The sequence below is a fragment of the Pseudophryne corroboree genome, chromosome 8 (assembly GCF_028390025.1).
Source record: "Pseudophryne corroboree isolate aPseCor3 chromosome 8, aPseCor3.hap2, whole genome shotgun sequence".
Lineage (NCBI taxonomy): Eukaryota > Metazoa > Chordata > Amphibia > Anura > Myobatrachidae > Pseudophryne > Pseudophryne corroboree.
Window position 1 is genome coordinate 294,648,123 of NC_086451.1, and position 72,089 is coordinate 294,720,211.

Genomic DNA, 72,089 nt, shown 5'->3' on the forward strand with positions numbered 1-72,089 from the left:
ATAAAGAAAGAAAAAAAAACCACGGTTAGGTGGTATATACAATTATGGACGGGCTGCCGAGTGCCGACACAGAGGTAGCCACAGCCGTGAACTACCGCACTGTACTGTGTCTGCTGCTAATATAGACTGGTTGATAAAGAGATAGTATACTACTAATATTATATATACTGGTGGTCAGGTCACTGGTCACTAGTCACACTGGCAGTGGCACTCCTGCAGCAAAAGTGTGCACTGTTTAATTTTAATATAATATTATGTACTCCTGGCTCCTGCTATAACCTATAACTGGCACTGCAGTAGTGCTCCCCAGTCTCCCCCACAATTATAAGCTGTGTGAGCTGAGCAGTCAGACAGATATATAATATATATAGATGATGCAGCACACTGGCCTGAGCCTGAGCAGTGCACACAGATATGGTATGTGACTGACTGAGTCACTGTGTGTTTCGCTTTTTTCAGGCAGAGAACGGATATATTAAATAAACTGCACTGTGTGTCTGGTGGTCACTCACTATATAATATATTATGTACTCCTGGCTCCTGCTATAACCTATAACTGGCACTGCAGTAGTGCTCCCCAGTCTCCCCCACAATTATAAGCTGTGTGAGCTGAGCAGTCAGACAGATATATATAATAATATTATATATAGATAATAGATGATGCAGCACACTGGCCTGAGCCTGAGCAGTGCACACAGATATGGTATGTGACTGAGTCACTGTGTGCTGTGTATCGCTTTTTTCAGGCAGAGAACGGATTATAAATAAAACTGGTGGTCACTATCAGCAAAACTCTGCACTGTACTGAGTACTCCTAATGCTCCCCAAAATTAGTAAATCAAGTGTCTCTCTAATCTATTCTAAACGGAGAGGACGCCAGCCACGTCCTCTCCCTATCAATCTCAATGCACGTGTGAAAATGGCGGCGACGCGCGGCTCCTTATATAGAATCCGAGTCTCGCGATAGAATCCGAGCCTCGCGAGAATCCGACAGCGTCATGATGACGTTCGGGCGCGCTCGGGTTAACCGAGCAAGGCGGGAAGATCCGAGTCGCTCGGACCCGTGAAAAAAAACATGAAGTTCTGGCGGGTTCGGATTCAGAGAAACCGAACCCGCTCATCTCTAATAATAACCTGAGCATGATGTGATGCCAATTTCTTTAAGAACTGAGGGACTTGAACTTTATGCAGTTACCTGTAGGTATGGTGCACAGATACTGTATTCGGTAGATAATAGTTCTGCTGCAGGAAGAGAGAAAAGGCACAAGAGGAGAAAGTGTACTTGTACCATCTGTTTCATTAACAGTCAAGGGAGTCTTATTGTCACTTATGTGTGCCAGAAAATATGCAGTTCAGTGATTTAATGGTTTCTGGCTCAGAGTTTATTTCAGAGTACTGTATATTGTGCAGTGACAAACACAACATCTAAATAGGTGTCTGCACCTATTTAGAAGAATATAGAAATGACTATGGCAAGATGGCAGTGTCTGCGGTAAGCCAATGTGTTAATCTCTACTGATTAAAGAGCATAGATTCCAAATTGCAGTGTGTGAAGAGACTGCAAATTAGTGCAGTGAAGCCACCACAATATATGTAAGTGTTAGTACACTCTTATTTTACTAGTTTTCATTCAAATGTAAGCAATTCGAAATCCAGTGATTGAAATGGTACAATGGTAAGCGGGTACAGGACCGTTTCTAGGACTGGGCCAGCCGTGCAATCGCACAGGACGCCAGCCCGTGGCCTTGCAGTATTCTATGCGGTCTGGCCTGCTTCATAGAATACTGGATTACTGTGAAAATGTCCCTCCCAAAATGGCCTCTGCCTGACGCAGGATAGTTTTGAAGAATGCTAGAGGAGGCGGCGACCATTTTGGGATGGACATGTAATAGACACAGCCCGGGGGTAGGAGGCAGCCAATGGAAAAGCAGTGTGTGAAGAAGTCATATGTGACGAAACGCGTTGGTTTCCCTGCACTGACCCCCTGCCTATTTTTAAAGCTAAGTCGAATCTCCTATCTTATATTTATATATTTATATACTATTATCTCTTGAAAATTTTAATTTTGTATCAAATAACTTTTATATTTTATTAAAATTGGTTTATTTTTATATATATATTTTTTTGGCTCATAAATCCAAAGTTTTTTTAGTACATACTTTTTTAAAACAACACAGGTCGCCGGTACCCCTATCCCCCACTTTTTCCATATATATATATATATATATAAAAATAAGAATTTACTTACCGATAATTCTATTTCTCGTAGTCCGTAGTGGATGCTGGGGACTCCGTAAGGACCATGGGGAATAGCGGCTCCGCAGGAGACTGGGCACAAAAGTAAAGCTTTAGAACTACCTGGTGTGCACTGGCTCCTCCCCCTATGACCCTCCTCCAAGCCTCAGTTAGGATACTGTGCCCGGGCGAGCGTACACAATAAGGAAGGATTTTGAATCCCGGGTAAGACTCATACCAGCCACACCAATCACACCATATAACTTGTGATCTAAACCCAGTTAACAGCATGATAACAGAGGAGCCTCTAGAAAAGATGGCTCACTACAGCAATAACCCGATTTTTTTGGTAACAATAACTATGTACCAGTATTGCAGACAATCCGCACTTGGGATGGGCGCCCAGCATCCACTACGGACTACAAGAAATAGAATTATCGGTAAGTAAATTCTTATTTTCTCTGACGTCCTAGTGGATGCTGGGGACTCCGTAAGGACCATGGGGATTATACCAAAGCTCCCAAACGGGCGGGAGAGTGCGGATGACTCTGCAGCACCAATGAGAGAACTCCAGGTCCTCCTCAGCCAGGGTATCAAATTTGTAGAATTTTACAAACGTATTTGCTCCTGACCAAGTAGCTGCTCGGCAAAGTTGTAAAGCCGAGACCCCTCGGGCAGCCGCCCAAGATGAGCCCACCTTCCTTGTGGAATGGGCTTTTACAGATTTTGGCTGTGGCAGGCCTGCCACAGAATGTGCAAGCTGAATTGTACTACAAATCCAACGAGCAATAGTCTGCTTAGAAGCAGGAGCACCCAGCTTGTTGGGTGCATACAAAATAAACAACGAGTCAGATTTTCTGACTCCAGCCGTCCTGGAAACCTATATTTCCAGGGCCCTGACAACGTCTAGCAACTTGGAGTCCTCCAAGTCCCTAGTAGCCGCAGGCACCACAATAGGTTGATTCAGGTGAAACGCTGAAAACCACCTTAGGGAGAAACTGAGGACAAGTCCTCAATTCCGCCCTGTCCGAATGGAAAATCAGATGCGGGCTTTTACAGGATAAAGCCGCCAATTCTGACACGCACCTGGCCCAGGCCAGGGCCAACAGCATGACCACTTTCCATGTGAGATATTTTAACTCCACATATTTAAGTGGTTCAAACCAATGTGACTTTTGGAACCCAAAAACTACATTTAGATCCCAAGGTGCCACTGGAGGCACAAAAGGAGGCTGTATATACAGTACCCCTTTCACAAACGTCTGAACTTCAGGGACTGAAGCTAGTTCTTTTTTGGAAGAAAATTGACAGGGCCGAAATTTGAACCTTAATGGACCCCCATTTCAGGCCCATAGACACTCCTGTTTGCAGGAAATATAGGAATCGACCTAGTTGAAAATTCCTCCGTCGGGGCCTTACTGGCCTCGCACCATGCAACATATTTTCGCCAAATGCGGTGATACTGTTTTGCGGTTATATCTTTCCTGGCTTTGATCAGGATAGGAATGACTTCATCCGGAATGCCTTTCTCCTTCAGGATCCGGCGTTCAACCGCCATGCCGTCAAACGCAGCCGCGGTAAGTCTTGGAACAGACAGGGTCCTTGCTGGAGCAGGTCCCTTCTTAGAGGTAGAGGCCACGGATCCTCCGTGAGCATCTCTTGAAGTTCCGGTTACCAAGTCCTTCTTGGTCAATCCGGAGCCACGAATATAGTGCTTACTCCTCTCCATCTTATAATTCTCAGTACCTTGGGTATGAGAGGCAGAGGAGGGAACACATACACTGACTGGTACACCCACTGTGTTACCAGAGCGTCTACAGCTATTGCCTGAGGGTCCCTTGACCTGGCGCAATACTTGTCGAGTTTTATAAACATGTGGAAGACTTCTGGGTGAAGTCCCCACTCTCCCGGGTGGGGGTCGTGTCTGCTGAGGAAGTCTGCTTCCCAGTTGTCCACTCCCGGAATGAATACTGCTGACAGTGCTATCACATGATTTTCCGCCCAGCGAAGAATCCTTGCAGCTTCTGCCTTGCCCTCCTGCTTCTTGTGTCACCCTGTCTGTTTACGTGGGTGACTGCCGTGATGTTGTCCGAATGGATCAACTCCGGGTGACCTTGAAGCAGAGGTCATGCTGAGCTTAGAGCATTGTAAATGGCCCTTAGCTTCAGGATATTTATGTGAAGTGATGTCTCCAGGCTTGACCATAAGCTCTGGAAATTCCTTCCCTGTGTGACTGCTCCCCAGCCTCGCAGGCTGGCATCCGTGGTCACCAGGACCCAGTCCTGAATGTCGAATCTGCGGCCCTCTAGAAGATGAGCACTCTGCAACCACCACAGGAGAGACACCCTTGTGCTTGGTGACAGGGTTATCCGCTGATGCATCTGAAGATGCGACCCGGACCATTTGTCCAGCAGGTCCCACTGGAAAGTTCTTGCGTGGAATCTGCCGAATGGGATTGCTTCGTAGGAAGCCACCATTTTTCCCAGAACCCTTTCATTGATGTACTGAGACTTGGCTCGGTTATAGGAGGTTCCCGACTAGCTCGGATAACTCCCTGACTTTCTCCTCCGGGAGAAACCCCTTTTTCTGGACTGTGTCCAGGATCATCCCTAGGAACAGAAGACGAGTCGTCGGAATCAGCTGCGATTTTGGAATATTGAGAATCCAATCGTGCTGCCGCAACACTACCTGAGATAGTGCTACACCGACCTCCAACTGTTCCCTGGATCTTACCCTTATCAGGGAATCGTCCAAGTAAGGGATAACTAAAATTCCCTTCCTTCGAAAGAGTATCATCATTTCGGCCATTACCTTGGTAAAGTTCCGGGGTGCCGTGGACCATCCATACGGCAGCGTCTGAAACTGATAGTGACAGTTCTGTACCACAAACCTGAGGTACCCTTGGTGAGAAGGGTAAATTGGGACATGAAGGTAAGCATCCTTGATGTCCCGAGACATCATGTAGTCCCCTTCTTCCAGGTTCGCAATCACTGCTCTGAGTGACTCAATCTTGAATTTGAACCTCCGTATGTAAGTGTTCAAGATTTTAGATTTAGAATCGGTCTCACCGAGCCGTCCGGCTTCGGTACCACAACAGTGTGGAATAATACCCCGTTCCCTGTTGCAGGAGGGGTACCTTGATTATCACCTGCTGGGAATACAGCTTGTGAATGGCTTCCAAAACTGCCTCCCTGTCAGAGGGAGACATCGGTAAAGCCGACTTTAGGAAACGGCGAGGGGGAGACGTCTCGAATTCCAATTTGTACCCCTGAGATATCACCTGAAGGATCCAGGGGTCTAATTGCGAGTGAGCCCACTGCGCGCTGAAATTCATTGAGACGGGCCCCCACCGTGCCTGATTCTGCTTGTAAAGCCCCAGCGTCATACTGAGGGCTTGGCAGAGGCGGGAGAGGGCTTCTGTTCCTGGGAAATGGCTGATTTCTGCAGCCTTTTTCCTCTCCCTCTGTCACGGGGCAGAAATGAGGAACCTTTTGCCCGCTTGCCCACGAAAGGACTGCGCCTGATAATACGGCGTCTTCTTATGTTGAGAGGCGACCTGGGGTACAAACGTGGATTTCCCAGCTGTTGCCGTGGCCACCAGGTCTGAAAGACCGACCCCAAATAACTCCTCCCCTTAATAAGGCAATACTTCCAAATGCCGTTTGGAATCCGCATCACCTGACCACTGTCGTGTCCATAACCCTCTACTGGCAGAAATGGACAACGCACTTAGACTTGATGCCAGTCGGCAAATATTCCGCTGTGCATCACGCATATATAGAAATGCATCCTTTAAAATGCTCTATAGGCAATAATATACTGTCCCTATCTAGGGTATTAATATTTTCAGTCAGGGAATCCGACCACGCCAACCCAGCACTGCACATCCAGGCTGAGGCGATTGCTGGTCGCAGTATAACACCAGTATGTGTGTAAATACATTTTAGGATACCCTCCTGCTTTCTATCAGCAGGATCCTTAAGGGCGGCCATCTCAGGAGAGGGTAGAGCCCTTGTTCTTACAAGCGTGTGAGCGCTTTATCCACCCTAGGGGGTGTTTCCCAACGCACCCTAACCTCTGGCGGGAAAGGATATAATGCCAATAACATTTTAGAAATTATCAGTTGTTATCGGGGGAAACCCACGCATCATCTTCATCACACACCTCATTTAATTTCTCAGATTCAGGAAAACTACAGGTAGTTTTTCCTCACCGAACATAATACCCCTTTTTGGTGGTACTCGTATTATCAGAAATGTGTAAAACATTTTTCATTGCCTCAATCATGTAACGTGTGGCCCTACTGGAAGTCACATTTGTCTCTTCACCGTCGACACTGGAGTCAGTATCCGTGTCGGCGTCTATATCTGCCATCTGAGGTAACGGGCGCTTTAGAGCCCCTGACGGCCTATGAGACGTCTGGACAGGCACAAGCTGAGTAGCCGGCTGTCTCATGTCAACCACTGTCTTTTATACAGAGCTGACACTGTCACGTAATTCCTTCCAACAGTTCATCCACTCAGGTGTCGACCCCCTAGGGGGTGACATCACTATTACAGGCAATCTGCTCCGTCTCCACATCATTTTTCTCCTCATACATGTCGACACAAACGTACCGACACACAGCACACACACAGGGAATGCTCTGATAGAGGACAGGACCCCACTAGCCCTTTGGGGAGACAGAGGGAGAGTTTGCCAGCACACACCAGAGCGCTATATATATACAGGGATAACCTTATATAAGTGTTTTTCCCCTTATAGCTGCTGTATTTTTAATACTGCGCATAATTAGTGCCCCCCTCTCTTTTTTAACCCTTTCTGTAGTGTAGTGACTGCAGGGGAGAGCCAGGGAGCTTCCCTCCAACGGAGCTGTGAGGGAAAATGGCGCCAGTGTGCTGAGGAGATAGGCTCCGCCCCCTTCTCGGCGGCCTTATCTCCCGTTTTTCTGTGTATTCTGGCAGGGGTTAAATTCATCCATATAGCCCAGGAGCTATATGTGATGCATTTTTTGCCATCCAAGGTGTTTTTATTGCGTCTCAGGGCGCCCCCCCCCAGCGCCCTGCACCCTCAGTGACCGGAGTGTGAAGTGTGCTGAGAGCAATGGCGCACAGCTGCAGTGCTGTGCGCTACCTTGTTGAAGACAGGACGTCTTCTGCCGCCGATTTTCCGGACCTCTTCTGTCTTCTAGCTCTGTAAGGGGGCCGGCGGCGCGGCTCTGGGACCTATCCATGGCTGGGCCTGTGATCGGTCCCTCTGGAGCTAATGTCCAGTAGCCTAAGAAGCCCAATCCACTCTGCACGCAGGTGAGTTCGCTTCTTCTCCCCTTAGTCCCTCGATGCAGTGAGCCTGTTGCCAGCAGGTCTCACTGAACATAAAAAACCTAAAACTAAACTTTTCACTAAGCAGCTCAGGAGAGCCACCTAGTGTGCACCCTTCTCGTTCGGGCACAAAAATCTAACTGAGGCTTGGAGGAGGGTCATAGGGGGAGGAGCCAGTGCACACCAGGTAGTTCTAAAGCTTTACTTTTGTGCCCAGTCTCCTGTGGAGCCGCTATTCCCCATGGTCCTTACGGAGTCCCCAGCATCCACTAGGACGTCAGAGAAATTATTATTTTTTTACAGTGTTGCAGCACTCCGCCCAATAAAGACAGCACACAGGCATGTGGTTATCAACGTTTCAGTGCATAATCACTATCGTCAGGATACAAAGATCCTGACAAAGGATATAAAAAGGAAAGAGGCATCATAGCTTGGGCTTTCTCTGAGATCAATTTTGCCATGCCCCCTCCCCATGTGGCATGCACTTTATGTCCTTATTGGAAAAATGGAGGGGAAGGGGGTATCTCTTCTGGCACAGTGCACCAAAAAGTCTAGTTACAGCTCTGCCTGGCAATAATGTGCTCAAAGAAGTACCCTCAGTGAGAAACAGATAATGAAATCTAGCAATAGCTAGTAGGCAATTGAAGTTAGGCAGAGGGTTATCAAAATTGTTAGCTGGAGAGTCAGCATGAATTTGGAAGGTGCTCAGGGACAATGTTAGTGAATGATCTCATACAAATAAAGTCGCTAACAGAATATTTGTGGTGTTGCACCTAAAATGTCACAATGAGTAACATCACAGTTTTAAATGATTTATATATAGATAAAACACAAACAACAGTGCTTGCGTTACAATTATGTCACATTTCATGGACAAACAATAATTCAAATTGGTGGCGGCATTAAAGGATGGACAGAACAACGAGCATGCATACAAAGCCAAATATTGGCCTACAATGTAGAGCGCACCCAGTAAGCCCAATGCTTAACGTTAAGAATCCTTACCATTCTGTACTACCCTAATATGACCTGTACTACACTAATATGACCCACAACTAGAGTGCCCCCCATACACATAATACTACACACTAGCCCCCCCTACAAACACTACACAGCTTCCCCACATGTACATATAATACTACACACCAGCCCCCCTCCACTGTACATATAATATAACACACCTTCCCTCCGTACATATAATACTACACACAGCCCCCCGAAAAAAAACCTCCTCTGTACATATAATACAGTTGCTCCCCCATACATTTAAAACTACACACCAGCACCCCCCCCCCACAATACTGTATAAAATTACACATCTGCCCCCAATGTACATATAATGCAACACACACGCCCCCCCCCTCCCCCCCACTCGAACCCCTTCCCCACGGTGCATATAAGGCTACAAACTTGGGTCTAAATTTTCATGTACCGTATTTGCCGGCGTATAAGACGACTTTTTACCCCTGAAAAACATGCCTCCAAGCGGGGGGTCGTCTTATACGCTGGGGGTCGTCTTATACGCCGGGCGGGAAGTCGCGCTGTGGGAAGTCGCGAAACAGGGGCGTGGCCTAGCATAAGGGGGCGTGGCCTCGCGGTCGGACCGCCGTTTTCAGTAATCCAGGGGGTTAAGAAGATGATGTTGGCTGCCCACCCCACTTCCCCCGTGAAGTGCCTCTATCTGTACGGTGAGTGTACGGCGCTGCCGGCGGGTGAAGCTGTGTGAAGTCCGGCTCCTACACAGGGACAGGAGCCAGGTGCTGCACGTATTGTTACAGTGCAGCACCCGGCTCATGTCAATGAGCAGGAGCCGACATTCAGCAGTGACAGGCGGTGCATAAGAAGGGGGGGGGGCAGCGGCTTAGGCAGGGGGGACAGCGGCAGCACTGCAGGGAAGCTGCAGGTGAGGGGGGCTTACAACTCTATATTTTTTTTCAAACTCTATATTTTGAGTGGAAATGTTGGGGGGTCGTCTTATACACCCAGTCGTCTTATACGCCGGCAAATACGGTATTTAAGTTATCAATGAGTTGGATGTAACTGTTAAAATTTTGAAAAGTAATTCGCGATTAAGCAGCTCTTCCAACACGCCCATGAGGTGGCTGCCTAATGTCGTTTACTTTTGGGGGTATCGCCAGCAGCCCTAATCCCCAGCTTTCCTTTCTGTTTAGTTATATTGGGTCATATTTTTTCTCTGAAGGGTAAATACTAGTATGTAACCTGCCAGCATTCGGAGTCTTACCTCCGGTTCTGGTCCCTGCGCCCTTCCTGTTAGGTGGCTGTGGCGGATAGGAGCTGCAGCAGTGAGGTCCTCCGGTGCGGCTGCCGGGCGTCTGGAGGCCGGGTCTGGGTCCTGGGGAGTGGAGCATGGTAGCTGGAGGTTTCCGTTTCCAAGTGTCCTGTTGCTGGAGTGCGATGTCTGGGAGGCTAAGGCCAGAGGTAGTGGCTATGTGCTGGTTCCACATGTGTCCTCTGTGCAGGGAGCCGCCATGTTGGAGACCAAGCCAATATGTATCCTAGTTCACGTCCAGCCAAGCCGGTGCTGTTTTGCCTTATAAAAAGGGGTTGATGCTTAGCTATGGTGCCTGTGCTTCAAGTTACTTGCTGCTGTAAGGTGCTCAAGCTCTGTGCTCCCTGGTTAATACCTGGTATCCTGGTTCTTTGGAGGCCGCCCGGTGGTCAGTTCTGTTATTGCAGTCCTTTGCTTCCAGTCCACCAGCTCTTGTGGTTTAACTGCTGGGTCCTCGTTTGCTGTAAGTGCTCACAGTGATCCTCTCTTCAACATCATTCTTTGGGCGGGATTCAATTCTTTTCACCCCTTTCCACACTCATTCTGTTTCTGCCCTCAGGGACATTGTATCATTATTTCAGCTTGCTACACCCGGAGTAGCGAGGCACCCAACCTTTTACACAGCTAAACCTGATTACTATGGGCGCAATATGCGCGATAACGGAGATCATTTTAGAAAGGAAATTGGGCATGATATATAATTTGAATCTCATCCTTTAAGTCATCTCGTCATTCAGTGTTCTTCAGTATCGTTTACAAATCAAGAGTCATCTCTTCATCCAGTGTATTTCAGCATCGTTTACAAATCACAAGTCATCTACTCATTTGGTGTTCTTCAGCATCGTTTACAAATCACAAGTCATCTACTCATTCAGTGTTCTTCAGCATTGTTTACAAATCACAAGTTCTCTCCTGATTCAGTGTTCTTCAGCATTGTTCACAAATCCCAAGTCATCTCTTCAGTGTATTTCGGCATCATTTATAAATCACAAGTCACTTCTCCATTCAGTATTCTTCAGCACTGTCTACAAGTCACGAACATTTTGTTCTTCAGAACTAACTCGGACTTATCTCCTAGTTGTGTTGTATTATTGAAGTCTCATTAAAACTAAATTAATATTTCTTCAGTGTATCATTCTCAGTCATTGCCCTCATTGCTCACCCCTCTTCATCTTCGGGCCAACTCTTCAATCCATGAGTAAGAACTATATTCAGCCACCTTGTTTCCTTCCTTTGCCGAAAGCTGCTCCCTTAGTCAGTTGTCAGATCCTCAAGCCGAGCGTGACATAACCCACAAATATTAGACATCTTTATTATTATACTGTAATTTAGATTTCTGTTTGAACACACCCCACCCAAATCTCAACCTGTCTAAACATGTTATCTGCCCCACCTGCAATACAACATGGTTTAGCCCAGTTGCTTGCTTTTTTGCTTTACTTACAAACATGAATCAGGCCCTTTGTGTAGTCCCACAAATTGCCTGCACAAATAATGCCGGCTGTAATCTTGGCAGTTCTGATGCGTGTCAGACAAGGGAGAAAGCAGTGACTGTAATATTGTTCTGTATGTGTGGTACATTGGTAAGTACGGTTCACAGTATATGGGTTACTCACTGACCTTTCTTGATCTTCCCGGCACTTCTGCTGAGTCACCTGGAAGATGGCTCCTGCTTCAGGTTCGCTAGATAATAACGGGGGTGTTAAGACACGGAACAAAACTGTGTGATGACACTTCCGGTCTCACTGAAGCCAGTTTATTTGAATAAGGGAGAGGTAAATTAGGTGAGGGAAACACTACCCGTATGCCGGGTTCACAACAATCAAATGTAACATGTTTATGCAGAAGATCTGAGTGCAGCAATAATCCTTTTTAACAATTCTGCCAATAATGTCTGTAACTCTGTAATACTGATAATTATGGTACACATACCACTTTGAAACACTGGTGGTCAATAACACGTCACTCAGAAAACACCACATATAATAGCATATATCACAATGCAAATATTCCACTCTATGGTCATGGGTAGCTTCCCAACCTAATAGTACTTTAACCATGCAGTTTATAAGTGTCTTTAAGCATTACACTGGAGTAGTTCTCTGTATCAATGTTCCTGGGGCAGAGTTCCAGTATACCTGAGCTCAGGGTAGAATAACAGTTTCCCAATATATATGTCAACGTGGCTGCAATAGGGATATATATGCATATATATAAAACCCCCACAGTATAAAGTTAATTATGAAATAAACACAGTGACAGGCGTGATCCTGGGCAATTAAAACACACTTTTCTTTCCCAAACTGGTAAGCGCTTCTCCATAAATTAGTGCAAGTTTCCTTTTACCTTGGAAACAAACTGATTGTCCCACAACTGTCCCAAACACTCCCTGTGAATGGCTAGACCAGGGCCCCAAGCTTATACTATGTGGTGTAAGCAAGTACTCACTCAGTCTCAGTGTATGTACTGGTTGGTCAAGTCTCACACACACTGAAGCATCTAGCTGCGGGATCTCTCTCTGTGTACAGGGCCTCCCACTCTGCACCAGCTGCATACTGATACAGGGGTTTCACCTGTTTCTGCTCCGTACCACTCCCTGGGTCACGCTGCTGCGTACATAGGACACGGGACCTTGCTCTCTAATCACACTCTGTCTGAGGATGCCTCTGTTCTGTCTCCACATGCATCACAAGTACTGGCTTCTGTGATCCTGTCAGCAGTGTCCAGGCCAAATTCCACATCCAGGGTTCCCGCTCTTGGAGGAGACCTGTGCCTGTTCAGCAATATAACACTCTTAGCTGCATTAACCCATGCTTTCTTTACAGTTCCTCCTAGGGGAAAGGCTGTGCTGGGTTATATACAGCCAGCCCCAGCAATTCTCAAGCAGACATGCTGTGACCTGTAGTTCCACAACTGTGGGGTGCCACATATGTTCTGTAACTGTACATTTACAAATTTATTTAAAGAAAAAATTTATAATTTAAGCCCTTATTTATTGTTCAGAAAACAAGCTATGTTTGAAGCTGTATGTATATATATATATATATATATATATACCATAACCAATTGGTGGCACTCTGGACAAAGAGAAAAGACTAAATAGTCATCTTGTATTAATACAAAATGACTATTTAGTATTTTTTCTTTGTCCGGAGTGCCGCCGATTGGTGATGGTTTGTAAGTGGCTCTTTGCAGTAATATATATAATATAGCAGATGGGTTCCCCTAGATACCTTTTGCTCAGTACTCCTATAGCTTAGAAAGAACCAGGCAGCACTCCTTGGACTTTTCAACTCAGAAAAAAACTTAACAGCCAATCATCTCAAATAAATTGCATAGTGAAGAACCACCAACGTTTCAACACAGCTGGGGTGTTTTTTCATAAGGTGCTATGCTGTTCACATAGAGTGACACAACTGAGTGACCAGCAGACATACAAGAGGCTCAAGGGGGACCCCACGGTACAATTCAAGAAAAAGTTGGACCTGCTATTGGGTGAGGCTACTGCTAAAGGCCTCCTGGAACAAAAGCATCTGAGGGCTCTCACTCAAATGCATCCAATAACACCTATCTTTTATACAGTCCTGAAGGTCCATAAGGACAGTAGGAGACCCCCAGGGAGTCCAATCATATTGGAACGCGGGTCACTTACATTGCCCATTTCACAATTCTTGGATTCATTGCTACAGCCTTTGGTGATTAATATTATACAGGAAACGTATCTTAAAGATACCACGCACCTTCTTAACCTATGGGAAACCCTGCAACAAGTGCCCACTGGTACCATCTTGGGCACTATGGTCGTCAAAAGCTTGTACACCATTATCCCGCATGGAGCGGGCCTTGAGGCGATGAGGACTTTCCTTTGTACCAATAACTTCAACTCTTTAGATATGCAATTGTTCCTGGATCTATTACACTTTGTTTTGACACATAACTACTTTCTGCACAATGGTCATTACTATCTACAACTAACAGGGTGTACGATTGGCTCCAATGTAGCTCCGATGCAGGCAAACATTTATATGTTTATGTTCGAGAAAGAATTCTTCTCACAGTCCAAGATTAGAGATAATATTCTCCTATACAGGCGCTATATTGATGACCTATTACTATTCTGGTCCGGAGCGGAGAGTGAGCTTAAAGATATATTGGAGTCTATCAACTGCAAGGATACCCCTGTCAAGTTTACTTCAACGTTGAGCCACACGCAAATCAACTTTCTAAATGTGTGCATTACTATAAGGGATAATTATATTATCACTGATGTATACAACAAACCGACGGACAGGAACACACTCCTGCTTCACAATAGCTTCCATCCGCCTGCCCTCAAGAGAGGCTTTCCCAAATCCCAATTAATAAGAGCGCCACACTTCACTAGCGACCGAGAAAGGGTGGAGCCTGCGTTGGATGCTGTAGTGTCTAAATTTGTACACAGGGGATACTGGAATAAGACCTTGTTAGAGCTGAAGGAAGAGGTACTCAATACCCCAAGGGAGAATTTACTCATACCAGACCAGCGGGATAAACAAACTAACAGAATCCCATTGATTACAGAGTTCAGTATAGCAAGCCTAGTCTTACCCAGGGCCACCAAGGCCTCATAGACCATAGTTCCACGGACCCCATTTCTGCATGTTTCAAGATGATCATGCCTAGCTATAAGAGAGGCCGAAATGTACGTGATCTGGTAGTTAAACTGGATGTAACAAAGAGGCCACAGGGACCACATAGGAACGGGTGCTTTAAATGTTTAAAGTGTGAGACCTGTAACTTTATGGAGCCGGGACCAAAATGTAGGCATCATAAGTCTGGTGAATTGTATGACATTAAATATTATCTCATGTGTACTACACAATTTGTAATATATGTCATTGTGTGCCCCTGCGGTCTGGTCTTCGTGGGGCAAACAATCAGGACCTTTAGGGACCACATGGCCATCCACAGATCGGTCATAAGGGCGGCACTAGAAGGGAAGAAGAATGATCAGCCCGTGACCCGCCACTTTAAAGCTTTGAACCATATTTTGTCACAATTGAAGTACAGTATTATTGACCATGTGCCCCCAATGCAAAGTGGTGATTGAGCGAGGGTCACAAAAGGAGATGAAGTGGATTTATCTTATTAATGCATGACACCCAATGGGCTCAATGAATAGATTGTGTGGAATGTTTTCCTGTAGCCACTCCAATTTGGGCAGTCATAGGACATAATTACCTAGTGACTTACCTTTCCGTATATGGCAGAACAGTGCTATCTTAGACCAGCATAGTGCACCAGTAGCCCCATTGTTAGTATATATTTTACTTCCATGCCACTAGCCTAGTTCAGCATTTATTAGACTGGAGGCCAGCATCCAACTGAATAAAATAGATGCTTTATCACTTGATATAATATAATATATATGCTGTAGAAAAGAGTCCATATATAGGAGTAGTTGGATCCTGGCAGGTTTCTTATTACTGCTATTTTACCTTTACACTTTTTCATTCACACTGTTTTTATGCACTGCAGCACTTATGCACTTTAATGTATTGTGATGGATGTTATATTGTGATGTATTTGTTTATTTCCCCCCCCCCCCATCCCCCCCAGGTCTTCCTCATGCCTCTGGCTGCGCTGCCAAGGAGCGCTGTGGCTGGCGGTTGCCAGGCAATGGTAAACTCAAGGAGATCAGGACGCCGGCCGGAAATGCAGAGTCTCCGAACTTACGGACACGGTATGGCGGGCGCAGCGGGGAGCAGGGAGAGATCTGTGATGGGATCATATTTATAGGTAAGTCAGACACTGCTTAAAGTTTGTTGGTTTTATATTACCTTACTCTGTGTGAGCAGCATAGCACCTTGAGAAAAACACCCCAGCGGTGTTGAAACATTAGTGGTTCTTCACTATGCACTCTATTTGAGATGATTGGCTGTTAAGCTTTTTTCTGATTTAATACATTTTTGGCAAGTTGACAAGTCAGAGGAGTGCTGCCTGGTTCTTTCTAAGCTATAGGAGTACTGAGCAAAAGGTACCCCAGGGAACCCACCTGCTGTATGTGTTTTGTGAGGAAGACACCCCGGCTGCTACCTTGAACAATGAGTGCCATAAATTGCACTATATATATATATATATATATATATGTGTGTGTGTATATACATACCATAGGCGTGCGCAGCTAATTATATTAGGGGGTGCACCGCTGAAGGGGCGTGTCTAGTACCACCTTTTGGGCATGTCTAGTACCGCCCAGGGACATGTCTAGCACTATTTTACATTCCCTCAGTAAAATCACATGGCTTAATCACATTACTCCAAACAGTATGAGCCGAAATTTACATTACACCACACAGTATGAGCCAAAATTCACATTACACCACACAGTATGAGCCGAATGTCACATTACACCATACAGTATGGGCCGATGGTCACATTACACCACACAGAATGAGCCGAATGTCACATTACACCACACAGTATGAACCGAATGTCACATTACACCACACAGTATGACCCGAATGTCACATTACACCACACAGTATGAGCCGAATGTCACATTACACCACACAGTATGAGCCGAAGGTCACATTACACCACACAGCATGAGCCAAAGGTCACATTACACCACACAGTATGAGCCGAAGGTCACATTACACCACACAGCATGAGCCGAAGGTCACATTACACCACACAGTATGAGCCGAAGGTCACATTACACCGCACAGTATGAGCCGAATGTCACATTACACCACACAGTATGAGCCGAAGGTCACATTACACCACACAGTATGAGCCGAAGTTTACATTACGCCACATGGTATGAGCGAAAGTTGACATTACGCCACACAGTATGAGCAACATATATATATATATATATATATATAGTATGTATATATATGTATATATATATATATATATATATATATGTGTGGAAAGAACAAAAATAGAGACTCCAATAGGCGTTATATGAGGTTACATGAACACAAAAGGGAGTCAGTCAATCCCACCAAAGTGCTTCTGAGGAAGAACCTTTTAGGGTTCGAAACGCGTTAAGCTGCTGTCTATATTCTGTGGACCCAGGGTTGTCTTGAGGAGGCTGGTTCTCTATCACTGCACGTGCACTTTTTCCATCTGTGAGGATAACCTGCTGCTTGAATTTTAACTCCTGGACCCAGATGTTGGGTAGATATGCCTGTATTTGTTTTTTATAATGTGAGTGCTATTTATTAAAGATATTGTTGTTTTTAAAAAAAGACGTTATTTGCACTATTGTATATTCTCTCTTTATTTGGTGGTACTGCTTTGGAAGATTACCCAATAGAGATCCATCTTCAGAAGAGGGACAGAATTATTCTTATCCTGGAAATTACTCACTATTGAGTGAGATACATGCCTTTACCCAATTTTTGAAATGTAAGTGCAATTTTATACCATCCCTATATCACCAAACCATACAGGATTACACTATTATTGTCTCTTTCCTTTTTGGGTATATTCCGAACAACTAACAAAGGGAATCTATCTGGAAGGAGTAAAAGAACCAAGAATCCTGGGGACTGTTTGTATTACCCAAAGAGACATCTGAGGGAAAATTATATCCACTTTGGTGGAATTGACTGACTCCCTTTTGTGTTCATGTAACCTCATATAACGCCTATTGGAGTCTCTATTTTTGTTCTTGCCACATTTGCTTGAAGTTAGGTGTTACTTCTGAGAGGCTTTTTGTGCTGTCTGTGTGGGGTGTAGTGCGCCTATTCATATATCATCAGCCACTTTTTCTATTATATATATATATATATAAAATCCTTTAATAAATATGTATATACCCCCCTTACATAGGCGTGCGCACAGGGGGTGCCTGGTGCACACAGGCACCCCCTAATGTCCGGCACCCCCTCACATATGCAGCACGCTTACAGCAACAGTGATGCGGGTCCATCCTCATCCTCTCCCTTCCCTCCCACCCTTGCACTGCAGCAGGAGCAGCTGGGAGGTCCTCCAAACGAAGGAGATGTAGTACCGCTACGGAGGCTGGAGCTCACTTCTGAGCTCCGCCTTCTGTTTTCCGGCTCCAGCAGTGTGTGAAGGGAGAGACGTCATGACGTTGTGACGTCTCTCCCTTCACACACTTACTACTAAGCGCGAGGAGCTGCGGGCGGCGGACAGCGCTGGAGTGGGTCTCATGTAAGTATTGTGATGCTGTGTCAGTATTTGGGACTGTGGGAATGTGTTAGGGGCACCACTATTGGTGGGGCATTGTGTAGCTGGCACTACCACTATGGGCATGTGTAACTGGCACTACTATTAAAGCCATGTGTAACTGGCACTACTACTATCGGCATGTGTAACTGGCATTACAACTATGGGCATGTGTAACTGGCACTACAACTATGGGCATGCGTAACTGGCATTACAACTATGGGCATGCGTAACTGGCACTACTACTATGGGCATGTGTAACTGGCATTACAACTATGGGCATGTGTAACTGGCACTACTACTATGGGCATGTGTAACTGGCATTACAACTATGGGCATGCGAACTGGCACTACTACTATGGGCATGCGTAACTGGCATTACAACTATGGGCATGCGTTACTGGCACTACTACTATGGGCATGTGTAACTGGCACTACTACTATGGGCATGTGTAACTGGCACTACAACTATGGGCATGTGTAACTGGCACTACTACTATGGGCATTGTGTAATGCACTACTTCTATGGGCATTGTGTAACTGGCACTACTACTATTGGGCATGTGTAAGGGGCACTACTACTTTTGGGCATTGTGTAACTGGCACTACTACTATTGGGCATTGTGTAGGAGGCACTACTAGTATTGGGCATTGTGTAAGGGGCACGACTACTATGGGCATTGTGTAACTGGCACTACTACTATAGGCATTGTGTAATGGGCAGAACTACAGGCATTGTGTAAGGGTCACTACTACTACAGGCATTGTGTAATGGGCACTACTACTATGGGCATTGTGTAATGGGCAGAACTATAGGCATTGTGTAAGGGTCACTACTACTATGGGCATTGTGTAAGGGTCACTACTACTATGGGCATGTGTAACTGCCACTACTACTATGGGCATTGTGTAACACACTACTAATATGGGCATTGTGTAACTGGCACTATTACTATGGGCATTGTGTAACACACTACTACTATGGGCATTGTGTAACTGGCACTACTACTGTGGGCATTGTGTAACACACTACCACTATGGGCATTGTGTAACTGACACTACTACTATGGGCATTGTGTAACTGGCACTACTACTATGGGCATTGTGTAACTGGCACTACTACTATTGGGCATGTGTAAGGGGCATTACTACTATTGGGCATTGTGTAACTGGCACAACTACTATTGGGCATTGTGTAACTGGCACTACTACTATTGGGCATTGTGTAGATGCCACTACTACTATTGGGCATTATGTAAGGGGCACGACTACTATAGGCATTGTGTATGACACTACTACTATGGGCATTGTGTAATGGGCAGAACTACTATGGGCATTGTGTAATGGGCAGAACTACAGGCATTGTGTAAGGGTCACTACTACTATGGGCATTGTGTAATGGGCACTACTACTATGGGCATTGTGTAATGGGCAGAACTATAGGCATTGTGTAAGGGTCACTACTACTATGGGCATTGTGTAATGGGCAGAACTATAGGCATTGTGTAAGGGTCACTACTACTATGGGGGTCATTCTGAACCGTTCGCACGCAGTGGTTCTTCGCTGCTGTGCGAATAGGTCAGAAATGCGAATGCGCGGCGGACGCATTGTGCAGGTGCATCGTTGCCACGACCGGGCCGCGACGCCGCCAGCAAGAAAAGTGATTGCAGCAGCGATCGCAAGAAGCGGATACTCACCGTTTTCTGGGAGTGGTGAGTCCAACACAGGCGTGTCCAGGCGTTTGCAGGGCGGGTGTCTGACATCAACTCCGGGACCAGTCACGCTGAAGACATCGCAGCCAGTGCGTATGTCAGGACCTACTTAGAAACTGCACAAACTCTTTTTGCATAGCAGGGCTGCACAAGTATTTGCAGCCTTGCTATGCAAAAAATCCCTCCCCCAAAGGCAGCGACTAGTGATCGCACGGGCTGCAAAAAGCAGCTTTGTGCGATCAACTCGGAATGAGGGCCAATGGGCATTGTGTGTGACACTACTACAGGCATTGTGTAAGGGCACTACTACCATGGGCATTGTGTAAGGGGCACTACCACTGTGGGTGTTGTGTAAGGGGCACTACCACTGTGGGCATTGTGTAAGGGGCACTACTACTGTTGGCATTTTGTAATGGGCACTACTACTGTGGGCATTGTGTAAGGAGCACTACTACTGTGGGCATTGTGTAAGTGGCACAACTGCTGTGGGCATTGTATAAGGGGCACAACTACTGTGGGCACTGTCAGTAAGCGGCATTAGACACAGAATGAAGGGAGGTGAAGGCTGAGAGACAGTGAAGGGCGGGAGGCTGAGAGGCACACAGTGAAGGGGCTAGACTCAGAGACAGAAAGTGAGGTGGATTGTGAGAGATTCGTGGCAGGGAAACGCAGGCAGGAGATGATGGTGTGGATGAGAGATAATGCAGGGAGGGGATGATGGTTGGGGTGAGAGACGATGCAGGGAGGGGAGGAGATGGTGTGGCTGAGAGATGCAGGCGGGAGATAAGGGTCTGGCTGAGAGACACAGGGAAGAGATGATGGCGTGGCTGAGAGACACAAGGAGGAGATGATGGTGTGGATGAGAGATGCAGAGGGCAGTAGGTGACACAAGTCTGGTTGAACCTCTGTGACATGATGATGATATTGATTATATTCCTACACAAACAGGCCTCTTCTGGACCATGTGATATCCTACATGAATAGTGATTACCGACTGAAGACGCTGCCTGCCCAGGGAGGACATTTCTTCAGAGATTCCACATTCTGAGAAACCATCATATAGGTAAGGTGCATATGGAATGGAAAGGAACGCTCCCAGAGTGATTAAAAACAGTTGGCGTGTCATGTTGACACGCCCCTGTTTGCAGTGGCCACGCCCCTTGTGGTATGTGATTTATATTACATTAAGTGCCAGAAGGTGGTGCTAGACACGCCCAATAGGTGGTACTAGACACGCCCAATAGGTGGTGCTAGACACGCCCAATAGGTGGTGCTAAACACCCCTCCGATGGTGCACCCCCTAATAAAATGTTCTGCGCACGCCTATGCCCCCTTACCCCCACACACGCTGATTGTTGGCCTCACCTCCAGCAGTACTGAGGAGGCCAACAATCAGTGTTTATGGGTTCCTGTCAGACAGTGCTGCTGCTGGAGGTGAGGCCAACACAATCAGCGTGTGTGTGTGTGTGTGTGTGTGTGTGTGGGGGGGGTATGGGTGCGTGCCAGCACAGTGCTGCGGGAAGTGAGGCCAACTCTGGCAGGCACATCCTCCATAAACAAGCCAGATTGCCCCCCTTAGTTCGCCCCCTCCCCCTTCCCCCGCCACACACACTTTAAAGACATTTGGCAGCCGCGATACTCACTGACAGGCTAATAGCTTCAGTGACTCTCCGTCCTGCTGCCTGCTTACACCGGCTGCGGCGCACCTCACAAATGGCCCTCTCCTCTCTGTATGGCTGGCAGCGGGAAGGATCTCCTTCTCCTCTACGCTCTCCTACAGCCCGCTCCGTGTCCCGGTCTCCGTGCGCTGCTGGTCACATGCAGCAGGAAAGGAGGAGGGAGGGGGCTGCATTGACTGTGTGCCGGCGTGTGGGGGGTGCCAGACATTAGAGGGTGCCTGTGCACACCAGGCACCCCCCATGCGCACGCCTATAATACATACACACACACACACACACACACACACACACACACAGAGACACACACATACTGTACATATATATTAAAACAAATTGATCTTAAAACAAAGAGAGAAAAAAGGAACAAGCTTACCGCTATATACTTTTGATGATTCAATTGTGTCCCTGCTTCTGCTTCTGTTTGGTGCCCTTCAGATAAGGTAGGAAAAAATGTCCAGGTCATAGCACATTGTGCTGCACATCAGTAGCCGTTGTGTCAGGCAAGGGACATGGAAGGTATGGTGGAAGGATGATACAGCCATTTCCATTCCAACTTCAATGTCAGACATGCAGATGGTGCAGTACTCTACATCCTCTCCTTCTGCAACAATGCATCTGCTGTAGGTGGGAAGAATGGTCCTCAGGATGTTCTCCAGCCTCAGGAGTACTTCCCTCATTGCAGCTGCCTGATTTTCACTTGCACTGGGTTCATTTCTTCCTCTTTCTGATAATGGTCCAACTCTTCCTCTTCCCAATGATGGTCCAACTCTTAATCTTCCCGATGATGGTGCCATTCTTCCTTATGATGTGCCAGCTCTTACTCTTCCAGATGATGGTTCAGTTGTTCCTCTCCCTGATGATGGTCCACCATTGGATGGTCTGCAGCGTACTGACCTCAGCCATGTCTCACTGATGTTATGGTCTGTTCCTCCATTTCCAAGCAGCTGGGCTTGCTCCCTTTGGCTCATTGTAGCTGGTGACAGCACCTACACAGATTGTGTGCTGAGATCCAGTTGCTGGTAAATCGCTGGCAGCAAATTCTAGTGAGCAAACGTGATCTCTCTTGGGAGGCTATTTCTCATGCGTCAGCAGCTTCAACTCAAGAAAAGCTAGTGATATTGCTGTTCACTGGGGATTTATGCCATGGAGAATTCAAATATGGCATGCGGACAGCAGTTGGTGATGGCAGTTGGTGATGGCCATGCTTCACATCAGCAGCATCTTCCCGCTGATATTACACAGTGATACATGTGGGAAATGACATGTTAATGCTGATGAATCATTGGTTGTGGTTCATCAAATCGACAGTGTCTAGGTCGACAATGTTTAGGTCGACCACTATAGGTCGACAGTCACTAGGTCGACATGGATGGAAGGTCGACAGGGTTTCTAGATCGACATGTGCTAGGTCGACAGGTCTAAAGGTCGACATGGATGGAAGGTCGACAGGGTTTCTAGGTCGACATGTGCTAGGTCGACAGGTCTAAAGGTCGACATGAGGATATATATTTTTGTGTCGTTTTCTTCGTAGAGTGACCGTGATCCCAAATTAGTGCACCGCGTCCCCGCGCATGGTGCCTTCGCTCCGCTACCGCTTCGCTCGGCACACTTTACCGTTCCAATCGTAGTCCGCGTGGATCGTTAAGTATGAAAAATTCAAAAAAAGAAAAAATGTAAAAAACTCATGTCGACCTTTAGACCTGTCGACCTAGCACATGTCGTCCTAGAAACCCTGTCGACCTTCCATCCATGTCGACCTAGTGACTGTCGACCTATAGTGGTCGACCTAAACATTGTCGACCTAGACACTGTCGATCTTCAGACTGGATCCCGAATCATTACACCAAAACAGGGTGGTTTGGGGCATCTACCGAAATCATCTAATTTCTGTTGATGGACCCAGTGAGTTCAACTGTCATTGCTGCTGCCAACCCTACTCCTCCATTGGCTATCTCTGTGGCTTCTGTTGGGACTGCTGCCTACAGTATAACATTTATGGGATATATATATATATATATATATATATATACACTGCTCAAAAAAATAAAGGGAACACTAAAATAACACATCCTAGATCTGAATGAATAAAATATTCTTATTAAATACTTTGTTCTTTACATAGTTGAATGTGCTGACAACAAAATCACACAAAAATTATCAATGGAAATCAAATTTATTAACCCATGGAGTTCTGGATTTGGAGTCACACTCAAAATTAAAGTGGAAAAACACACTACAGGCTGATCCAACTTTGATGTAATGTCCTTAAAACAAGTCAAAATGAGGCTCATTAGTGTGTGTGGCCTCCACGTGCCTGTATGACCTCCCTACAACCCACACAAGTGGCTCAGGTAGTGCAGCTCATCCAGGATGGCACATCAAAGCGAGCTGTGGCAAGAAGGTTTGCTGTGTCTGTCAGCGTAGTGTCCAGAGCATGGAGGCGCTACCAGGAGACAGGCCAGTACATCAGGAGACATGGAGGAGGCCGTAGGAGGGCAACAACCCAGCAGCAGGACCGCTACCTCCGCCTTTGTGCAAGGAGGAACAGGAGAAGCACTGCCAGAGCCCTGCAAAATGACCTGCAGCAAGCCAAAAATGTGCATGTGTCTACTCACACGATCAGAAACAGGCTCCATGAGGGTGGTATGAGGGCCCGACGTCCACAGGTGGGGGTTGTGCTTACAGCCCAACACCGTGCAGGACGTTTGACATTTGCCAGAGAACACCAAGACTGGCAAATTCGCCACTGGTGCATTGTGCTCTTCACAGATGAAAGCAGGTTCTCACTGAGCACGTGACAGACGTGACAGAGTCTGGAGACGCCAAGGAGAACGTTCTGCTGCCTGCAACATCCTCCAGCATGACCGGTTTGGCAGTGGGTTAGTAATGCTGTGGGGTGGCATTTCTCTGGGGGGCCGCACAGCCCTCCATGTGCTCACCAGAGGTAGCCTGACTGCCATTAGGTACCGAGATGAGATCCTCAGACCCCTTGTGAGACCATATGCTGGTGTGGTTGGCCCTGGGTTCCTCCTAATGCAAGACAATGCTAGACCTCATGTGGCTGGAGTGTGTCAGCAGTTCCTGCAAGACGAAGGCATTGATGCTATGGACTGGCCCGCCCGTTCCCCAGACCTAAATCCAATTGAGCACATCTGGGACATCATGTCTCGCTCCATCCACCATTGCACCACAGACTGTCAAGGAGTTGGCGGATGCTTTAGTCCAGGTCTGGGAGGAGATCCCTCAGGAGACCATCCGCCACCTCATCAGGAGCATGCCCAGGCATTGTAGGGAGGTCATACAGGCACGTGGAGGCCACACACACTACTGAGCCTCATTTTGACTTGTTTTAAGAACATCACATCAAAGTTGGATCAGCCTGTAGTGTGTTTTTCCACTTTAATTTTGAGTGTGACTCCAAATTCAGACCTCCATGGGTTAATAAATTTGATTTCCATTGATAATTTTTGTGTGATTTTGTTGTCAGCACATTCAACTATGTAAAGAACAAAGTATTTAATAAGAATATTTCATTCATTCAGATCTAGGATGTGTTATTTTAGTGTTCCCTTTATTTTTTTGAGCAGTGTATATATATATATATATATATATATATATATATCCTTTATGCGTTATTATTTAGTCAATATACTGTAATATGATCAAATGAAAATACCTTAAAAACAATTCCCTATTGAATACAACTAATTTGGCTGCTACCCCAAGAGAAAAAAGCCCTTTGCCGATATGGGCCCACAGAAGTAAAAATAAAGAAAAATATCTCTGAGGAGCGCTCTTATTGAATGGACATTGCAATGTATATGTTTTGTGAACCGAGGATTTTCTATTATTACCTTATAAATGTATACACCAAAGATGTTAAAACCATTTTTTTATTCTTAAAATACATTTTAGAAGTACATTTTTATGATGATTTCTGATAATATATATATATATATATATATATATATACAGAGAAAGTCGCACTCACGTGTAGTACTGGAACAACAGCTGGGGTGTCTTCCACAAAAATCCTCAAAGGGATCCACTTGTAGATACAAAAGAATGGAGCACTCACCAGTCTTTTCTTATGAAGTATTTAACAAAAGTTTATTGTCCAGACAGCATACATGACTGTGTAATACAGTCCATTAAGGTTATCCAGAGGTAAGCTCAAACGTTTTCGGTCATTGCAGACCGTCATCAGGAGACATAAACATCATTTAACAGCCGTCCTGCCATCACATAAAGATACCATCAGCCTATCTGACCATGCCTCACCGGCCCCTTACATACCCACCATTCAATTATCGACGCCCACATGACGTCACAATAAGGGCGGGATTAGCCTATTTCATTCAAAAGTGCTTCCAGTGCATATTAGATCATACTTTAAAATCCACTGCTATCCCCTCAATGGTGCTTGTACCCGGGCTGGCGTGATTCACCCCATAATCTTATATAACAGCCACAAGATGTCCCCAAGTACATACTTATCTCACCTCCGTGTCCACTACTGGTTGCTAAGCAACCATAAGCCGGGCCATCCCACCTACCAACTCCCAGTGAGGATCGAGGTGCCCGCCCCTGGAAGTGACATAGCGCAGCCGTTGCCACGCAACAGCCCAGTCTCTTCCGGTAAAGTATATCTCATATTCAAGGATGACATCTTTCCGGGGGTTACCAAGCAACGCTTGGATACTTCCCCTGCTGCGATCTCCATGGGCGGGGATATCACTAGGACGATTGGTTGCCAGGCAACCACTATTCGGCGTCCCTGGCCGCAGTGACGGCAAAGTTTCCATTGCCCTCGTATTATATACTTCTTATGGACAAATAGTAAAGATTATTTTATAGGCTGGAAGCCAATCCCATTGGAGGAGAATCAGGTATGTAAATAGGGAATAAGATAACTTAATATAAATAGCTAATCAGACACACAACCCACGGACTTTATAATTAAGGGTAACCTATAGGTAGTAGGAGCCGGTGGAGTATGGAGGATAATAAAATGACAATATACCTGCACTAAATATACATACATATAAAAACATAAAGACATACATACACTAACGAGATTAATATATACTATAACTACGAAGATTTACAAAAAAAATTATTTTTTGAAGAAAAAATTTCTTTATATATATGTACTAAAAAATACCTATATTTATAACAAAAGCGCATTGATCCCAGAAGGGCTCAAGTCCCTTATCTAAGAAAAATACCCAACGGGTTATTCTCATTAAGCCCATTTGGGGCCACTGTTCCCAATTTGAAGATCCATCTTGCCTCCAGTTTTTTCAAAATGAGTGTACGGTCTCCACCTCTCGCGGGTTCCGGGACCCAGTCTATGATCCGGCATCTAAGTGTTGATACTTGATGTCCCATTTTGAGAAAGTGTTGTGCAACTGGTTTATCAGTTCTACCAGAGGTGATCGCTTGGTTAATTGAACTCCTGTGGTTTGCCATACGTTCTCTAAATGTGCAGGTCGTCATTCCAACGTATGCTAGTCCGCATGGACATAATAGCATATAGACCACAAAGCTCAACCTGCAATGGAGCTTATATCGAATCTTGATCATTCTACCATTGTGTGGGTGCGGGAAAGAAGTGCCCGGCAGCAACGAGCGGCACGTGGTGCACCCCACACATCTGAAGCACCCTGGTTTCATGGTGTTTAACCACGTGGCGTTTTCCTTCGCCACCAGAGGTCTAGCGGGTTGCATCAGGATCTGCTTCAGATTTCTGCCACGCCTATATGCCATCATGGGTGGATTATCAAGAGTCCCTTGAAACTTTGGGTCAGACTTGAGTAACGGCCAATGCTTTTTAATTGATTTAGAGATCACAGGAGCCATATCATCGTATTGTGTCACGAATATCATACGATTCTGTTTGCAATCACGTTTCTGATGTAGTCTCAACCTAGCTTTAGTGAGACAATTCTCCACAACTCTCCTCGTATATCCCCTCTCGAGGAACCGTTCCTTCATTTGTGTTATTTGAGCTTCCGCTGTATCAGAATTTGTATTGTTACGGAGAACCCTCATAAATTGGGATACCGGAAGGCTCGCTTTGAGGGTGGGTGGGTGCTTACTAGTCGCCTGCAAGAAAGTGTTTCTGTCCGTTTCCTTTCTATATAGCGTAGACCCCAACTTTGTTCCATTCCGAAATATAGTTACGTCCAAAAAATTTATGGAGTCGCGCTCACATGTTCCAGTAAAACGGACTGTCGAATCAAGGGCATTAAGTTCATTCAACATTGAATGAAATTCCTCCTTGGTGCCACTCCACAGCAAAAATACGTCATCTATGAATCTCCTATAATAAGTAATTTTATTACCATACCTAGGATAAATGTTAGTGGATTCATAGTCATGCATGAAAATACCTGCATACATCGGGGCCACATTAGACCCCATAGCGGTCCCCGAGCATTGGATATAATAATCACCCTGATATGAAAAATGATTATGAACCAAAATTAACTCCAATAGCTCAAGGATAAATTCACATGGAAGATGCATGTTACCATGTGATATCATCAATTTCCTAACTGCCTCAATCCCTTCGGTATGAGGAATAATTGTATATAGAGATGAAACATCAAGTGTTGCAAACAATATATTTTCACTAAGATCCCCAATTGCCAGGATATTATTCAAAAAATCACTGGTATCACGAAGATAACTGGGTATTTGGGGAATAAGTTCCTGTAAGAAACTATCAACAAATATTGCAAGCGGCTGTAATAGAGAACCCCTGGCAGAGATGATTGGTCTGCCAGGGGGGTCCACCAAAGATTTGTGGACCTTAGGCAGAGTATATATCAATGGACATATTGGAAAATCCACTTTCAGATATAAAGCAATCTGTTCAGTAAGCCAACCATTATGTGTAGCCATATCAATAACATTATCCACCCGTCTCTTAATTCCTGGCATGGGATTCATAGTACATTTGACATAGGTAGTCACATCCGACAACTGCCGCCTAATCTCCCTATCATAGTCTACTGCATTTTGTAGTACAATAGCCCCGCCCTTATCTGCGGGGCGAATGACGATAGAATCATTATCTCTTAAGGATTTAAGGGCCTGTCTCTGATGGTAATTCAAATTGTCATATACCCTCCTGTCATTAGGGGTCCTACAGTCTTGTTCTGTCATCCTTAAAAATGTACGTATACTAGCATTCGTAGTCTGAGGATCGAAGAGACTTGGTTTCAAAAACTGAGTACCAGCCTGTTCAAATCTTCCTGTTTCATCTTTATCCATAAAGAAATCACGTAACCTCAATTTCCTACCGAATTTGAAATGGTCAACAGCAAAATTAAATTTGTCATGTCGGGAAGAGGGCACAAAGCTCAACCCTAGGGCCAAAAGGGAGCTTTCTGATCTAGAAAGAATATGATCAGATAAATTAAATATACATCCCTCATCTACTTCTTCCGACCTCTTCCGCCTGAATCCCCCCCTCCGCGGGTGTGGTCTGCGTAATTTCCAGGGTTGCCTGCCCTTCTCCTTCTCTGGCCTAAAAAACCACTCGGGGGGAGTGGAACACCAGGTTCAGAGTCCGAGGCTGACTGTGACGTGGAGGAATCAGCTCCAGGTCTAGCCCTGTTCCTCTGCGGTCGGTATGTTCTCTGTCTCCTACCACTATTTGAACCGCCTGATAGCCACCTATAAACATTATGAGTTGCATAATCATTTGTTACAGTCTGCAGCTTCTTACGTTTAAAGGAGACCAACTCCTCCTTGTAGGCATTAATTTGGGTCTGGATCTTTTCAACCCAGTTCTCAGTTTTATCATTTTTTAATGTCGTTAAGTGGGATTTCTCAAATTTCGTGATTTCATCACGTACCTTCACTAATTCGATGCCGACTTCCTCAATCACTAGTAATATCAGGTCCAAGGAACACTTATTGAGGACCCCGCACCACTTGCTGCAAAATGCAGCATTGGTTCTACCAATGGTTGGAGTATTAGTGATGCGGAATCCTCTAGGTATCCTCTTGGACCTGTGGTACTCCGACAAGAACTGACCATGGAGTGTCAGCTCAGTCTCTCTCCTTCTGAGTCGTGTAATTTTGTAAACTAAATCTGTTGGTTTCTCATCAGGGAGTCTAGTGAATTCAAAGTGATCAAAATAGACCTTTTCGGCATCGTCATCAGTGAGTGATATCAGCTGATTCTCAGCTGCTGACAGGAGATCCTCATCAAACAACACACATTCAGGTTGAGACATGTTGTAAATCACAATTCTAACCAAACCACACTGGTGGGGGAGGGTAAATCAGAGCTTTTAGATCAGATGATAAAGAAAAATCAATACATTGGAATCATAAATGCATAACATAAACATAACATAACATAATATTTCTATGGAGCAGCACCTAAGGGGGAACATGGGACCAATGCGCTTAAAAAGAACTTATATGTCATAAAAAATCGACCATACTGATCAAAAATTGGCTTGGTAAAAGATATTATTTCATTTGTTTTAAAGTCCACGGGTGTCAGACCAGAAAAAAGTTCCAGAGAAAGGATCCAATTTCTTTAATATATACAGAGAAAGTCGCACTCACGTGTAGTACTGGAACAACAGCTGGGGTGTCTTCCACAAAAATCCTCAAAGGGATCCACTTGTAGATACAAAAGAATGGAGCACTCACCAGTCTTTTCTTATGAAGTATTTAACAAAAGTTTATTGTCCAGACAGCATACATGACTGTGTAATACAGTCCATTAAGGTTATCCAGAGGTAAGCTCAAACGTTTTCGGTCATTGCAGACCGTCATCAGGAGACATAAACATCATTTAACAGCCGTCCTGCCATCACATAAAGATACCATCAGCCTATCTGACCATGCCTCACCGGCCCCTTACATACCCACCATTCAATTATCGACGCCCACATGACGTCACAATAAGGGCGGGATTAGCCTATTTCATTCAAAAGTGCTTCCAGTGCATATTAGATCATACTTTAAAATCCACTGCTATCCCCTCAATGGTGCTTGTACCCGGGCTGGCGTGATTCACCCCATAATCTTATATAACAGCCACAAGATGTCCCCAAGTACATACTTATCTCACCTCCGTGTCCACTACTGGTTGCTAAGCAACTTTACCGGAAGAGACTGGGCTGTTGCGTGGCAACGGCTGCGCTATGTCACTTCCAGGGGCGGGCACCTCGATCCTCACTGGGAGTTGGTAGGTGGGATGGCCCGGCTTATGGTTGCTTAGCAACCAGTAGTGGACACGGAGGTGAGATAAGTATGTACTTGGGGACATCTTGTGGCTGTTATATAAGATTATGGGGTGAATCACGCCAGCCCGGGTACAAGCACCATTGAGGGGATAGCAGTGGATTTTAAAGTATGATCTAATATGCACTGGAAGCACTTTTGAATGAAATAGGCTAATCCCGCCCTTATTGTGACGTCATGTGGGCGTCGATAATTGAATGGTGGGTATGTAAGGGGCCGGTGAGGCATGGTCAGATAGGCTGATGGTATCTTTATGTGATGGCAGGACGGCTGTTAAATGATGTTTATGTCTCCTGATGACGGTCTGCAATGACCGAAAACGTTTGAGCTTACCTCTGGATAACCTTAATGGACTGTATTACACAGTCATGTATGCTGTCTGGACAATAAACTTTTGTTAAATACTTCATAAGAAAAGACTGGTGAGTGCTCCATTCTTTTGTATCTACAAGTGGATCCCTTTGAGGATTTTTGTGGAAGACACCCCAGCTGTTGTTCCAGTACTACACGTGAGTGCGACTTTCTCTGTATATATTAAAGAAATTGGATCCTTTCTCTGGAACTTTTTTCTGGTCTGACACCCGTGGACTTTAAAACAAATGAAATAATATCTTTTACCAAGCCAATTTTTGATCAGTATGGTCGATTTTTTATGACATATAAGTTCTTTTTAAGCGCATTGGTCCCATGTTCCCCCTTAGGTGCTGCTCCATAGAAATATTATGTTATGTTATGTTTATGTTATGCATTTATGATTCCAATGTATTGATTTTTCTTTATCATCTGATCTAAAAGCTCTGATTTACCCTCCCCCACCAGTGTGGTTTGGTTAGAATTGTGATTTACAACATGTCTCAACCTGAATGTGTGTTGTTTGATGAGGATCTCCTGTCAGCAGCTGAGAATCAGCTGATATCACTCACTGATGACGATGCCGAAAAGGTCTATTTTGATCACTTTGAATTCACTAGACTCCCTGATGAGAAACCAACAGATTTAGTTTACAAAATTACACGACTCAGAAGGAGAGAGACTGAGCTGACACTCCATGGTCAGTTCTTGTCGGAGTACCACAGGTCCAAGAGGATACCTAGAGGATTCCGCATCACTAATACTCCAACCATTGGTAGAACCAATGCTGCATTTTGCAGCAAGTGGTGCGGGGTCCTCAATAAGTGTTCCTTGGACCTGATATTACTAGTGATTGAGGAAGTCGGCATCGAATTAGTGAAGGTACGTGATGAAATCACGAAATTTGAGAAATCCCACTTAACGACATTAAAAAATGATAAAACTGAGAACTGGGTTGAAAAGATCCAGACCCAAATTAATGCCTACAAGGAGGAGTTGGTCTCCTTTAAACGTAAGAAGCTGCAGACTGTAACAAATGATTATGCAACTCATAATGTTTATAGGTGGCTATCAGGCGGTTCAAATAGTGGTAGGAGACAGAGAACATACCGACCGCAGAGGAACAGGGCTAGACCTGGAGCTGATTCCTCCACGTCACAGTCAGCCTCGGACTCTGAACCTGGTGTTCCACTCCCCCCGAGTGGTTTTTTAGGCCAGAGAAGGAGAAGGGCAGGCAACCCTGGAAATTACGCAGACCACACCCGCGGAGGGGGGGATTCAGGCGGAAGAGGTCGGAAGAAGTAGATGAGGGATGTATATTTAATTTATCTGATCATATTCTTTCTAGATCAGAAAGCTCCCTTTTGGCCCTAGGGTTGAGCTTTGTGCCCTCTTCCCGACATGACGAATTTAATTTTGCTGCTGACCATTTCAAATTCGGTAGGAAATTGAGGTTACGTGATTTCTTTATGGATAAAGATGAAACAGGAAGATTTGAACAGGCTGGTACTCAGTTTTTGAAACCAAGTCTCTTCGATCCTCAGACTACGAATGCTAGTATACGTACATTTTTAAGGATGACAGAACAAGACTGTAGGACCCCTAATGACAGGAGGGTATATGACAATTTGAATTACCATCAGAGACAGGCCCTTAAATCCTTAAGAGATAATGATTCTATCGTCATTCGCCCCGCAGATAAGGGCGGGGCTATTGTACTACAAAATGCAGTAGACTATGATAGGGAGATTAGGCGGCAGTTGTCGGATGTGACTACCTATGTCAAATGTACTATGAATCCCATGCCAGGAATTAAGAGACGGGTGGATAATGTTATTGATATGGCTACACATAATGGTTGGCTTACTGAACAGATTGCTTTATATCTGAAAGTGGATTTTCCAATATGTCCATTGATATATACTCTGCCTAAGGTCCACAAATCTTTGGTGGACCCCCCTGGCAGACCAATCATCTCTGCCAGGGGTTCTCTATTACAGCCGCTTGCAATATTTGTTGATAGTTTCTTACAGGAACTTATTCCCCAAATACCCAGTTATCTTCGTGATACCAGTGATTTTTTGAATAATATCCTGGCAATTGGGGATCTTAGTGAAAATATATTGTTTGCAACACTTGATGTTTCATCTCTATATACAATTATTCCTCATACCGAAGGGATTGAGGCAGTTAGGAAATTGATGATATCACATGGTAACATGCATCTTCCATGTGAATTTATCCTTGAGCTATTGGAGTTAATTTTGGTTCATAATCATTTTTCATATCAGGGTGATTATTATATCCAATGCTCGGGGACCGCTATGGGGTCTAATGTGGCCCCGATGTATGCAGGTATTTTCATGCATGACTATGAATCCACTAACATTTATCCTAGGTATGGTAATAAAATTACTTATTATAGGAGATTCATAGATGACGTATTTTTGCTGTGGAGTGGCACCAAGGAGGAATTTCATTCAATGTTGAATGAACTTAATGCCCTTGATTCGACAGTCCGTTTTACTGGAACATGTGAGCGCGACTCCATAAATTTTTTGGACGTAACTATATTTCGGAATGGAACAAAGTTGGGGTCTACGCTATATAGAAAGGAAACGGACAGAAACACTTTCTTGCAGGCGACTAGTAAGCACCCACCCACCCTCAAAGCGAGCCTTCCGGTATCCCAATTTATGAGGGTTCTCCGTAACAATACAAATTCTGATACAGCGGAAGCTCAAATAACACAAATGAAGGAACGGTTCCTCGAGAGGGGATATACGAGGAGAGTTGTGGAGAATTGTCTCACTAAAGCTAGGTTGAGACTACATCAGAAACGTGATTGCAAACAGAATCGTATGATATTCGTGACACAATACGATGATATGGCTCCTGTGATCTCTAAATCAATTAAAAAGCATTGGCCGTTACTCAAGTCTGACCCAAAGTTTCAAGGGACTCTTGATAATCCACCCATGATGGCATATAGGCGTGGCAGAAATCTGAAGCAGATCCTGATGCAACCCGCTAGACCTCTGGTGGCGAAGGAAAACGCCACGTGGTTAAACACCATGAAACCAGGGTGCTTCAGATGTGTGGGGTGCACCACGTGCCGCTCGTTGCTGCCGGGCACTTCTTTCCCGCACCCACACAATGGTAGAATGATCAAGATTCGATATAAGCTCCATTGCAGGTTGAGCTTTGTGGTCTATATGCTATTATGTCCATGCGGACTAGCATACGTTGGAATGACGACCTGCACATTTAGAGAACGTATGGCAAACCACAGGAGTTCAATTAACCAAGCGATCACCTCTGGTAGAACTGATAAACCAGTTGCACAACACTTTCTCAAAATGGGACATCAAGTATCAACACTTAGATGCCGGATCATAGACTGGGTCCCGGAACCCGCGAGAGGTGGAGACCGTACACTCATTTTGAAAAAACTGGAGGCAAGATGGATCTTCAAATTGGGAACAGTGGCCCCAAATGGGCTTAATGAGAATAACCTGTTGGGTATTTTTCTTAGATAAGGGACTTGAGCCCTTTTGGGATCAATGCGCTTTTGTTATAAATATAGGTATTTTTTAGTACATATATATAAAGAAATTTTTTCTTCAAAAAATAATTTTTTTTGTAAATCTTCGTAGTTATAGTATATATTAATCTCGTTAGTGTATGTATGTCTTTATGTTTTTATATGTATGTATATTTAGTGCAGGTATATTGTCATTTTATTATCCTCCATACTCCACCGGCTCCTACTACCTATAGGTTACCCTTAATTATAAAGTCCGTGGGTTGTGTGTCTGATTAGCTATTTATATTAAGTTATCTTATTCCCTATTTACATACCTGATTCTCCTCCAATGGGATTGGCTTCCAGCCTATAAAATAATCTTTACTATTTGTCCATAAGAAGTATATAATACGAGGGCAATGGAAACTTTGCCGTCACTGCGGCCAGGGACGCCGAATAGTGGTTGCCTGGCAACCAATCGTCCTAGTGATATCCCCGCCCATGGAGATCGCAGCAGGGGAAGTATCCAAGCGTTGCTTGGTAACCCCCGGAAAGATGTCATCCTTGAATATGAGATATACTTTACCGGAAGAGACTGGGCTGTTGCGTGGCAACGGCTGCGCTATGTCACTTCCAGGGGCGGGCACCTCGATCCTCACTGGGAGTTGGTAGGTGGGATGGCCCGGCTTATGGTTGCTTAGCAACCAGTAGTGGACACGGAGGTGAGATAAGTATGTACTTGGGGACATCTTGTGGCTGTTATATAAGATTATGGGGTGAATCACGCCAGCCCGGGTACAAGCACCATTGAGGGGATAGCAGTGGATTTTAAAGTATGATCTAATATGCACTGGAAGCACTTTTGAATGAAATAGGCTAATCCCGCCCTTATTGTGACGTCATGTGGGCGTCGATAATTGAATGGTGGGTATGTAAGGGGCCGGTGAGGCATGGTCAGATAGGCTGATGGTATCTTTATGTGATGGCAGGACGGCTGTTAAATGATGTTTATGTCTCCTGATGACGGTCTGCAATGACCGAAAACGTTTGAGCTTACCTCTGGATAACCTTAATGGACTGTATTACACAGTCATGTATGCTGTCTGGACAATAAACTTTTGTTAAATACTTCATAAGAAAAGACTGGTGAGTGCTCCATTCTTTTGTATCTATATATATATATATATATATAAAAAAAAATATATGTGTGTGTGTTTTCCCCATATCATATACAGATGTGTCCACATACATCTTTGCTATATCCCGCCATGTATGGCACAGTTTTGCATGCCATAGACTCAGAGATTTAGCCATGCCTTGTGATTTTTCTTAATTTGCTTCTTTAATATGTTACTTTATACATATTCTATTATGGCAAACAAAATGTTTTAAATTCATCCACTCGCTACTCGTGAAAAACAGCTTAGCCGTGTTTTGCATGTTGTGCCAAATTTGTAAAAAAGCAAAGATGTAAGTGGACACATCTGTATATTAATAATCTTTCACAAATAAAAAGGGGATGCACAGTAGTGAAGTATGATTACTTTACATTTAATGAACAACAGAAATAAACATACTTTCAATTAACAACAACTCAAATATCATAGATTGCCTGGCTGGAATCCCAACTTGCACCTTATAACCTGTATACACCTGGTCATCTGTCTGATAACTGTACCACTCAAGGCAGCTAGTTCTGTGACTTCACACCTCGTATCATCAGCCCTTATGGTGTCATTAATTGCCCTTTCCTCAGGACTACATGTTGGAGGTAAACATGGTTATTTGTAATAAATACACAGCTGCAAATTAGAGGCCAGGAAATCCCCATCCTCTGACTGAGATCCTGCCCTCTTCCCTCCCCTGCAACAGCGGTGACATGCTTGAGTTTGAAGAAAAGGGGGCCATTGCTGCCCCCTCCCTGCCCCTAAATGGCACCAGACTGTCAATCACTGATATACATTATATATACTGTTTTCAATAATATAATTATTAAGCTGCTTAAATTATGTTCTACAGGCACTAACGCTCTGATACATGTAGCTGCTGGTGTGCCGGCTGAGACACTATGCAGAGCAGGGAGGGCCCGGCTAGGGAAGCACTGTGCTGTGTCCACCATGAAGGTATATGATGTCTGTTGTTTGAAACATGGAATGGTGGGCGAGGAGGGAGTAGGGCCTCGAGTAAGTAGTAATTAGCAGTGGACCCCTTCTGTCTGGGCCCGGGACTGTACCCTTGGCAGTCCCCATTAATGGTGGCACTTTTTGAGGACAGAGTTTGAGAAAAAATGGGTTAATTAAAGGCTAATACTAATTGATTGACATATGTTAATGTCCACTGTACAAACATAATGTAGGTGAGCCAAGATACCATAGAAATCATTAGAAGTGAGAAGTCATACTTATTTCTGAATATAAGCAAAGCATACTTCTTCAATGGCAACTAGTTAATACTCCTGCGCATCATCATAAACAGGTTGGGTTTAGAGATGAGCGGGTTCGGTTCCTCTGAATCCGAACCCGCCCGAACGTCAGTTTTTTTTACACGGGGCCGAGCGACTCGGATCTTCCCGCCTTGCTCGGTTAACCCGAGCGCGCATGAACGTCATCATCACACTGTCGGATTCTCGCGAGGCTCGGATTCTATCGCGAGACTCGGATTCTATATAAGGAGCCGCGCGTCGCCGCCATTTTCACACGTGCATTGAGATTGATAGGGAGAGGACGTGGCTGGCGTCCTCTCCGTTTAGAAATTAAAATAGGAGAGTGAGAGTGAGACACGTTCATTACTATACTTACTGGAGCTTAGGAGGAGTTATTATATTATACTACTAGTGACTGATGACCAGTGACCTGACCACCAGTGCAGTTTTATAATTTATTAATATTTAAATGATAATCCGTTCTGTTCTTGTTCTCTGCCTGAAAAAAACGATACACAGCTTAATTGTGGGGGAGACTGGGGAGCAGTTATAGGTTATAGCAGGAGCCAGGAGTACATATTAAACAGTGCACACTTTTGCTGCCAGAGAGAGACTAGTGCCACTGCCAGTGTGACTGACCACTGTGACCCGTGACCTGACCACACTGACCACCAGTACTATAGTACTATATTTATTGATTGTCTGCCTGAAAAAGTACACTCGTCGTGGACTCGTGTGACTTGTGTGGTGTTTTTTTCTTCTTTAAAAAACTCATTCTGCTGACAGACAGTGTCCAGCAGGTCCGTCATTAATATCTGACTGTGCTCACACAGCTTAATTGTGGGGGAGACTGGGGAGCAGTTATAGGTTATAGCAGGAGCCAGGAGTACATATTAAACAGTGCACACTTTTGCTGCCAGAGAGAGACTAGTGCCACTGCCAGTGTGACTGACCACTGTGACCAGTGACCTGACCACACTGACCACCAGTACTATAGTACTATATTTATTGATTGTCTGCCTGAAAAAGTACACTCGTCGTGGACTCGTGTGACTTGTGTGGTGTTTTTTTTTTCTTTAAAAAACTCATTCTGCTGACAGACAGTGTCCAGCAGGTCCGTCATTAATATCTGACTGTGCTCACACAGCTTAATTGTGGGGAGACTGGGGAGCAGTTATAGGTTATAGCAGGAGCCAGGAGTACATATTAAACAGTGCACACTTTTGCTGCCAGAGAGAGACTAGTGCCACTGCCAGTGTGACTGACCACTGTGACCAGTGACCTGACCACACTGACCACCAGTACTATAGTACTATATTTATTGATTGTCTGCCTGAAAAAGTACACTCGTCGTGGACTCGTGTGACTTGTGTGGTGTTTTTTTCTTCTTTAAAAAACTAATTCTGCTGACAGACAGTGTCCAGCAGGTCCGTCATTAATATCTGACTGTGCTCACACAGCTTAATTGTGGGGGAGACTGGGGAGCAGTTATAGGTTATAGCAGGAGCCAGGAGTACATATTAAACAGTGCACACTTTTGCTGCCAGAGAGAGACTAGTGCCACTGCCAGTGTGACTGACCACTGTGACCAGTGACCTGACCACACTGACCACCAGTACTATAGTACTATATTTATTGATTGTCTGCCTGAAAAAGTACACTCGTCGTGGACTCGTGTGACTTGTGTGGTGTTTTTTTCTTCTTTAAAAAACTCATTCTGCTGACAGACAGTGTCCAGCAGGTCCGTCATTAATATCTGACTGTGCTCACACAGCTTAATTGTGGGGGAGACTGGGGAGCAGTTATAGGTTATAGCAGGAGCCAGGAGTACATATTAAACAGTGCACACTTTTGCTGCCAGAGAGAGACTAGTGCCACTGCCAGTGTGACTGACCACTGTGACCAGTGACCTGACCACACTGACCACCAGTACTATAGTACTATATTTATTGATTGTCTGCCTGAAAAAGTACACTCGTCGTGGACTCGTGTGACTTGTGTGGTGTTTTTTTCTTCTTTAAAAAACTCATTCTGCTGACAGACAGTGTCCAGCAGGTCCGTCATTAATATCTGACTGTGCTCACACAGCTTAATTGTGGGGGAGACTGGGGAGCAGTTATAGGTTATAGCAGGAGCCAGGAGTACATATTAAACAGTGCACACTTTTGCTGCCAGAGAGAGACTAGTGCCACTGCCAGTGTGACTGACCACTGTGACCAGTGACCTGACCACACTGACCACCAGTACTATAGTACTATATTTATTGATTGTCTGCCTGAAAAAGTACACTCGTCGTGGACTCGTGTGACTTGTGTGGTGTTTTTTTCTTCTTTAAAAAACTCATTCTGCTGACAGACAGTGTCCAGCAGGTCCGTCATTAATATCTGACTGTGCTCACACAGCTTAATTGTGGGGGAGACTGGGGAGCAGTTATAGGTTATAGCAGGAGCCAGGAGTACATATTAAACAGTGCACACTTTTGCTGCCAGAGAGAGACTAGTGCCACTGCCAGTGTGACTGACCACTGTGACCAGTGACCTGACCACACTGACCACCAGTACTATAGTACTATATTTATTGATTGTCTGCCTGAAAAAGTACACTCGTCGTGGACTCGTGTGACTTGTGTGGTGTTTTTTTCTTCTTTAAAAAACTCATTCTGCTGACAGACAGTGTCCAGCAGGTCCGTCATTAATATCTGACTGTGCTCACACAGCTTAATTGTGGGGGAGACTGGGGAGCAGTTATAGGTTATAGCAGGAGCCAGGAGTACATATTAAACAGTGCACACTTTTGCTGCCAGAGAGAGACTAGTGCCACTGCCAGTGTGACTGACCACTGTGACCAGTGACCTGACCACACTGACCACCAGTACTATAGTACTATATTTATTGATTGTCTGCCTGAAAAAGTACACTCGTCGTGGACTCGTGTGACTTGTGTGGTGTTTTTTTCTTCTTTAAAAAACTCATTCTGCTGACAGACAGTGTCCAGCAGGTCCGTCATTAATATCTGACTGTGCTCACACAGCTTAATTGTGGGGGAGACTGGGAAGCAGTTATAGGTTATAGCAGGAGCCAGGAGTACATATTAAACAGTGCACACTTTTGCTGCCAGAGAGAGACTAGTGCCACTGCCAGTGTGACTGACCACTGTGACCAGTGACCTGACCACACTGACCACCAGTACTATAGTACTGTATTTATTGATTGTCTGCCTGAAAAAGTACACTCGTCGTGGACTCGTGTGACTTGTGTGGTGTTTTTTTCTTCTATAAAAAACTCATTCTGCTGACAGACAGTGTCCAGCAGGTCCGTCATTATATAATATTATATACCTGTCCGGCTGCAGTAGTGATATATTTTTTATATCATTATTTATCATCCAGTCTATACTAGCAGCAGACACAGTACGGTAGTTCACGGCTGTAGCTACCTCTGTGTCGGCACTCGACAGTCCATCCATAATTGTATACCACCTACCCGTGGTTTTTTTTTTCTTTCTTCTTTATACATACTACATCTCATTATCAACCAGTCTATATTAGCAGCTAGTATCTAGCTAGTATTATTAGCTAGTACTATTATTATTAGCTAGTATTAGTACTAGTATTATTAGCTAGTACTAGTATCCATCCATCTCCATTGTTTACCTGAGGTGCCTTTTAGTTGTGCCTATTAAAATATGGAGAACAAAAATGTTGAGGTTCCAAAATTAGGGAAAGATCAAGATCCACTTCCACCTCGTGCTGAAGCTGCTGCCACTAGTCATGGCCGAGACGATGAAATGCCAGCAACGTCGTCTGCCAAGGCCGATGCCCAATGGCATAGTACAGAGCATGTCAAATCCAAAACACCAAATATCAGTAAAAAAAGGACTCCGAAACCTAAAATAAAATTGTCGGAGGAGAAGCGTAAACTTGCCAATATGCCATTTACCACACGGAGTGGCAAGGAACGGCTGAGGCCCTGGCCTATGTTCATGGCTAGTGGTTCAGCTTCACATGAGGATGGAAGCACTCAGCCTCCCGCTAGAAAAATGAAAAGACTCAAGCTGGCAAAAGCAGTAGCACCGCAAAGAACTGTGCGTTCTTCGAAATCCCAAATCCACAAGGAGAGTCCAATTGTGTCGGTTGCGATGCCTGACCTTCCCAACACTGGACGTGAAGAGCATGCGCCTTCCACCATTTGCACGCCCCCTGCAAGTGCTGGAAGGAGCACCCGCAGTCCAGTTCCTGATAGTCAGATTGAAGATGTCAGTGTTGAAGTACACCAGGATGAGGAGGATATGGGTGTTGCTGGCGCTGGGGAGGAAATTGACCAGGAGGATTCTGATGGTGAGGTGGTTTGTTTAAGTCAGGCACCCGGGGAGACACCTGTTGTCCGTGGGAGGAATATGGCCGTTGACATGCCTGGTGAAAATACCAAAAAAATCAGCTCTTCGGTGTGGAGGTATTTCAACAGAAATGCGGACAACAGGTGTCAAGCCGTGTGTTGCCTTTGTCAAGCTGTAATAAGTAGGGGTAAGGACGTTAACCACCTCGGAACATCCTCCCTTATACGTCACCTGCAGCGCATTCATAATAAGTCAGTGACAAGTTCAAAAACTTTGGGTGACAGCGGAAGCAGTCCACAGACCAGTAAATCCCTTCCTCTTGTAACCAAGCTCCCGCAAACCACCCCACCAACTCCCTCAGTGTCAATTTCCTCCTTCCCCAGGAATGCCAATAGTCCTGCAGGCCATGTCACTGGCAATTCTGACGATTCCTCTCCTGCCTGGGATTCCTCCGATGCATCCTTGAGTGTAACGCCTACTGCTGCTGGCGCTGCTGTTGTTGCTGCTGGGAGTCGATGGTCATCCCAGAGGGGAAGTCGTAAGCCCACTTGTACTACTTCCAGTAAGCAATTGACTGTTCAACAGTCCTTTGCGAGGAAGATGAAATATCACAGCAGTCATCCTACTGCAAAGCGGATAACTGAGGCCTTGGCATCCTGGGTGGTGAGAAACGTGGTTCCGGTATCCATCATTACTGCAGAGCCAACTAGAGACTTGTTGGAGATACTGTGTCCCCGGTACCAAATACCATCTAGGTTCCATTTCTCTAGGCAGGCGATACCGAAAATGTACACAGACCTCAGAAAAAGAGTCACCAGTGTCCTAAAAAATGCAGCTGTACCCAATGTCCACTTAACCACGGACATGTGGACAAGTGGAGCAGGGCAGGGTCAGGACTATATGACTGTGACAGCCCACTGGGTAGATGTATGGACTCCCGCCGCAAGAACAGCAGCAGCGGCACCAGTAGCAGGATCTCGCAAACGCCAACTCTTTCCTAGGCAGGCTACGCTTTGTATCACCGCTTTCCAGAATACGCACACAGCTGAAATCCTCTTACGGCAACTGAGGAAGATCATCGCGGAATGGCTTACCCCAATTGGACTCTCCTGTGGATTTGTGGCATCGGACAACGCCAGCAATATTGTGTGTGCATTAAATATGGGCAAATTCCAGCACGTCCCATGTTTTGCACATACCTTGAATTTGGTGGTGCAGAATTTTTTAAAAAACGACAGGGGCGTGCAAGAGATGCTGTCGGTGGCCAGAAGAATTGCGGGACACTTTCGGCGTACAGGCACCACGTACAGAAGACTGGAGCAACACCAAAAACGCCTGAACCTGCCCTGCCATCATCTGAAGCAAGAAGTGGTAACGAGGTGGAATTCAACCCTCTATATGCTTCAGAGGTTGGAGGAGCAGCAAAAGGCCATTCAAGCCTATACATCTGACCATGATATAGGAGGTGGAATGCACCTGTCTCAAGCGCAGTGGAGAATGATTTCAACGTTGTGCAAGGTTCTGATGCCCTTTGAACTTGCCACACGTGAAGTCAGTTCAGACACTGCCAGCCTGAGTCAGGTCATTCCCCTCATCAGGCTTTTGCAGAAGAAGCTGGAGACATTGAAGGAGGAGCTAACACGGAGCGATTCTGCTAGGCATGTGGGACTTGTGGATGGAGCCCTTAATTCGCTTAACCAAGATTCACGGGTGGTCAATCTGTTGAAATCAGAGCACTACATTTTGGCCACCGTGCTCGATCCTAGATTTAAAACCTACCTTGGATCTCTCTTTCCGGCAGACACAAGTCTGCTGGGGTTGAAAGACCTGCTGGTGAGAAAATTGTCAAGTCAAGCGGAACGCGACCTGTCAACATCTCCTCCTTCACATTCTCCCGCAACTGGGGGTGCGAGGAAAAGGCTCAGAATTCCGAGCCCACCCGCTGGCGGTGATGCAGGGCAGTCTGGAGCGACTGCTGATGCTGACATCTGGTCCGGACTGAAGGACCTGACAACAATTACGGACATGTCGTCTACTGTCACTGCATATGATTCTCTCACCATTGAAAGAATGGTGGAGGATTATATGAGTGACCGCATCCAAGTAGGCACGTCACACAGTCCGTACTTATACTGGCAGGAAAAAGAGGCAATTTGGAGGCCCTTGCACAAACTGGCTTTATTCTACCTAAGTTGCCCTCCCACAAGTGTGTACTCCGAAAGAGTGTTTAGTGCCGCCGCTCACCTTGTCAGCAATCGGCGTACGAGGTTACATCCAGAAAATGTGGAGAAGATGATGTTCATTAAAATGAATTATAATCAATTCCTCCGCGGAGACATTGACCAGCAGCAATTGCCTCCACAAAGTACACAGGGAGCTGAGATGGTGGATTCCAGTGGGGACGAATTGATAATCTGTGAGGAGGGGGATGTACACGGTGATATATCGGAGGATGATGATGAGGTGGACATCTTGCCTCTGTAGAGCCAGTTTGTGCAAGGAGAGATTAATTGCTTCTTTTTTGGTGGGGGTCCAAACCAACCCGTCATATCAGTCACAGTCGTGTGGCAGACCCTGTCACTGAAATGATGGGTTGGTTAAAGTGTGCATGTCCTGTTTATACAACATAAGGGTGGGTGGGAGGGCCCAAGGACAATTCCATCTTGCACCTCTTTTTTCTTTAATTTTTCTTTGCGTCATGTGCTGTTTGGGGAGGGTTTTTTGGAAGGGACATCCTGCGTGACACTGCAGTGCCACTCCTAGATGGGCCCGGTGTTTGTGTCGGCCACTAGGGTCGCTTATCTTACTCACACAGCTACCTCATTGCGCCTCTTTTTTTCTTTGCGTCATGTGCTGTTTGGGGAGGGTTTTTTGGAAGGGACATCCTGCGTGACACTGCAGTGCCACTCCTAGATGGGCCCGGTGTTTGTGTCGGCCACTAGGGTCGCTTATCTTACTCACACAGTCAGCTACCTCATTGCGCCTCTTTTTTTCTTTGCGACATGTGCTGTTTGGGGAGGGTTTTTTGGAAGGGACATCCTGCGTGACACTGCAGTGCCACTCCTAGATGGGCCCGGTGTTTGTGTCGGCCACTAGGGTCGCTTATCTTACTCACACAGTCAGCTACCTCATTGCGCCTCTTTTTTTCTTTGCGTCATGTGCTGTTTGGGGAGGGTTTTTTGGAAGGGACATCCTGCGTGACACTGCAGTGCCACTCCTAGATGGGCCCAGTGTTTGTGTCGGCCACTAGGGTCGCTTATCTTACTCACACAGTCAGCTACCTCATTGCGCCTCTTTTTTTCTTTGCGTCATGTGCTGTTTGGGGAGGGTTTTTTGGAAGGGACATCCTGCGTGACACTGCAGTGCCACTCCTAGATGGGCCCGGTGTTTGTGTCGGCCACTAGGGTCGCTTATCTTACTCACACAGTCAGCTACCTCATTGCGCCTCTTTTTTTCTTTGCGTCATGTGCTGTTTGGGGAGGGTTTTTTGGAAGGGACATCCTGCGTGACACTGCAGTGCCACTCCTAAATGGGTCCGGTGTTTGTGTCGGCCACTAGGGTCGCTTATCTTACTCACACAGTCAGCTACCTCATTGCGCCTCTTTTTTTCTTTGCGTCATGTGCTGTTTGGGGAGGGTTTTTTGGAAGGGACATCCTGCGTGACACTGCAGTGCCACTCCTAGATGGGCCCGGTGTTTGTGTCGGCCACTAGGGTCGCCCAGCTTAGTCATCCAGCGACCTAGGTGCAAATTTTAGGACTAAAAATAATATTGTGAGGTGTGAGGTATTCAGAATAGACTGAAAATGAGTGTAAATTATGGTTTTTGAGGTTAATAATACTTTGGGATCAAAATGACCCCCAAATTCTATGATTTAAGCTGTTTTTTAGTGTTTTTTTTAAAAAAACACCCGAATCCAAAACACACCCGAATCCGACAAAAAAAAATTCGGTGAGGTTTTGCCAAAACGCGTTCGAACCCAAAACACGGCCGCGGAACCGAACCCAAAACCAAAACACAAAACCCGAAAAATTTCCGGCGCTCATCTCTAGTTGGGTTGACCCCAGCAGAGGTCCTTCAGCGAGGCTCTAACTGAACGATAGTTCTCCTGGAGCTGACCACCCACCAGATCCTCCGCTTTACCACTGTGTAGGTAGCCACTTCCCCCTACTTATTATAAAGATCACAGATGGTCATCTATTATCTGGCTCAGGATATGCAGCTCCTTTTGGGTGAAGCTAGCTGCCCTTACGTTGGAAGAAGAGTTAAAATACTCATTAAAATCACTGCAGATTGGTCCAGGCATACCTTGGCATAGCTTGAGTGATGTGGCCACTGAATGGATTGCATAGCGGACTACCACAAGATTGCTGACACACAATAAATTCTAATGTCATGGAACCTGTATATTTTATATTATACTGTATGTGTTACTCACTGAAAGAACATGGGGCTCAGTTGCGTATCTATAATGGGTGCAGTATGTGTAGCACACATGGGCTCCAGGGGAGCTGACACTGCACATCTTATACCCATTTCTTTAATACTTACTTCTTCTTTGGAGTCCTACATCAGCAGTGGCAGTGCTGCACAAATCAGCAGTTTACACATGCCCAGTAGCAAAATTACTGGGAAAATGTCTGCTGCAACATTCCCCCAGAGACTTTTGCATGTGTAGTAGACCAGAGACTACTTACTAATGCGCTACCTGGCTGCCGGCTAGAGAGGAGGGGGCCCAGATGGTCCTCTCAATGTTAAAAATAGAGCAATTAAAAATATTCCAAAAAGTGCTTATCTGGATAGTCCATGGGCAGGATGTAATGAATCCGAATTTAGGCAGGAGTGCAGGATGCCGGTCAAACGGGGCAATAATTTACAATGCATGGTTTAGCCATGCCTTTTAAAAAAAAAAAATAGTCAGAGTTCGGCAGGCACCCTGCACGGCCGCCAAACCTGGACTACATCCCACCCCATCGGAGAGTTTACTGTTTACGAGCTGTAGGAGCACCGTCCCAACACATATATTATCTATGAAGACTTCCTCCGGGGTACTGGAGGGTGACTAGAGCCCACTTTATATTCCCTCTTTAATTAGGGAAGATTTACAGGTTATTTAAAAAATTAAAAAAATACTGCGCATGTGTAGTGTTATCCTAGCAGTGGCGCTGATGTCATGTGTGGCATGCATCAATCTCAGAATGTACTTTACTGTTACCCTAGTAACCCACACATGCACATCATGGATGTAATCTGCCACTGTGTGTAAACCAGTAACGAGTACAATATTGGGGGATTTATACTATATCCCCCGTTATTTAGCATGATTCCTATACTTATAAGCCTATTAACAACAGGCTTGGTGACATCTATGATGATGGCCTTTGTACCAGTTAAAAATGGCCGATGTTTGTCGCCTCTTATGGCAACGTCCATTTTATTGGCTATATATACTTTATGTACTCTGTGAACACCCCCTATTATAATGCGGTGGCATTACTCTTTCTGGATATAATCAATAATATCGCCTTTTGTGGCTGGTGCCATTTCATTGGTTATACATAATTATATGAGTAAATAACTAAATTGCTACTGACTATCTTATTCCTATACTGAAATCTAATAATGTTGTACAAAGTCTACCATATTCTATGTTTTAAAATATTCCTTGGGGACGATTATCGCCTATTTGAACAAACTGGTTTGTTCAATACACACACATAGTAACATGGGTACTGGAAATAAGGACTCGTGAGACAGATCTTCCGGTTAAACGCAATGGGGGAAATGTAATAGGGTGTGAGAATCAGAAAGTGAGAGATTTTCGTAAAATTCTCCTGTTTTTTTAAAGTGGCAATCATTTACGTGGCAAAACCAGGTAGATTTTGCCATGTAAATAATTGCCACTGTAATAAAAACAGGAGAATTTTACTAAAATCTATCACTTTCTGATTCTCACACCCTATTACATTGCCATCAGTGTCTTTTACTGTCATCAGACACTGTGCACATAGCATACACAAGCTTAGGTCTTGTCACACAGGTACATACAGAAAAGAAACCAACAAACATAAAAAGTCCTAGCACTCCTTGTGCTCAGCAATCAGCCTGCCATGCTATCCTGGAACTATAAAACTGCAGCCTACTCACTGGCCCCTAACGGGCATCAGTGCAATGTGCAGTGGATAAATGGGACTTTTAAACTCCTCCCCTGCTTCTGACTTCCTGCTGTCTCTGGGTGATCTGGAAAACCTGGTCTTCTGTTTTTCCACTTGCAGGTGTGCAATCGTGAAAGCACAGAGTTATAACTCTCCACTGCAGGTGCAGAATATGCAATACTTGTCTTATTTCTCTTGGAGGGAGATGATCCCACCGGAATGTGGGCAATTGTGGTGAGACACATGCCCTCTTACCACAATATATATATATATATATATATATATATGAGAGAGAGAAATACAGCCCAGCACTCACAGTGGGTCCAACTGATTACGTGCTGCGGTACCTTCTGTAGATCCTGGTGTGATCCCATATATGTAATAACAATCAGCGGCACTCCTATGATAGTGCATTGTTTATAGTAATTCTTTGTCTAGGTGGTGGAGGTTTAGAGTAGTTCATATTATGTGTCACTTTGTGATTATTAATGTGTTTTGTTTTTCATTTGTTTAAGCGTTACCTAGAAACGCTGGTTGCACTACCCCATTGGCTCCCCTGTTCCAGCGCTGTCTGCTGACGCATGCCTCCGGCGACTTGGTTTGAGTGTGGCAGGACGAGGCGGGAACAGCAGCGCAGGACAGGTGAGTTTAATTTTGGTAATGAATGTTTGTTATGTGGGTATATATACTCGGGGGTATATTTACTAAGGTCACGATTTAATTTGAGTATGTATTTTTCTTCTAAATGTGATCACGGGAATTTACTAAACACAAATCTCGTCAGTGTTGGGGTTATTCGTATTGTTTTTCCCGGCAGAGTTCACAAATACGAATGAATAGACCATCGGTCAAACACGGCTGTTTATGTATAGAACACGGTAATTTACCAAGCTTTCGTATTTGTAATGTTGTCCGTGAAAGGGTAATTGCAACCGTGATAAATTGCAATTCGTAAAAAAACGCTGGAAAAAAATAGACCTGCTTTTGGCTGGCGTGTTTATATGTGTTTCAACTTCACCATTAGTCACACCTGAATTTTGGAGCCTTTGAAAGGGGCCTAAGCACATTATTCACATCCCTCATTCTGAAATGGCTGCTGGGCTGTGTAGCAGGGAAGTATTGTGTGCTGTGGGATTCCTGAGCCCGCTCCATCAGTCTGGAATAAACCAGGGCCATGAAACTGAACATGGTCAGCAGGTTGTACAGGTGCTGTGGAGGCTGCGCAGGCCTCATTTTTTAGGGGGCGTTTAAACTTAAATGCATTGGCAGATGACCAGGTCATACAGATGTTCCGGCTAACTAGAAACAACGTTTTCCATCTGTATGACCTTGTCAAACTGGATCTAGACCCTGAGACAGCACGCTCTCGCTCTGTCTCAGGCCTGCACAAACTCCTGGCTGTATTGTACTTTTTGGCTACTGCCAGCTTTCAGGCTGTGTGTGGCGGTGTCATTGGATTCTCACAGCCCACCTTTTCAAAATACTTAAATCAGGTGATGTATACCATACATAATCATCTATGCCAAAGTAGTTTATGCAGAATGCTACATTACACAGTGCTGTTGTTAGTTGTACTCATCTCACTCACCTCATTTGTTTAAATGTACACACAGGTGTTGGATGCATTGCAACCCCACATAGATGCCTCTATCTGCTTCCCTATCCAGGCGTCTCAGTGGCATGTAGTTAGGGTAGCTTTCTATGGCCTTGCTGGCATGCCCAATGTGCTAGGCACCATAGATTGCACACACGTTGAGCTGAGACCACCTAGGTGCAGGCAGTATATTTATGCTAATTGACATCTGGACCACTCTACCAATGTTCAAATGGTTTGTGATGCACAACTAAAAATAATGAGTTTTGTTGCTGGTTACCCTGGTGGCTGCCATGACTCCTTCATCCGCAGTCAGTCATCCCTCTTTAATAAATTTGAGGCCAGACAAATGCCCGATGGATGGCTGCTGGGTATGTAACTAGATATGTGTATAAATGTATATATTTTATAAATGCCCACTTTGTCAGCAATGTGTTACTGAATACCTACTTTATAGTCTATACTAAATATGTCTTTCAGGTGATGGGGGATATGGCTGTTTCTCTTGGCCTCTGACTCCATTGTCCCGTCCTGATTCCCCTTCTGAACACAATTACAATCATGCACATAAGGTCACTCGGAATGTGATAGAAAGGTGTTTTGGGATACTGAAATCTAGGTTTCAGTGTCTTGATAAGTCTGGTGGCCTTCTGTTGTATAGTCCCTTAAAGGTGACTAGGATTGTGTTCTGCTGCTGTTTTCTTCATAACATGTGTTTGCAACAACATCTGCCACATGTTGATGAGGACGATGAAGAAAACAGTCAGCAAGTAGAGGAGTTAGAAACATCTGGCGACACTTGCAGTACAGATGTAGGGAGGCAGGTAAGGCAAGAAGTAATCCAGCATCATTTTTCTGGTAAGTATATGTGTCTAACTCTGTAATATTTTTCTGTTTGGGTTTAACGAATATACATATATATATATATATCTCAATATATATATATATATATATATATATATATCCGTAGTTAAGAGTGCACTCACCAGTCTAGTCATGGCATCTATAGAAGTTTTTTATTTCAGCATGGGTACAAACAGCGTGCCGATGTTTCGGTCCCCCCTGGGACCTTTGTCAAGGTTCAAATATACTAAACACCATATCACAATATATACCCCCTTCAATTATATACAGTGACACATCAAAAATGTGGAGGTAGATTAAACACACAGAAACATCACAAACAGACATATACAAACACAATTAAAACATCATTACCCATGTTCCCATATCTTACCTACAGCACTACAATGCACAGCTGACAAATCCGTCTAGCCCGCGCCAGCTATGCTGAACCGCACGCCGGCGGAAATACACAAAGAGCACGTGACCGGTGGAACGCATTACCACTTCACAGCTACACGGAAGCGGAACCAGCGAGTGATACGCAATGAAGCGCATCAGTGAGACGCACCTCCCGTCTAGGGCGCTATGTCATATCCTCTGTCATTACTCACATACAACGCTATATAGAGCCTCTATCGTTGCTAAGCAACCTGCACATTACATAACATATATAATCTACTCTCATTATTCTCAGCGTTATAGTGTCAACGGTCATAGCCATATAATACAGTCACCTATATATAAAAAAGGCACAATCTCAGCAAATAGGTAAGTATAGATATTGGGAACATGAGTGATATAAGTTAAAAACATATAAATGAAGGTACATCTTGGAACACATCGTATCATACTAAATACAGCACCTATGGACAAGATATAGCACAGAGGCCACCGACCACAACACACCAGCGTGTGGAAAAATAGTCAAAAAAATCAAAAAAATATATAGTTATAGTCCCAAATTGAGCATAACTCAGGATCCTGATATATCAAAGGAAGATACTCCAATGGATAGAGTCATTCAGGCCTTTTGGCCAAACAGTGTCCAATTTATGTATCCAATACGCTTCTTTACGCAAAAGGATAAAACTGAGGATTGGCTAGTTAAACTGAATGCGCAAATTGATAGATATAAAAATGATCTTGTCAATTTTAAGAGAAATAAATTGGAGATGGTTGAGAGGGATTATCGAGATCATAGAGTATATGGTTGGCTTGTCAGGAATGATACTCTTAGACAGAGATCCAGGGACTTTAGACATAGACGTGGTCCAAATCAATTTGATCAATATTCCACTGCCTCATCTTCTGATAGGGAATACTCCTGACACACAGACTCGCCAACGGAAGCCTTTTTCTCGCGTTGCCACGCGATCACAACTAGATCCAGTACAATTAGACGCAAGAGGCCCCACCCAAGGAGGGGCTCCTACAAAAAATGTAAAAAAAACCTCTGAAGAATCCGCAAGCAAAATAATCAATATTTCGTCAGTAACCTTAAGTGTTGATCAAGAAAATGTACTGTCACGTGGACTGTCGTTCAATCCTACTGTGAAATTTGATCCTTTGAGATGGAAAATTGACAATTATAAATTTACACGTAAACTTCGTTTGAAAGAAAAATATGGTGACAGTACTAGTGACAGTATAGATGTGACGATAGAAAATTTAAGAAAAATAGTACTTATGATCCTTTTTCCAATAACATCAATATTAAAACATTTGCACGAATGATGGCTCAATCAGTCTGTGACTCAGTATCGAAAAATGGCAATATGAGGCTAAATTTGAATACAGCAGAACAGGCTGCTCTTAAGTCGTTGAAAGAGAATACATGTATCACTATACGTCCAGCAGATAAGGGTGGTGCGGTGGTGGTACAAGATACTGTTGCATATAACCACGAAATCTTGCGCCAACTTTCTGATAAAGATACCTACAGGGTTTTGGATTCAGATCCAACATATGTGTTCAAAAAGAGATTAGACAACATAGTAGATCTAGCCTATGGTGGTGGTATGATATCAGAAATTGTAGCTTCTTTCATGCATACTGATTTTCCCATCTGCCCCATATTATACACGTTGCCTAAAGTGCAAAAATGCATGGAAAATCCCCCGGGCCGACCAATTATCTCGGCCAGGGGTTCTCTTTTTTAACTGGTAGCTCGCTACCTGGACACATACCTACAACCTTGTGTGAAAAATATCCCAAGTTACATTAAAGATTCAGGTGAATTTATCAGTAATTTGAAGTCTTTGGATATCGATGCTGGTGGTTATCTGCTTGTGACTATGGATGTTACTTCATTATATACGGTTATACCTCATGGAGCAGGTATCTCAACAGCTAGGAAAGCTTTACTTGCAAATCACCACCAAACACCACCAATAGATTTTCTGCTTGATTTATTGGAGATGACATTAACGTGCAATTACTTTAAGTTTGGTGATCGATATTACCTCCAGACCTCTGGGACCGCGATGGGGAGTAATATAGCCCCTGCGTACGCGAATCTGTTTATGGATGAGTATGAACAACGTTATATATTCCCGAGGTTTGGGGGTAATATTGGTTACTATAAACGATTCATAGATGACGTATTTTTGCTTTGGTCGGGTGACAAGCACGCGGTTGAAAGTATGGTTGCATACCTTAATCAATCGGATACGCCTAATCGTTTTACTATGATTTGTGATTCTAAACAGATTAATTTCCTTGATTTAACCGTGTTTGCCACTGATAGAGGATATGGACATAGGTTGTACAGAAAGGCCACCGATCGCAATACACTATTGTACTATAATAGCTATCATCCTAAACCTCTTAAAGAAAGTCTACCTATTTCACAGTTTATTAGGGTAATGAGAAACAATTCTGACGCAGAGACTCTTAAGCTTCAACTAACTGAGATGCAACATCGGTTCTTGGATAGAGTATATTATCCAGACCTAGTTGAGAAATGTCTCTCTCGGGCTGTACAACGGTTCAATCAGGGAAATGTGAAACCACCCAAGATGGATAAAGAACCATTTGTTTTCTTAACCACATTCGATACTGGCAGCTATGCAACCAGAGCAGCAATTAAGAAAAATTGGGGCATTGTAGCAACTGATAACACCCTGAGTAAGGTCTTGCCCAAAAAGCCCTTAGTTGCCTATAGGAGGGGGCCCAATCTGCGCAATATTCTCATGCGACCTGATATGTCAACTAGCAAGGAGAAAGAGCATTGGTTACCCACTGCAAAGTTAGGGTGTTTCAGATGTCAAAACTGAACGACGTGCAGAAGTATGAACACAGGCAGCACTTTTCCCCATCCGCAAAATGGCCAGAGAATAGCCGTTAGACACCGATTGACTTGCACGTCTGATTATGTGGTGTATATACTTCTATGTCCTTGTTCATTGGTATACGTGGGCAAAACAATAAGGCCCTTTCGTGAAGATATATCCAATCATCGGTCCACCATAAGATTTGCATTAAAGACGGGTGGCTCAGATAAACCTGTAGCACGACATTTTGTGCAACACCAACATCAACTGACATCTCTACGCTACATGGTAATTGATCGGATTCCGCCATTACTGAGAGGGGGAGATCGTGCAAAAGCCCTTTTGCGTAAAGAAGCGTATTGGATACATAAATTGGACACTGTTTGGCCAAAAGGCCTGAATGACTCTATCCATTGGAGTATCTTCCTTTGATATATCAGGATCCTGAGTTATGCTCAATTTGGGACTATAACTATATATTTTTCCACACGCTGGTGTGTTGTGGTCGGTGGCCTCTGTGCTATATCTTGTCCATAGGTGCTGTATTTAGTATGATACGATGTGTTCCAAGATGTACCTTCATTTATATGTTTTTAACTTATATCACTCATGTTCCCAATATCTATACTTACCTATTTGCTGAGATTGTGCCTTTTTTATATATAGGTGACTGTATTATATGGCTATGACCGTTGACACTATAACGCTGAGAATAATGAGAGTAGATTATATATGTTATGTAATGTGCAGGTTGCTTAGCAACGATAGAGGCTCTATATAGCGTTGTATGTAAGTAATGACAGAGGATATGACATAGCGCCCTGGACGGGAGGTGCGTCTCACTGATGCGCTTCATTGCGTATCACTCGCTGGTTCCGCTTCCGTGTAGCTGTGAAGTGGTAATGCGTTCCACCGGTCACGTGCTCTTTGTGTATTTCCGCCGGCGTGCGGTTCAGCATAGCTGGCGCGGGCTAGACGGATTTGTCAGCTGTGCATTGTAGCGCTGTAGGTAAGATATGGGAACATGGGTAATGATGTTTTAATTGTGTTTGTATATGTCTGTTTGTGATGTTTCTGTGTGTTTAATCTACCTCCACATTTTTGATGTGTGACTGTATATAATTGAAGGGGGTATATATTGTGATATGGTGTTTAGTATATTTGAACCTTGACAAAGGTCCCAGGGGGGACCGAAACGTCGGCACGCTGTTTGTACCCATGCTGAAATAAAAAACTTCTATAGATGCCATGACTAGACTGGTGAGTGCACTCTTAACTACGGATGAATATTCATGAGTTTTAGCTTATGAGATATGAGTGACACCCCAGCAAATTGAACTTGTGATTGTGAGTGCTGGCATCCTCTAAGAAAAAAAAAGAAAAAAAAAAAAAAATATATATATATATATATATATATATGAACAATGCATTACTGACATACAATTGATGCATGTGTAATAAATTTGTTGTATGTGTGTGAATGTAATATTATGTGTGGTGCTCATGGGTTTTTCAGGTAGGCAAGCATGTGTTTTTTTGCGCAAAATTGTATTGGGCTGTTTTCCTTGTTTAAGGCCGCATGATTGTGTGGCCAAACCACAGAATACAAATACAAGCCATTAACTAAGACATTAGTTTTTTTTCCCTATGAAACTGCGTAATGTTTTAGTTAAAAAAACATAATGGTTACAATTAACATCTTCATAATGTGGATACATGGCATTGTAATTGTTATAAAACATGGCATAATCACAGCTCTACAAAAAAACCATTGTATAAAATAGCAATAAAGGCACATTTTAAAGAATGAGTCATGACATTGTCATAATGCAAATACATGTCTGGCTAACAATATGATTGTTTTTTTAAACAACTAAATTACATAATGCTCAGGTATTACTGATTCTGATTGTAAAATTAAAGAATATGGATACTGACCAAGGAATAATGATTCTGACAGTAAATTTAAAAAATATGGGTACTGACCAAAGGCATACTGATTCTAATTGTAAATTTCAAGAATATGGATACTGACCAAGGAATAATTATTCTGATTATAAATTTCAAGAATATGGATACTGACCAAGGAATAATGATTCTGATTGTTATTGTAAAGAATATGGATACTGACCAAGGCATACTGATTCTGATTGTAAATTTCAAGAATATGGATACTGACCAAGGAATAATGATTCTGATTATAAATTTCAAGAATATGGATACTGACCAAGGAATAATGATTCTGATTGTAAATTTCAAGAATATGGAAACTGACCAAGGAATAATGATTCTGATTGTTATTGTAAAGAATATGGATACTGACCAAGGCATACTGATTCTGATTGTAAATTTCAAGAATATGGATACTGACCAAGGCATACTGATTCTGATTGTAAATTTCAAGAATATGGATACTGACCAAGGAATAATGATTCTGATTATAAATTTCAAGAATATGGATACTGACCAAGGAATAATGATTCTGATTATAAATTTCAAGAATATGGATACTGACCAAGGAATAATGATTCTGATTGTTATTGTAAAGAATATGGATACTGACCAAGGCATACTGATTCTGATTGTAAATTTCAAGAATATGGATGCTGACCAAGGCATATTGATTCTCACTGTAAATTTCAAGAATATGGATACTGACCAAGGAATAATGATTCTGATTGTTATTGTAAAGAATATGGATACTGACCAAGGAATAATGATTCTGATTGTAAATTTCAAGAGTATGGATACTGACCACGGCATACTGATTCTGATTGTAAATTTCAAGAATATGGATACTGACCAAGGAATAATGATTCTGATTGTTATTGTAAAGAATATGGATACTGACCAAGGAATAATGATTCTGATTATTATTGGAAAGAAGTGTAATAATGGTCATGTAATTATGACTTACAAAAAAATCACATTATGGGAGAGATTAATGATGTCAAATTTACATTTTCAGTGTCCTTCATACACTTAAACTGACCCAGTTTTTTCATCCTAAACAGAATAAACACCAACACCTGAAGCCTATTTTTTGGATGGCACTTTGGAGGCTGATGTGTTTTTCCTAGGGACGTGTGTCCGTGTACGGCTGGATCGCCTTGGTGGGGAGGTAACTAGGGAAATGATAGGAATTATGGTTCCTGAGCTGGTGCTTGGTTGTAATGATTGTCGGGAACTGAGGTTTTGACTCAGGTTACTCAGCGTAGCATTGAGTTCTCTGGTAGCTGCAGTGTAACTTTCCATAATGCGGCTGATGCTTTCTATTAACATTTGGTTAATTTCCAAAATGTTAAGGTAGTTTTGGTGCTGTCTGTGTTGTTCATCCATTACTCTCTGGAATATGTTCATCATATGTGTGTTGTCGGCACACATTAATTCCATTGTGTTGGTGATTCGAGTGACTTGCACATTTAGCTGACTACTATTTCGATTAATTTGGGGAAGATGATGTGGCAGACTAGCTAGAAATTGCGTCTGACTTTGCAGACAATCCAGGTTATTTGCCTGCTGGGTTGACCAAGTATTCCAAAAAACCTGAACCTGTGTTGTCACTTGTGGTGATGGTGGACTGATTTGTGGTGCAGGTGTTGTTTCTGTTGGAGGCGTACTCACAGGTGATGTTGTAGGTATTGTTTGGTCGATTGGCTGGAGATGTAACACAAAGCTTTCCTCCATTTGTGTGTCATGCTGGGGGTCTGGGGGAATGTTGTCATCATCTGTATGGGCTGTAATGGAACAACATTTTAGTTTATGTAGACATATATTGTTTTAATATGATTTGTTGTTTTTTTGTGACAAGACATGATAAAGATGAATCAAAATGGTGTTGTTGCCAACAACATCAATACTCAAGTTACATTAAGGCCATGCCTCTCGACTATGTTAGATGTGTTTTAGAATGTAATATTAATCCGCATACGTCTCACAAATACATAACATACTGTACTGTGCAAACACTGTTTACGGCTTGTTTAAACGTGTGTTAAACTAGGATTGGTTACCCAAAATGTATGATGGGTATGCAGGATCTCCACACTACATCTAACTACATCACCACACACCATTTTTTTATGATCTAATCCTTGTGAAGCTTGCACTTGTGCTTTTGTTGTAGCATCTTCATCTTAATATGCTACTCTATGGCTGAAGTATTCACACATATATTTAGTGTTGAGCTGTAACTCCATAACATTTGTTAGGCATTTTATTGTTGGGGTTCAGCCGTACGTAGGCTTGTGTGGTCTCAAACCAGGATAATTATTTATAAAGTGTCCTGTGTAAGTATGTGTACTAATGTTTGGATTTTTCTACTCACCAGGCAGCTGAGGGGATTGTGGTTCCCGTGTTGGTGGACCCTCCAATAGTTGAAATGGAGGCCTTGAGGACACATTTGATATGCATCGTTGAGGTGGTGACTCGTGTTGTCTGGTGTGCACATCTGGCCTGTGTCTCTTGTGGGCAATATGTATTTGCCTGCCAGAATCCTCTGGACGCCTCCTTCTGGGAATGAGCCGTTGTGTGGATGGTCCTATACACAAAAAAAACATTAATGTTGTGCCAAATCATTTGTACTCATAATATGTCCATAAATTGTATCTTTACCTGCTTCACCATCATCATCATCATCATCTTGTGCCTGAGTGGTGGCAGGCCGCCCTGTTGTTGTTTATTAGGACACTGTGAAGATATGACAAGCGTGTTTGTTTTTATAATACCGTGTAATCAAAATTTGATCATCATTATCTTTTGTTTATTTCTTGAGTAAATACACATTTCTAAAAATAAAAACACAGCAACATTTGTTAAAGTATATATTGTGTGCACTTTGTCCAGGAACCAAACAAAAAAAAAAAATAATAATTGGGCCATGTGCTTAGTTCACATTTCCAACCAGTCTAATGTTTAAGCAATAATAGAATCACAAAAAAAACACATACATTAACACACAACACTACAAATGACAATCATGTTTTTAAAGAATGTGGAGTGTAAAAGAATTAATGTAGGCGGAAACAAAACAGTATAATGTGTTCAAGTCCACAAACACTATTACACCATCCCAAAATATAAATTAGTAAAATAGGTTAGTAAAAAATGTAGCACTAAATGCAGAACACATTGTCCTCAGACAAAAAAACAAAAAGAGTACTTTTGTCAAATGGCAAAGTGAACATCAACACCAAGTAACATTAAACAACAGAAAAAAACCCAAAACACACTCAATCCTCACAAAAAAACAAGTATTTTAATATTTAAGCTAATATTTAATGCAAGACATACATTTCACATTTGCAGACAAATTTACAATGCAGAGGCTCTGCCTCATGAGCCACACAAAAGAGTATACAGTATGAAAACATAGCCAATCAACATAAACAACTAAATGCAGTAATGTGATTATGATTTTCAAGATACAAATTAATTATGCACACTCCAATCTGTGTGAAAAAGAAAAACACAACTACTAAACAGAAATGCATAAAGTAACTTACACAAATACATTAAATACAAGATGTTATGTTTTTAAACGTACCAAACACACTTAGAAATGCCAAAATATATTTTAACAAACAACTCACCATCCTGCCTGGACCGATCTGAATCCTGGACATAAGTAGTCCCCACAACTTCAGAAGGAATTAGGCTCCTCATGGGCTCCTCGTACTCGAGATATCTGGAGATAAAGGGATGTCGCCCACCTGTCTGTCGAGCAGACTTCACCTCCTCGGCCATTTTTGCCTTCACACGCCGCTTTATATCATAAAAGCGATTGCAGCACATGTCCTCTGTTCGCTTGACCACACCCTCGCTGTTGACAGTCGCAACCAGTTTTCCCCACAAGACACTCTTCTTGCGTGATGTGATCTTTGCTGACTCACAGCCAAACAGCTGACGATGATATTTCATCAGCTCACGCACCAAAGCCACATTCTCTGCATAACTAAATTTCACATTGCGGCCAGTCTTAGTAGTGGTGCGTGGCTGCGGAGCTGCATCACTGTCACTGTCACTAGAGGCTGCAGCAGCAACCTCACCCACCTCCTCCACCACACTAACCACCTCCCTATCAATAACCTCCTCCACCTCACTCACCTCCTCCCTCTCACTCAACCCCTCCACATCACTGACCTCCTCCACCTCACCCACCTCTGAGTCTGACATACTAAAGAAAAACAACAATTAACACTAAGAAAACAAAAACAAATAACACACTCCTCCACTACCACTACACACCAACCACACACACACACACACACACACACACACACACACGCGCACACACACACATACACACAAACACTGACAATAGACTAAAAAAATAAAATAAGACAAACTGCAAACAAACTACACAACTAAGAATGACAAGACTACTTTCAAACACAATACAGCACTCAGAACTCGCAAAAACTCACCAAATCCACAAACCAACTCACCAACTCCACAAAACAACCTCTCACCTCTCCACTAACTAAACCCAAGAGGTTCGGACGGTTTGGGGCGTATTTATATGGTGCCGCACAGACACTCTTACATCTGAAACACAACCAATCACGTTCGAGTGACAAATATGATAGTACAAATGGAAATGCGGCCACAAAATGCTAAAACACTGCTGCGAATGAAAACTACGAATCCTGGAAAAAAAAACATCTTCAGACGGAAAACAGTAATCCGGCCGCAAATTGAGAAAGAAAAATACGAATAACATCGACATCGAAAAATACGAAAAACTAAAACTCGACAGTTTAGTAAATTATCGAAAATTATTTCAAAAAGTTGCAGAAAAATACGACCGATAAAATTCAAGTTCAAACTCCCACCAATTCGGTAGAAACACAAATCTTAGTAAATACACCCCTCAGTGTCTGTAAAGCTCTTATCTGTAACGTGTGTCCCTGGAGACGGGGCTAGTCCCCGAAACGGCTTAGGACCGTGATAAAGAAAAACTTATTTCAACTACTTTAGACTGTGGAGTGCCGCTGCTTGTTGCTACAGATATATTTATAGATATATACACTGTATGTATGTATATATATATATATATATATATATATATATATATAATTTCTACAGATAAACCTGCTACTTTACTTTATATTCTACTGTTGGAACAAGCATATTAATGGAATAATAACATTTCTTGTGTCCAAAACTATTACACTATTAGGCGCATGTCTTTTATTATCTTTTCAGAAGGGTAAGATTATATTTAATATTTATAAGCCAATTATTATGTAGCTTTGAGGTTAGTGATGGGATATGGGAATGCACTGTAACTAGTGGACATACAGATAAGGACACCTGTTCATCACTGCAGTCTCCGATGCCCAATTATAATAATAGATTCTGTTGGAGCTATAATACAGTACATGGCCCTTGATGTATCTTTTACTAATATTTTAAGTATGCATTTGTTGAACTTTTATATTTGCTTGGAATGAAATCTGTAGAGACTGAATCAGTCTCTTTACAGAGCAGTATGCTGGAAAACAATATGCTAATTAGGCATTTATGATTAATTAATGTTGTTTGTCATAATACATTTTAGAGTAGGCAATACATCATGAGCAATAGTTATGTCAAGTCTGAACATAAGAAATTGCCCAAACTGCATTTGCCCAGCACCTGGTATAACCACACCTGAATCAGTTCAGATAATATGCATATAATAATCTTCCCCATGCGCTTCTAATTATAACTAACCACCTTTTAGCAGTAATGGAAACTTCTCCCACGTTATCACCCAGTCTCTCCTTCTGCCAAATACTAATCTCAACAGGCAGTCTAACCAAGTCCTGCAGTCTTAAAATTCCAAATGTTAAGATAAATAGGCGCATAAAGTTTGTATTATACACAGTGGCAGGCAGCTGCCGATGGGCCGCAGGGCAGACCACACATTGCATTGTGGGGTGGCTAGTTATCACATATAAAACATACAAACATACATGTAATGTATGTAATATATGTGCTGGCTCCCTTACCCCTAGGATTAGCAGAGCTGTGTTTCACTGAACCACGGGTGCACCCAGAACACAGCACTCAGCTTGTCTTTCCTCTATAAGCCCATCCCCAGATTCCTGTAAAACGAACAAATGGCAGTCTGGGGGCGGGCTTATATACACATTGGCTACAGCATGAAACGCACAGCGTTGGTGATCCCCGTGGTCAGGCAGCCAGCATATATATTACATACAAGACATACTTGCCTACTCTCTTGGAAAGGCCAGGAGGCTCCTGAAAATCGTGTGGCACTCCCAGCCCCCTGGGAAAGAGGGTAAGTCTCCCACATGCCGCTCAACCCCTGCCGCACCCCACCACTCACCGCTCACCGCATCCCCCCACTCACCGCAGCATCCTGTCACACAGAAGGGGGTTGGGAAATGACGCGATTCGTGCTAAATGACGTCATCATAGCCCCGCTTTACAATGCCAGTAACGTGGGCATTGTAAAGCGGGGATGAGGCTACAATGACGCGTTCGCATCACCATGCCCCCATACCGCCTCCTCCACACACCCTTACCGCCTCTTCCACGCCCCCTTCTATGTGAGCTGGCTGCTCCGGGGAGCAGCCCAAATGTAGGCAAGTATGATACAAGATTAAATGTTTTGTGACAAGTTCCCTGGAATAGTGGTGGAAGGCAGGTATATATGCCCCAGATTTCTTACGTATGTGTTTTAAAAACACAGGAGTATTGTGTTGGTTCAGCTTTTGGTAAGAATTGTAGAAGGGTCCTGGGGTTGGATGTGAGAAGAGAGGGGGGACGGGGTGGGGGCGTTCTCCATTCATTTGGGCCCAGTTAGGGTCCTTTGGCTTTCAGCTGTATGGAGGTGTTAATAAGGCTGTCAGCCTGTTCATTGCTCTCTCATACTGCGTGGGGAAAGAGGAAAAAGTATGGAGTCTCTGTGATAGAGAAACCTGGTATTGAAAACCAGTGAGCTCTGCCTGGTAAAGGTCTGTTTGTATTTTTTTTAGTGAGATAGGATTATCCTGTGTTTAGTTAGTGCCAGCCAGCAACGTATTTTGTTGTGATGTTTATTTCTGTTTTGCAGCAAAATAAAACTGGTAGAGGCCAGTTGCACCAATGTGTGGTCTGCGCTGCAGCTGACAGGCAGCAGCCGTCACTGATTATACATTAGTCTTAACTGGAAACAGCCAGAGACTGGACCATACTGTTGAGGAGTGACCTATGCTATAGTTCCAATTTTGAGAAGTTATTGCTCTGATACAATGTTGTACCATGGCACTTCAGCCCCCAATGCAGCCCCCTTACTGCATTCCACCCAAGTGCACATAACATCAGAGAAGAGGAGACCATGATGCTGGGTGCCAGCCCCAACCCACCGGCAGCCTACTACCTGTCTGGACAACAGTATGCCCTTTCAAGCACACCAAAATCTAGAGATGGGTATCGGTGGGTCAGAAACGTTGCTACATCTATGATCAAGTGTGGTGCAATCATCTACATTATGGTTGTGTAGTGGTTAGCATTGCTGTCTTACAGCACTGAGGTCACTTCCCAGCTGTGGCCCTATCTGTGTGTGGTGTATATGTTATCCCAGTGTTTTTATATGTCTCCTTCCATACTCCAAACACATACTGTACAGGTATGTTAATTGGATGCAGTGCTAGGCAGGTTAGACACACTTGCAGTGAACTCTAAGCTTCTCTAGAAGGATATGCAACTGAGTATTGTAGCTAGCATTGCAGCTCTGATAGATTGGCTGTCTTTGTGACTATTGTTAGCACCAAAATTCTTTCTGTTATGTACACATAATGTATATGGCATAAATAATGCCATGCAGAAGATACCATGTATCATGTAATATATCAGAGATGTGCACCAACCCCCTTCTTTTGATTTTGGATCTGTATTAACTTTTTCTTTTGGTTTTACCAAAACAACGCTCATGTGTTTTTGTTTTGGATCTGTTTTGGGGTTTTTTTTTCAAAAATTTATAAAAACTGCAAAAATCACAAAATTTGAGCCACTTTTTGTTCCTACAGTATAATTAACCTCAATAACTTTCCTTTCCAGTTAATACTGTACCATTCATTTTTGACCACCTCACAGTTTGTTTTCATTCCATTTAGGCCAAATGCTGCAGCAAGCTGGCTGGTAACTAAATAACAGAGCAGCAGCACAAACACACCGCAGTTTATAGCACATCAATAAGCCACACAACAGTGGCAGAAAAAAGTGGTGAAAGATGGAATTGTCCCTGGGTACTCCCACCCACCCTTATGTTGGACATTAAAAAAAACATGCACAGTTTAACAAACTAAGCACTTCAGCGTCAGGGAATGCCAGTTTTGTGGCTTAAGTGCTTGCTTTGTTTGGTCGCCCGCAAAACAAGTTACCAATTTGTTTGAGACAGCTGAACTAACAGTGCTGTCAATGATCGCTACAGTGACAATATGTCATCATCATCATTATCATCATCCTCACTCTCATCAGTGTTTACATTATCCTCACACAATATTAATTCATGTCCAAATGTGTGTTTACACTGCACTGCGCTCAACCCCGATTTCTAGTTATCAATGTATATATATGTATAAACAAATAATGCACTGTTTGAATACGTTGCACAATTAACGTTTATTATATTGCAATATAAGTTGTTAGTAACGAGGTTCTGAAACTCTGTTATAATAAATTGTCCAAACTGAGCATATTGAGCATGCTGTGCTGTGCTGGGTTTAATTAAGTAATAAACTGAATGTCCAGGGGCACAGTACCTCTTGGGGATGTTGTTTGGAAACAAAAGATGGAAGAAAAAATTATAACTGAAGAAAAAACAAAAAATTTATTTATTTTTAAAAAGGAAGAAGAAAAAAAGTCTGTTAGTTCAAAATCCAGACTGCGGCGTCCTGCTGGTCTGTACAGTATATGAATTAATGCACTTATAGGATGTATGCCTTATTGGAAGCTTTAGACAGTTTTGGAGGATAAAATCAAAGAAGAGGGACTCCGGACTGGCTTATTCCCCTGGCTCCCGTCACCGGCACTGTGACTGTGATCAGTCACACGCCAGGCACCGGTCCGCCTGGGTTCACTGCCTGTCTTGGGGGGGGGGGTTGGGGGGACTGCACGCACAGCGATCGCTCTCAGAGCGGTTCGTTGCTGCACTCCCTCCACCTACAGAGACTCACCTTGATTCTCCTCCTCTGCTGCTAACCGCATCAGTGTCAGGCTCTCTCCTCGGTGCTTCTCTTCCGATCGTAGCCATCAGTCACTTCCTGGTCTTCAGTCACGTGACCGGGTGCCCTCTCTGGTGTAGCTGGTGCTGCTTAGTCGTGTCGCTGTTATCAGTCGTATTGATGGAGTGCTCCAACGCGTTTTGGCCCTTGGGGGCCTTCCTCTGGAGGTACTGTGCCCCTGGACATTCAGATTATTACTTAATTAAACCCAGCACAGCATGCTCAATATGCTCAGTTTGGACAATTTATTATAACAGAGTTTCAGAACCTCGTTACTAACAAATTATATTGCAATATAATAAACGTTAATCGTGCAATGTATTTAAACAGTGCATCATTTGTTTATACATATATATACATTGATAACTAGAAATCGGGGTTGAGCGCAGTGTAAACACACATTTGGACATTATTGTTACAACAAGAAGGGACCGACTTGTTAAACATTAGCAGCACTCCCCGTAACACAGTGTACATCTGTGCGCAGTCCGCCCACCTTTTGCCAATATTAATTCATCCCTCCTGGAATGTACCATTACATAAGTCTCTGTACAGTAATTGCCAGTAAAGGTCTTCCTTATGGAATTTGTACTTCAGTTTGATAGCCTCCTATGCCGATCGCTGACAAGGTTCCCCATCTATGCTGAAAACTCTTTATGAGTACACACTGGAGGGTGGGCAGTTTGATAATGCAAAGTGAGTTTGTACAAGGGCCTCCAAATTGCCTTTTTTCTTTCCAGTAGTCAAAGGGACTCTGTGACATGCCTATTTGTATGTTATCATTAAAATAATCCTCCACCATTCTTTGGATGTTGTTCATATCAGATAGAGTTACGGTACAGGCAGGGCCGGACTGGGACTAAAAATAGGCCCTGGCATTTTTGAAGCACACAGGCCCACCTCTGTGACTCCTCCCCTTACTATTCCTGACTCCTCCCCACTTATTAGTCTATGTTCTTACAAATATAATTAATATTCTAACAACATACAGGCGTAAATCATTCTCTATTAAAATATACACAACCAGTGGTTGAAGTGGAAATTTTTAAGTGGGGGTATGGAAATGTAAGGTTTGTAATTAAGCGCGCTCGCGCTCCGGAAAAGGGGGCGTGGCCACTCAAAAGGGGGCGTGGTCTTCAGTGTAGTTTACCACACCATACACGCCTTATACGCATTATGCACCACAATAGTAGGACCCCTTATACTATCTAGTACTGCTGCCCCTTTCACATTATACCACACAGTATGAGCCAAAATTCACATTACAGCACCCGGTATGAGCCGAAATTTACATTATATGCCCCCGATAGTGCAGTGCCAGGTATACAAATGCCCCCACAGTGCCAGGTATACAAATGCCCCCACAGTGCCAGGTATACCGATGCCCCCACAGTGCCAGGTATACAGATGCCCCCACAGTGCCAGGTATACAAATGCCCCCACAGTGCCAGGTAAACAATTGCCCCCACAGTGCCAGGTATACAAATGCCCCCCACAGTGCCAGGTATACAAATGCCCCCCACAGTGCCAGGTATACAAATGCCCCCACAGTGCCAGGTATACAAATGCCCCCACAGTGCCAGATCCACAAATGCCCCCACAGTGCCAGGTATACAAATGCCCCCACAGTGCAAGGTATACAAATGCCCCCACAGTGCCAGGTATACAGATGCCCCCACAGTGCAAGGTATACAGATGCCCCCACAGTGCCATGTATACAGATGCCCCCACAGTGCCAGGTAAACAATTGCCCCCACAGTGCCAGGTATACAAATGCCCCACAGTGCCAGCCAATTGCCCCCACAATGCCAGGTATACAATTGCCCCCACAGCAGCCAGTGCTGCAGCTGCTTACCGCTGCTGCACTGCTGCTGCTGCTCCTCCTCCGGGCTGTGAGGGACGGGGGTGAGAGCGCCGGGCGCCCGCCAGCGCGGCTGTGTCTGGCGCGGCAGCGTATAGCGTTCAAACCAGCCGCCGGTTCGTGAGCCAATCAGAGCTCGCGGACCGGCGGCTTCTGATTGGCTGCCGGTCCGCGAGCTCTGATTGGCTCACGAACCGGCGGCTGCTTTGAAGGTCGCTATACGCGCCGCGCCAGACACAGCCGTGCTGGCAGGCGCCCGGCGCTCTCACCCCCGTCCCTCACAGCTCTCCAATCTTGACAGCTGAGACGCGCTGCCGCCGGACTGAGCGGCAGCGCGTCTCAGTGACCGCTGGACAGGCCCATGTGGCCATCGGCCCTTCTGGCATTTGCCAGAAGTGCCAGATGGCCAGTCCGGCCCTGGGTACAGGTGTCACGAATTTTGAGCAATTCTTTTAGATTTGACCAGATGTCAAAATGTTGTGTTCACTCATCTATATCACCACTGGGTCTCTTTGGACAGCAGCAGTTTGTCACACGGTGGGCGCTTACCGCCGTGGGTCCCGGGATCTGTCCTCTGCCGGTGCGGCTGTCTGCGGCACTCTGTGGCTGCATGGGGATGCGGCTGGGTCGGCAGCAGGAGTGACGGCTTCCTGAGGCTGGAGGGAGGACCTTGTGGCCTGCAGCTTCCCAGCATGTCTGCAGTGCTGAGAGCGCCCATGTTGGAGACCAAAGGCAGCACCAATGAGCGTGATGGGTAAGTGTCAGCCAATCCTGTTTTCTCATACGTCCTAGAGGATGCTAGGGATGCTTCAAGAACCATGGGGTATAGACGGGATCCGCAGGAGACATAGTCACTTTAAGACTTTAAAAGGGGTGTGAACTGGCTCCTCCCTCTATGCCCCTCCTCCAGACTCCAGTTAGATTCTGTGCCCAGTGAGACTGGATGCACACTGAGAGGCTCTCCAGAGTTTCTCAGAAAAAGACTTTTGTTAGGTTTATTATTTTCAGGGAGACCTGCTGGCAACAGGCTCCCTGCATCGTGGGACTGAGGGGAGAAAAGTAGACCTGCTTCTGTGAGTTTCAAGGCTCTGCATCTTAGGCTACTGTACACCATTAGTTCCAGAGGGTCTGATGGCTAGGTACGCCTAGATGCTCGTTCCCGGAGCCGCGCTGTCACCCCCCTTGCAGAGCCAGAATTCAGAAGCCGGGTGAGTAGAAGAAGATCAGAAGACTTCAGTGACGGCAGAAGATGGCTTTTGGGGTACCGCGCAGCGGCCGCGCTGCGCGCCATGCTCCCACATACAAAATGGCACTGAAGGGGGGGGGGGGGGCGCGCTGGGCAGCATAAAACCTCATTTGATACTGGCACAAGTGTATACAGTGCCTGGGCACTAAATACAGACCACCGCCAGTATAAATATCTAAAATTAAGCGGGACTGAAGCGCGCCATTAAGGGGGCGTGGCTTAGCCCTCACAGCTCTGACCAGCGCCATTTTCTCTTCACAGCTGCAGAGACGCTGAGCCTGGCCTCCCACACTACTGTACAAGTAACAGGGTGCAAAACGGGGGGGGGGGGGGGGGCACAAGAGATTTGGTGCTATTTTATTAACTATAAAAGCGCTAACAGGTCTGAGGCATTATATTACACGCTTCAGTACCGGGATAGGCGCTGGGTTGTGAGCTGGCAGAACTCCCTCTGTGTTTCTCTAACAGGCTTTGCTGTGGGTCTGTCCCCTATAGCCCAGTGTGGTTGTGGGTTTCGGTACGCATGTGTCGACATGTCTGAGGCTGAGTGCTCTTCCCAGGAGGAGGCTGGAGTGGGGACAGAAAAGACTGTAGGAGTGACTGTGTCGGCACCGCCGACGGCTGACTGGGTAAATATGTTGAGTGTTTTGAATGCAAATGTGGCTCGGTTGAATAAGAGATTAAATAAATCTGAGTCTAGGAACCATACATGGAGAAAATCCATGGAGGATGCATTGTCGCAAACTCAGACCCCTTCGGGGTCACAGAAACGTGCATTTACCCAGATAGCAGATACAGATACCGACACGGACTCTAATTCCAGTGTCGACTATAGTGATGCCAGATTGAATCCTAAACTGGTTAAGAGCATTCGGTACGTGATTGTGGCGATAAAAGACGTATTACAGATGTAGCCACCTTTATCTTGACTGGCTGAGGCGTTTGTCCCGATCGAGCATACGCAGCATACCGGGGCGTAGGGAGGCACTCCTAGTCACGGAGAGGCGTACCTAATCGCAAGGAGGCAGACAGAGCGTTTGGCGTTACCTTTACGTGTAATACCTGCGATCATCCACCAGATGTCGCATTTTACAATCACCACTGCGCATGCGTGTGGTCTCCCGTAAAATACAATACTGAAATATATAATAAGGACTACTTTACTAAGGCGTCTCATTACGCTGCATACAGTAAATACTCATTACGCTGCATTATTTAATACAGTAAATACTCATTACGCTGCATTATTAAATACAGTATATATGGTACAGACGTAAATAGAACAGCATACAGTATATGATCCATCTACAGTACTTTATGAATATGTGAGCGTCCAAGTCCCGCAGACAAAACAACATAAAACCAGTAGTGTACACTGTCGCAAATGGACGTGTTAGAAGTTCACTATTGCCCTTGAGATTAGGAACTTTGTACAGTATGTTAGCATCCTAACCCCGTAGCCATTACAGCATAATCAAAACCAATGGATTTATTAATCTGTCTGCGGCAAAGTGGTGAAGTGTTCCGCTTCCTATACTCAGAGTCCCGAGTTCGATTCCTAAAGTACGAATGCATGTTAGTTTTTTCCAGACACTTTATTACTATTTTTATTCGCATAAACCAGGGCAAAGCTGCAGGAGCGGTTCTACTGTTAAGGTTCTATACACCGTACAGTACACATACAATTCTGTAGCAGGGCAGACTCAATAGAAATGGCTACCACCTATGACTCCTTGCCCCACGGAGGCCCTAGGCTATGGAGCAAGTAACAGTCCAGATTTTGCAGGCTATGGGGCAATGCTTTAGGAGTGTCACAATCCCCTAGCTAAAATACACAGGGGCGATAGGAATAAGCGAGGTCTATGCACATTACGGTACACCGGACTCAATCGCATAGCACACTGGCAAAATGGCCGCCGCCCCTGAACCCCCACCACATGGCAGGCAGCGCTCGGATATGGAGTGAGAGATGGCATAAGTTTTGCAGACTACGGGGCAATGCTGAAGGAGCGTCACAATCCCCTAGCCAAAATTCACAGGGGCGATAGAGATAAGCGAGGTCTATGCACATTACGTTACACCAGGCTCGATCGCATAGCAAACTGACAAAACACAAGTTTTACATAAAGCAGGGCAAAGATGCAGGAGAGTTTCTACTGTCAAGGTTCTATGCACCATACGGTACACATACAATTCTATAGCATGGCAGACTCAATTGAAATGGCTACCGCCTGTGACTCCTAGCTCCATGGAGGCACTCGGCTATGGAGCAAGTAACAGCACAGATTTTGCAGGCTACAGGGCAATGCTGAAGGAGCGGCAGAATCCCCTAGCTAAAATACACAGGGGCGATACGGATAAGCGAGGTCTATGCACTTAACGATACACCGCAAAGTTCCCCATGGTTTTGATTATGCCTTTTCTTTGAACACGGTATTTTCCATTGCCTCGCCCTAGCCCCAACATACTGTACAGAGATACTAAGTACAGTGATTTGGCATCCAGGAACTTACTGAGGTGCTTTTATCTCTCTCCATTATACATAGAAAGATTAAACTTGCCGCTGTACGTTACAAGCTGTTTGTGCTAATTAGTACCCTAATAGAACATACTGTACTGAGATACTAAGTACGGTGATTTGGCATCTAGGAACTTAGGGAGGAGCTTTTATCTCTCCATTATACATAGAAAGATTAAACTTGCCACTGTACGTTACAAGCTGTTCGTGCTAATTAGTACACTAGAAGAACATACTGGGGACTCGGACTCATACAGTACTTGCATTTCAAAAGCACTGTATTTTCCACCGTCTCCCGCTAGCCCATCGCCCTTCCCCCCTGGGAGCCTGCACAGGTCATGCAGTAGACAGGGAGGGAGTTATTCACATAAACCAGGGCAAAGCTGCAGGAGCGGTTGTACTGTCAAGGTTCTATGCACCATACAGTACACATACAATTCTGTAGCAGGGCAGACTCAATTGAAATGGCTACCACCTGTGACTCCTTGCCCCATGGAGGCCCTCGGCTATGGAGCAAGTAACAGCACAGATTTTGTAGGTCACGGGGCAATGCTGAAGGAGCGTCAGAATCCCCTAGCTAAAGTACAGAGGGGTGATAGGGATAAGCGAGGTCTATGCACTTAACGATACACCGCAAAGTTCCCCATGGTTTTGATTATGCCTTTTCTTTGAACACGGTATTTTCCATTGCCTCGCCCTACCCCCATCCCACTTTCCCCTTCCCTCCTGGGAGCCTGCAAAGTATATGCAGTAGACAGGGAGGGAGTTCCGATCAGGTTACAAGACATGTGCAACAGTATACTACTGTATGTAGGAAAATCCCCCGCCCACTCTGATTTATGTGAAACCTTTGTGCACCCCTCCATTGAATGTATAACAAAGAAAAATAATAATAATAAAGTGAATGTTACAGGAACACATAAAAAAAAGGTTGGCACTTCCTTCCCATTGGTGTTGGTTTATGCCTTAGGGGACTCGGACGCTAATACTTGTATTTCAAAAACACGGTATTTTCCACCACCTCTCCCTACCCCCATCGCCCTTCCCCCCTGGGAGCCTGCACAGGTCATGCAGTGGACAGGGAGGGAGTTCAGGTCAGGTACAATACACAAGTGCCGACGATCTACAGTACTGTGTTGCTCAGTTAGTTGCGTCGGAATACACTAATTTATACTCATTACCGCTGTGTATTTGTATATAGCGGAATGAATCGCTGCTGCAGATTTACTTTGATTTACGTGAAACCTGCGTGCACCCTTTCATTGAATGTATAACAAAGAAAAATAATAATAAAGTGAATGTCACGGGAACATATAAAAAAAAAAGGTTGGCACTTTGGAACTCAAACCTGGGACTCTCAGCGTGGGAGGTGGAAGCCTTCATCGCTTGGTTGGTTTGGAAGGGGAGACAATTAGCTACCGGAGGGTACCAACCCCAAGTTTCTGTGACCCCCACAAGGCTCATGGCAAGCGTCGGAACCCATGGTGGGTCTGAATTAACGGGCCCATTATAGTCTATGGGAAAATGGGTCCACTTTGCGGACTAATATCTCTGGTGCTGGGTGTCCCAGAGACTCAGGACTGGTATCATACAAAAGAGGAGACTCTTGGCTTTCGGGGCAGACCAATAACTAGTTTATGTGACACTGGAAAGGGTAACGGGAAGCAACCGTGTATCGGGTCCCCTCCAGTTGTCCGCCTAGCTTGCACAGGATGCAGGGTTTCTGGCTAGATAGGAAATACTGTACAGAAATGCTAAGCATGGTAATTTGACATCCAGGAACAGAGGAGGAGTTTTTATGTCTCTCCATTATACTTAGAAAAATTACACTTGCCACTGTACGTTACAAGCTGTTCGTGCTAATTAGTACACTAGTAGAACATACTGTACAGAGATACTAAGTACAGTGATTTGGCATCCACGAATTTAGGGAGGAGCTTTAATCTCTCTCCATTGTAATCTTTCTAAGTATAATGGAGAGAGATAAAAGCTCCTCCCTAAATTCCTGGGTGCCAAATTACCGTCCTTAGTATCTATGTACTCTATGTTC